The sequence below is a fragment of the Phaethon lepturus genome, unplaced genomic scaffold (genome assembly GCF_000687285.1).
Source record: "Phaethon lepturus isolate BGI_N335 unplaced genomic scaffold, ASM68728v1 scaffold5963, whole genome shotgun sequence".
Taxonomy (NCBI): domain Eukaryota; kingdom Metazoa; phylum Chordata; class Aves; order Phaethontiformes; family Phaethontidae; genus Phaethon; species Phaethon lepturus.
Window position 1 is genome coordinate 1,399 of NW_010528252.1, and position 63,994 is coordinate 65,392.

Consider the following 63,994-nt stretch of genomic DNA (forward strand, 5'->3'; position numbering starts at 1 on the left):
CTCTGGGAGGACAGGACTTTCCCTAGCAGCAGTTTAGGATCTGGGTGTTGTGTTTTTTATTCTAACCCAAGGCAGTCATGCTGAAATCGAGCAGCAGTCAGAGCAACCAGCTGGCTGTAAGAGGCTGTACTTTAAACCCATCGCCACCCGAATCAAACCTCTGACACGACTTCAAAATCTCCAGGTTATCTCAAAGCACCTTCATGAGTGGCACAAAATGCAGCGATACTTCACTTGCTCTTATATAAAGATGCAACGATAGCAAAGACATAACTAACAGTCTTCTCCAATTTCATGGAAAAAAATTTAGCAGCTTCCAGACATGAACGTCTCTAGAGACCATGCTGCAGTGTGTCATTAATTTACTCACTCATGATTGTACTTTGGCTGCAAACACCGGAAGAGTCCCTGAATTCTTAGGTAGTGAAGAAATACTGAAGCCAAACTAGGAGTTTACAGTTGCATCCCAAATGAACTAGGAAAGTTAATTTAAAATATTCACTATTTTGAAGGTGATCCCTGGGGACAAACAGTAGATGAAGCATCAGGTTTCTGTCATTAACAGTCCCTAGCCTAACCCCCGCTTCGACCAGTATGGTTCAGAGATCCAATGGCTACCGAACAATTGGGAGAGACGTTTTTAGTTAAATGGACAGGAGTTAAGCCATAAGAACGGATACCACAGCTGCAGCTGTTGTCTGGCAGTAAGTGAATGGCTATGGGGTTTATTCCATCTGTTTCATAGCGGATCATTCACCCCAAGCAGATTTCTGGGTAATACAGCAGTAACATTTACATTCCTTGTAAGAAAACCCTTCAGATCCTTAAAAACAGTTACTTTAATCCTGCTTCCTGTTGACAAAACTTTCATAAAAGTATCCACATTCTTAAACAGAAGGCCCAATTATACAGCACATGAACATGTAAAAATTATTGCAACATATTTGTGGAAACATTTTTTGTTTCAACAGCAGCTTCAAGGGGAAAAAAAACCCCAAAAAACTACAAACCCCAAATCCCCCAAACTGCTGCATGAACAAGTTTGCCATGGCTGCTGTTCCCACAGAAGCTCAGCCTCTGGAAAGTTGTAGAACCATGTAATAACAGTGGAAACATTTAGCAAAAACTTTAAATCATCTCCCACAATCAAGACAGGGTACAACATGTTCTACCAGGAAACTGGAGAAAGAATTGGGGGATGAAAAGATCCCACACATACTTACTGGGGCCTGGAGACCTCCATCCTCTCGGTCAATGCTGCTTCTAGAGAGCCGCACATCGGGTTTCTAAAACAAAAATTAAAAATTTCATTCTGTACTCTCCTTACCAACTCACGCGACCTAGGCTTAACATCATTTTAAAGACAGGCAAATACTGTTAAAAATTTACACTGACAAATACATATGTCATTTCATTCCAGCCTAGACACTCCCGCTGCTGTGACTACGCGCTTCTGCAACTGCAGCTACTGAAACTCCTGGCAGCCTTCTCGACTGCTTCTCAACCACCCGTTCTCGAGCCCACGTGTAAAAATGCTTGTTATAAATATCGATAGTACCGTTTCCCTAACACAACATTGGAAAACCTGCATTTTAATTTTCTCAAAGGCAGCAAAAGTTGGGTTAAAAAAAAAAAAGAAAAAAAAGAAAAAAAAAAAAGAAAAAAAAAAAGAAAAAAATTCGTTTGCTTCCCAACAGCAAAATTGCAACCACGGGACGAGAGACGCTGCGCATTAATTCCCGCTTCCTGCCTGAAGATGGCTTATATGTACTTGGCTCCCTCTGCGAGCCTGCAAATGGGGCCAATTACTGGAGCTCTTTAAACACTGCATTTGGATACAGAGAGCTAATAAAGACATCCAGATGCACTATTCTCCTGATACAAGCAACAAATGAATTTGTATTTTATATGTTTTAAGCAAGGTATAGGAAGCCAGGGCTCAGTTGTTTAAAAAAGTAAAAATAAGACAACACCAATTTTTTTTTCCCACATTTTTCTCATCTCCCCAGGAAACCTAAGTATGTTATATTCATTCTTCCAGGACAGAATTAATTACATGGAAAGACAAAGGGAGAGTGGATGTGAAACAAAGGTTAACACCGATCTGAAGACACAAGTTCAGCAAAATGGAGTGCTTTTCCAGTGCACTAATTCTGGCACATAAAAAGAAAGAGGATTTATCTGACTCTTCAATTCAGTCTCCTATGAGGCTGGATGAAGAGTTAGTGAAAATGGATAAAATGCATATCTACATCAGTGTAAATACAACTTCCTTCATATGTCTCTATGTATATATACACAAAATGACACACACGGCATGACATTTTTTTTTATTTAGAGAAACGTAGGCTTGTGAATACTGACTGTAACTAAACTGAGCTCATGTTCTTTCAGGGTCAGTGTCAAGGAACAAATACATCCTTTTCTTGTTTAAAGCTACTCCAGATTCCTTTGTTTCTTTCTAAAAGCACTAAAGAATAATTTCAACTCACATATCCTGCTAGATGACCCTAAAGAGCCAGCAGGGCAGACAGAACTTGCAAAGATACGCTAATATTGAACTTTTATCATGAAAAACACTTCAACTGTGCTGGTAGTCTCTCGGAAGGGCTCGTACTTTGGATTTTCATTCAGCCATCCACAGACTGAGTGAGGCACAGCCACAGACAGTCGCTGCCTGAAAGAACTTGCAGACTAAAAATAGACAAATCATACTAGGCAGGGAAATCTTTAACCCCATCTTAAACATGAAGAACTGAAGCAGACACCAGCAAGCAATTTCCCAGTGTTTCTCCAGAAAGGTGTGACAAATTTTATGATGAAACCTACCATTGACGAATCTCCAGTTCATTTCCTTTATTATGACGAATGACTTTTTCTAATTGAAGTTCATTTGATACAGGTATGTTAGATACTTCATTAGATATCTAAAGTCGTTTCTCATATTTTTAAGCTAAAGCAAATAGCTATCCTTGTTTATCTAAGCACACGACTAACTACATTTCTATTACACCAATATTCACAATTTGCCTTCATTTCATGTATGTTTCTAGCCAGGGAAGTGCCCAAAGTTTTTCAAAATAGTCAAAGACTATTTTATCACAGGGGTCTTTAATGCTCTTTGCACTTTTAAGAATTTATTGCTTCAGAAATGCACCCTAAACCACACTCCAAAGATAATGAAATACTGAGCATTTTAGAAGATTCAGCAGCACAAAAATACACACTAGTCCAAATAACAGATTTTTTAATGGTATTATAAGAAAAAAGCTAAATTAACAGACATAATATCCATCTCCTCCCCTCCTTATCTTATAAACAAGGCCCTCCCTTTTACCATCTAAACTCTCTAAATGCCCAATTCTACAACCTCACATCACAGCAACAATTCAAATACCCAAGTCACCACCACGAGCAGCAGAAGTGCAGCGTATGAGCGGACCTCAGGACATCGCGTACATGAACAGTATACAACCACCTAGCTACAATCTAAGAATCGTTTCACAGAAATGTTGTAAATACACATAAAATATTATTAAAATGAGCATTAAGTTGATGAAACACTTGCTTCACAAACTGCCAACAAAAATACTGAGTCCTGCTGACTACCCCCACACAAGCCAACCCATAGAAGGCTGTGGTGTTGCCCAGGCATCTCCAAGAACCTGATCTGGAAACAAAGATGCTAAGTGCCAATGGGTCATGGCAAACCAGAGGGTCCACCACGAGCAGCTTGTACAGCTACATACACAACCCACCTGCTCCTCAGCGATCTGCATTTACGTCTTAGAAATAGGGACTGAAAATCTTCAGTGGTACAGAAACGCAAGCCCTTTCAACTCTTCCAAACATCTTCGTCCTTCTGCCTCATCAAAACTCGGTTAGGAACACAAGGAACAACACCACACTTTTGTGTTCAATGGCTAAGATGAGGTCCCATTATATCTCTAGTGACTTGACTGTGTTCTAATAAATTCTAACAACTCCCATTTTAGTACATGATATTCTGATTTATTCATTTGTGTAGCTGTGGGAATTTCAAGAGACAAACTATTTTATCGTAGAGGTGATATCTAAGATCAAACACTCATTGTATTTTTAAATATTAGCAGCAGCAATTCTTATGCTTCTACAGTGGCAAGACTTTTAATTTTAGCCCCTCATGGTGCATGAGGTAACAATACGTTGCTGAATTTTTAATACTGAGATCCTTCAGATGTATTTAATGCAACATTCTTCGGGTCAAAAAGAAGCCTCACACCAAAATGGACCTGTTCTGTACTTTACACACCATTTTACAGCCCCAAAGCACACCCTACTGTCTTTCCAGTCCCTGCTATGGCCCTGTACCTTCACGGCAGCCCTCCCAAAAACCACAGAGACTCCCCCGAACGGTTCTCCCATCCTGGTACTGGGCATAGCATTAGATATACAGAACTTCTAAGCTGGATGTGAACTGACTCTGAGAAGCAGCTAAAGGGGCTGGAAACGGGTGGTGGGTGCTGAACGTGTGTGTCTTTATAGAGAACATTTCTGGCACTTGTTGGATCGCAACTGTATCGAGGGTGTTATATACATCAGGGAGATGAGCTGGAGGGGGGAAAACCCTCAAGACATCCACTTGGTTGTGAAGCCCCCAGGTTGAACGTAGCTAGTAAAAGCGTGTATCTACAAAGGCCCTGCTTAACACTCTTGTGCAGTGTAAGACTGTTTCAGAAAATGAAGCCTTCGGGAAATCAGAGGTTTAGGATTCCAGCTTTATCTGAAAAAGTTGTCACTGGCGAGTATACTTTTCAAGGCTTGAAGCTAAACAGTGACCAACTCTGATGACAAATCATCTTCAAACGTGTTTCATCCCGTAGTATGGTGGGACTTCCCAAGCACACAAACCGTAGTGCCCTGAGGTTTTTTTTGTGAAAGTGCCAACTGAACTAAACTAAAATGCAAGTTTAATCAAAGTCTTTTCTACTTACTATTATACGGATTACAGATACATATTGAAGGGAGGAACTATATGTTATTAAAATCTTGCATAAAATCAAAATCCTTCAAAAGTAAATGGATTTTTTCCCCATAAATAGTCTACTATCCGAAATCTTTGGAAACATCGAGAAGAGTTTTCAGACAGGATGCGGATCTTGACAAACTGGAACATAATCTACTTTTTTCCCAGCATTTCTGGTCACTCACTAATAAAAGAACATGTAAGTCTTGGCATACTCAGGACATGCCAAATTGTAATGTCTTGGTGGGATTTTCTCAGGCTAAAAATTAAAATCTTATTTTAGCATCAGTTCACATCAATTATATTTCAATTGCAGTTCTCAGTGTCAAAATAGGACAAAACCACAACTATGTGGGAATTTCAGAAAAAAACAAAACCAAACACGATAAGGAAACTATGTGAGTTATTTCTTCTTAACCTGTCACAGGAAAGGGCTATAAATTTCTTAGCACAACATTGCTCTGTCTGCTGGGGAGTTACTAAAAGGCATGCACTTATATATATCTTTATTTTATATTATTAAAAACTATGGCACATAACATCAATACAGCCACAAAGAAAGGCTGAAACTAGAAACTAAATATAAATGAGGAAGCAGGTAATCAAACTGGCTCAAAAGAAGAAAAGCGTTCTGCAAAATGTTCAGAGAGAGATAGTGACGTTGCCCAAAGTTACAGCATAAAAATCACTAACTTCACTACACTTCTGAAATTAAAAGGTCACCTTGAAAAGACACAGAAAGACACAATTTCTTTCCCACAACTTCTGCGAAGCAAACTAACTAGCTAGCAGTCTGTGATTACAGGTGATTCTCCTTTTGGGTCAAACTCCATATCAAAATACACAAGATATAATCACTCCTAGAACCCATTAAAAAAATTAATTATCATAACAGTTTTTGGCAGTTCCAAAATCATGTCAAAATGCACAAATAAAAGCATCCTTGGGGGCTTTAAAAATGATTTTAAAGTAATCAATTAATTGATTTGCTTTTAAGTTAATTCTACACACAGGAAGTCAGGGCTGGAAGATTAACATACACACACTGTGGCCCTAATGGAGTAATTTGATCCTTATGGGCTGATTTTCTGTGTGCACAAATACTGTAAAGGAAAGCCACCATGCTGGACATAAGTGCAAGTATCGCTGCACGCATGCCAGACTGCAGGGCAATGGGCCAAATCTTTCAGTCACAGCGAGCTGCAAGTGCCAGCAGTAGAGAGAGGCCATTCACATGGTGGAGCACTGCTTTTGGGGATGGAGGTGGTTTGTTTAGCTTCTATATGCTAGAAGCTTGCACTATGTGCAAGTAAAATATTGATTAATCTTCGTCAATTTTATTTTTTGGAGTGGAAATACCTGTATGATCAAAAAACAACTCAGGAGAAAGTCCTGAATAAGAACTTTATGCATTTCTTGTGATACTGCCTATGTGACTGAGGTCCAAACTTTACAGGATATAAAGGAGTGAAAACCTCAGACCACAAGACTGCAGCACCTAAAAAATCCCAACAGTAAGGCTCCTTACACAGAAGGCCAGACTTCCACTCGCTTGATGTAATGCGTTTGTACTGCAGCCACCTCACCCTCCACCTGCACATGCCCTGGACACAGATTGTTTTCTATAGTTACCTTTATCACTCTAAGTGCAGTAATGCTTCGTCTTTGCTTCAGCTTCCTCTGAAATAATTCAGGTACTTCTGTTCTCCTTCCTGGTAATGCTGATATCTAAAGCACTTTTATCAAGAGAGCATGAAAGCCCAGAAGTTTAACCAGTGTCCATTAAAGCTACCAGACTAGTGCACAACATCCCCTCTCTATCAGGGGGTGGGAGGGAATGTCAGTTTTGCCAAAACCAAAAAAACCCACAAAAACCAAAACACCTCTCCCCCAAAACAAACCACCCAAAAAACCCAACACCCAAAATCACTGCCCCCCCACCCCCCTTCTCACCTCCCAGTGGATATATTTGGTAAAATTTAAAATTAAACACTTCTTTACTTTCCAGTTTTTACACAACACATTTATTTTCATTCAGGAGCTTGCCATGAAGACAGATCTGCTTGTTTTCTCTTTCTACAGCAGAATTTCAGCATTCTGGATTCTGTTAAAGCTGTAGCTGCAGACAAAATTTCTGTCTTCTTTCAAGTACTGACTAGTCACATGTTCTCAAAGGACCAGTTTCAGGCAAACTGCTCACACAGATAACAACCTCTCTAATGTCTGGCAAATTTCCATTTCAATGCCATTGCAATTTAATTCTTCATCTGGGGTGTCTCTTCTAGCAAACATAGCATCAGTGCTGTTTATACGTGTACTAACATGCTTTGAGTTGTATTTTTTCCCTGTAGAAGCAGCAACAAATTTCAAGTCATGAGCAAGTTGATGTTATTCTGGGGAACCAAAAATTGTACTAATAGAAACCTCACTGAGGATTTTTCTTCTTGTTGCAGTGTCTTACATTGTGATGTGCAGTCGCTCCCCTGCGAATCCAATTCTCAGTAGTACAAGCAAGATATACTGTAGGAGTCTGAAGTCTGCATAAATAGAGATGCTTTTGAAAGTAGCCAGTTTAAACTGAGAACACTATACTGTATGGTTACATAAGGTAAAAATTAAAATCTGGCTCTACTCTCTCTATTGTCTTCTGTGCTCAAAAGGAAGAATATTCTCATGAAACTTGCCTATAGCAGGCAAAGGAGAGCCACACTTCAGCAAAACCATTTTATCAAAATCTAAAGGTTAGTGCAGAAAGGTGTCTCAAAGCAAGTGAGAGACTTGACATCAATTTTGAGAAAATAAGGTGCTTCTCTTCCCTAAATCACCTGGAGTGAAATTAGGGAAGGCCCCTCTCCCAAAAGAAGAAATGTCACTGGTCACTCACTAACGGACATGGGCCAAGAAGGGTGCGTGTAATATAGGCATTATTTCTACACTGGGCCTGTGTTTGGACTCTCACAGATGAATTGTGGACATCCTTCAGGAGATCTGCAAGGCTCCGAGAGTGACTCCCCACAAGGACTTTTCTACCCGCTTCCGTTCTTCAGGACTAAACCTAGAAAACCACATTCCTTTTCCAAGAAACACCCATCTATAAAGATTCCTCTGACATACATCCTGCTGTGGGTTCAAATACACCCTGTGGCTATCATTGGCTTGTTTAGCTTTTGACACAGTGTCTAAAGCTGTAACAGGCATTCAGGTATAAACCCCACAGTCCGTATAGTCAAAATGTTAGTGTGGAAAGAAAAAGAACTTAAGTTTTATGCATTCCAAAAAAAAAGGAAAAAGTGGCCATCTAAGTTCACACTTACTTCCACTCAAACTTTCTCTTTTTTTGCCTTTTTAACCCTCTAAGGGTTTACATAAAACAAATCCAGCTCTGGCAAAGCTGCAGAGCTGTATAGCTGCTCACAAGTTCATCAGTGCTAGTTCTGCTTTGATTAGGGGCTGGCAGTAGAGATGGTGTCTCTTCACAGCAAAGACACATAATGAAAACACAGCAATTTTCTTCCAAGTGTATGATAAGACAGACCAAAAGAAAAATCAACAAGTGTCTCCTCAAAGAGCAATTCTGGGGACAGCAAATAGCCTAATGATCCGGAGGCTGAATCAAAGCAGAGTAACAAGTGCTGCAAATAACTGTCATCTATTCTGCAGAAAAGGTCAGAAAGTTCAGAAAGTTTTCTGCAGAAAGTTCACACACAATCTAGTGCCACCACCTGAAATCAATGCTTTATTCTCAGTAAACACATTAATACCTCAAAAAGTTCTTGACAATCTTGAAGTTTTAACGCACAATAGATCACTTTGACCCCCTGGTCTTGTGAAAGTCATGAGCAACTGGTGCCACTCAAGACTGGAAAAGCTAATGCCTAAATCAGGGAAGAAATTTCCTTTCCCCTCCCTCTCTTCAGCTTATAATAAATTGGACAAAGCAATCTGGGTACAGCGGTTTCTTTACTACCAACCAATGACAAACCGCAAATTCCCAAGTGCACTTACAAGGAAACCAGCCAAAAGCAAACTTTGTCATCCTTTAATCAAACGTAACATCTTAACTGTGGCACAATCTGGATCCTGGACAGAACATATACTGGACACGGGGGCATCTATCAGTAGCTCTTGAGCTAGGAGAGATCTATCCTACCTTGGTTGTCTTCACAGCCATCAGCTGTTCTGAACAGTTCTGAACACCATACATAACTAAACCCCTGAGAGACCAAGACAAATGGCCAGGAATTGGTAACATCATCTACGTACAAGATCTGTTCTCCATTCCTGCCCACTGGCTTCCTGTAGAATAAAGCATAAATTCTTATTTTCAAGGAACTCCATGTCCTGGCTCCAAGATACCTAAAAGACTGTTTCAAGTCCTGTGAAACAATCACGGCCAGAAATTTTGGTGTCTAAAATAATATTTCATCTGTACAACTAAGATTTTCCTGGAGACCAGTTCTAGACAGTGCAAAGAACTCTTACAGAAACCATAGACCATTATCAACATCTGCTTTAAATAGAGAGCATTCAGACTTACCTTCTGCAACAAACCTATGGCACCTGCATTTATACAGGCATGTTTTGTAACTACGTACAACATAAAAGGTTTCCACACAGTAACATTCCTTGACATATGCTTCTTAAGACCAAACTTGCGACTGATGCTTGCCACAACCCATACCACACCACTGTAAATTATCCACCTGCCAAATGAGGCTTACACACCTATAGGTGCCCACAGGCATGAGCCTATACACAGTAATATGCTATTACCATCTTCTGCTGCATCTGCAGCCATCAGTCTCGAGGAGGAGAATTTTAACACAGAACTGAATTTTGACAAATGGAAAGCTAGAATTGAACTAAAAACCATACACCAGCGGCACTGACAACAAGAAAACATGGAACTGCAAAGAAACAAAAAATCCCATCACCAATGCATCTCCCTTCTCCCCCTGGTTTATGGTCAGAGTTTTCTTCCCAGCTCACAGAGCTCTCTCTGAAATTGTTTCCTCCCACTAATGTGTCTCATTATTCCTCCAGTGTAAGACTGCTTACAACTCTTAGTACAGTCAGGGTTGTTAGATGGCTGATGGTTACCCCTTTCTTGGGGTTTGCGCATGCGCAGATCTCCTTAAGAACAAACAGGCAATCTCCAGATTGGCACAGAATTATACCCACAACATCGTACACATAAATACTCAACTGGATAAAGTGAGACTGAGTGAAAAAAACCCAGCTGTTCAAAGTATTTATAATACAGGACTCACTAGCTAATGCTTAATCTAAAACCTGTTTCCAAACCTGTATTTTGGTAGTGACTCTTACGCTCAGTAAATTCTCTCATTTCACAGAAGCGATCAGGTTTTAGCAAGCTGCAATAAAAAAAGGAAAATCAGAATGAATTAAGAAGCACTATGAAACAAAGTATTACCAGGAATCGTTCCTCTTTTTCGAGCCAGCGCTGATCTTCTTCCATCTCTTGTTGTTGTCGTATCAACCTCTCCTCCATGAGATGTGTGGGTAGAACCTGGCCCATTCCTCGTATGTCCAAAGTGCCCGAATCCTACAAAACAGCGTAAGTTTATTCAGTCTCACAACTTAGAACTAGTATAAACAGCTGCAAGAACTTATAGATTATAAAAGAACAGACTTTTAAAAGCCCAGATACACAACAGCAGTCAAGCAGAGTTCCTTCCACTCCTTATAAACTGAAGCAGACCATCAGAAGAAACTCCAACTACAAATATTTCATCTGCCTTGCTCCTAATCACTGGAACCAAAAAGATTCGAAAAATTCTGCTCTGTTTTTCAGTAACATAACTTCAAATATTGCACTTCATTTAAGTTGGACAACAAAACAGATTTATCAATTTCATTTTCTTGGTCTTGAGCAATAATGTAATTATCCAGTTGTTAAAAAGCCGCAAGATACATTTTTTTACCCCAAACAAATATGCTTTTCAGTTTTAGCTGACACTTGCAAAGCATGTCACAAAAACATTTTTACTGATCTTTGAGTAAGCTTTTACGTATGTCTTAAGCTTACAATACTGAATATAACCTATCCCAATGCTGTCTGGAAATCATTAGCAAGTAGTGTATAAATTAGTATCCTTAGAGAAGCCAAGGCGAGTCTGGTAACAAACTTCACTGAGACTGTTTTTAGGTAACCAATTTGCCAAGCTTTTGTGAGAACTTTGGCTGTAAATTATTATAAACACACGCAAAGCATTCATATGATTCCACCAACACTTTATTCAAGCACAACATAGTTAGACTAAGTTGTTTCTACAGCCAATAATCTATGGGGATGTTTAACTACTTGGGACTACAACCCTCAACTACATAGCATGAGCAACAACAGCGCAGCAGCAAGTCATAATGGCAGAATATATGGTCAAATCAACCAAGAGTAAGCAGAGGCAAACTGAAGGCTTGGACACCTATCTGCTTGCCTGTGTTTAACAAGGAAGCCTCAGTTATCACTTAAATGTTTATCAGAGACATGGGGAATAGAGCACTGGTTAGAGAGCAAATGGATTTAAGACAGAAGCTGCACAAAGTGCAACTTTGTGGGAGGATAAAATGGAATGAAGAAAATATAAAATAATGAAGAACAACGAAAAAAAAAAGACAGAATGTTAAAGGGGGAATTAATTTGATGTTCCTTGCAGCAGCTCTGTGCAATCATAACAGGCTGAAAACTACCTAATAGGAATACTACTCAAGAACAGTTTTGCAGACCAGTTAATTTTCTGCTCTGGATAAGTTACAGAGAAGCCTCAGATACTTTAGCTATGCTGGGTATCTCCCACAAGAGGTATTTTAAAACAGCAGCAATATCACATATTTTTACATGGATGCTCCCATCTCTATTAACAGCAGTAATTTTCAGTAAAGCCTTCTTCTAACAAACACAAAATATTTGCTATCACTCAGTTCAGCAAGCATTTGTGTAAAGAGTATCCTTCATGCCCAACCTCACATAGGAGGATTTGTTTCAAAAAGAACAGAACTCAGTCATGACTCCCATCCCACTGCAGTAAGGCAATTAAAAAAAATAACAGAAACAGTTTTCCTACAATAATCTCCAGATGTACTTAAATAATAAAAAAGCGTGTTTACTGTACAGAGCGCAACAACAGATGCGTCAGTTCACAATACCTCCATGTTTGGTTGCCACACTGATATTTCCTGAGGCCGATGGTTCCAGGAATCTGTTTGATCCAAGAGAGAAGCCTGCCCAGGATAAATGCTGCCTGCCATGGCTGGTATCCCATGAGAACCAGGGTAGCCAGACACCTTTAGCAGAAAGGAGGGGGGGGGAGGGTGGGGAGGGGGGGAAGGGGGAGTTGTTATTATTAATAAGACCTATGCTTTCCCATAATTAATAGCTTCCCCCCCCCTCAAGGGAGCACATATGACAGCACAGAAGTTACTCAAAACAAACAGCCACTGAGGAGGAGGAGGAAGAGGGGAAGCCACATCAGAAGAAGGAAGCCAAGCCAAAATGTGACACAAAACCTCTTTAGGCCTTTGAGGATGCCTATCACAACATGTAACAATTACTTGAGGATAACTATAATGATATATAAAAACACAGAAATACAGCTGTAACTTTTGAGGATGCCTATAACTCTTTGAGGATGCTTATCAAAACAGCAGCATTAGAAAGTATGTTTTAACCTCTGCAGCCACGAAGATCAAGTCTTCTGATGAACAAAAATAAACCTATTGATACATTTGTAAGAGCTACACATGCAGAGCTCATGTTCAAGTTAATAAGAGCCTGCACACATCACCCTAGAGAGACATATAAAATGTACCCCCTAGTGTATGTTACAAGCTTAAGTCTTGAGAGACAGCATGTAATTAGTGTGCTTAGCTACATGGCCTGAGAACTTCTCTACAGGAAAATCGAAGCAGTTTTAATGAGTCTGAAGTACTCATTAAAATAATGAAAATCTCCCCCCTTTCCATGGAAAAAAAAATCTTGACTGAGACTGCCGTGTGTGACTGTAGCTTTGAACAAACCCAAGAATGTTTAAAGTACTTTAATGACAAACTTTTCTTTCAAATTTCTTCAGCAGTGTTAGGAAGAAAAGCAAAACCTGCGAGTATATGATGTGGTAGATCTAGAGATGGCTATTAGCCAACAGAAAACAAAAATGTTTCAGAGACTCATCAGGGAGCAGAGTATCAAGGAAAGCCCACCAGTTAATGACATTTTATAAGGCAAGTAATTTTATAGCTTAGCACAAATGTTAACATGAACACCACATTCCTTCAGTAAATATGAAAATGTCTGATGGGTTTCACTGTAGTTTTAGGAATCGGAGCACCATATCAGATATATGAAAATATTTGCCATCTGGAGTAAACCTACCAGGTTCAGCTGGGGGTTTGTTCTGATGTAAAACAAAAACCATTTAACAGAACTGAATGAAAATAAACTGCCTAAGAAGTGAATCAATCCCACCAGCTGCAACTGAGTTATAAACCGAACATTCCTAAAAATACATGCACAGTGTTAAATGTAATACCTGGTAATGATTTGGCTGTACCATATGCTGTGGACTTGGATAAAACCCTTCACTGGATCTCGGACTAGGGTAACCAGGCCTACTGGGCTGTAAATGTAAAGGAATTTTTAGAGTCTTTAGAAACAGAAAACTATAACCAGAAAATTACTGTTGGGTGAGACAAACATTTACAGGTGGTACACCACAAAAGCAAGCTCAATGCACCCCCCTCCCGCTTCTAAAATGACTTACATTTTTTTTAAACAACTAAAATTAAGTTTTCCTCCATTTTTGCTTGGAAATTGAAGCAGCTGAATTGTTTGCTAGGTATGTCAATAAATAATGCTTGTTCTGTGAATTCTTTGAGTATATTTAATTGCTTGCATTAATTGACCTACTCTGTGCTGTTTAAGTCTAGAAAAGACATCAGCTAAGGACATAGTTCTTAAATCAAAGTTTCCAGGTGCAAACATAGCATTGTTTCAAAGTTCACAATCTGCAGTACGTGAAGTTTTGCTATTAATTTCTTGCTTTTGTGACCGTTCCCAAAAGTAAATTCTTTTGCTTCAGTCAGAACACAAATCAAACCGGTTTGTTTAGCATGAATATTTCCATGTGTTACTCTGAGGATTAAAGTTAGTTCTGGTAATTAACTTCTGTGTAACTAATTGCCTCAACATGGAAGGTGCTTTTGATCGTATTCTGAACTCCACAGTCGCTTCATTATCCATGCTTTGTTTTGCAACCCATTCCCAGCCAAGAAAAAACAAGACAGAACCAGCTCCTATCAGAAAGGACAGCTATAGAACAGCTATCGGGTCTTAATCTGACTGTCTTGCTTTACCCCTTCAGGAGAAGGGCAATACTTCACCTGTAAACAAACAAGATGCATAATCACAGGAATACATGAGAAAAGTCGTCAGAAATTCAGACAGCACTATTACAAAAAAAAACCCTGCATGAAAAGGAGCCTGGTTTTCTGCACACATTGAACAGATCAACCTTTTGCCAAAATAGGTATAGAAATTCCACACTAATGAAAGAAGTAATGTTGGAAAACATTGCTCAGAACAACTTACTTTTATCTTCCAAGCAGAAGTGTTCTGTTATTTTGTTTGATATTAACCTCCAAAGGTATATTTGGGTTTGTTTTTTTTAATGAGGAACAGTGCTGCTGGGTGTTTCAGGAGGAGAAAAAAATGAACCAAAGAGGGGAAAAACCCTCCAAACCTCATCATTCTGCAAATGGGCTCCTTCAGTCCTTCTGAAGCTAAAGGCGACCGTCACATTACTTTGAGATTGCAGAATTTTATCATCACTTTCTGAAAAATGTCATTATCATTCTGTACTAGGATATTTTCTGTCTTCAGTTTTTAACAGAAATCACTGTGAGATACAAGTAATTTCATAGTATCAATTGTGATATCCTAGAATTATTTGAGAATGTGTAGGAGTTTAAGACTATAGATAAAATGGAGTTTAAGACCTATAAAGACCTGAAACTTTTATAATGAATTGCTGGAAGAAAAAAATCAGTTGTCACCATTACAAAAATTAGATAGTAACTTAAGAGATACTTAAAATCTCGTATCAACAAAATTCAACTTGTTCAAATGTCATTAGTATGCACTTTTACACAACAATACTGTATAAAAGAACCAACAACTGCATCGCATATACAGTGGGGACATAATGACCCCCTCAAAAATGATATGCAGTAGTACAACTAATTGCAATCTTAGCACATGCTTTGTCAAGTGTTTCAGTTTATACATCACATCCAAAGCTACTCCCAAAGGTGTAGCTCATATGTTACATTAGTGAAAGGTACTTATTCTATTTCAATTAGCCCTAAAGCTTCAAGACTAAACAAATTCCTCAAACAAGGTTGTAATAACTAAGTAGCATATTGTTCCTATATATGTAGGTTATCTGCTTCTGTAACTCAGAACATCATCGGTTTATATATACACCAAATCCTGCTAGTTAATCTCAGATGACTAAACAGGTTGATGGACTGTTTTCTGTTTTTAACTCTGAAATGAAAGCAACAATTCCACTGCTCATATTTCTTGGTTGCCATAAAGCTATCAAAATGCAGAACCAAGCTCGAAAAGCTATCAGGCAACAACCTGGGTATGGGGAAACTAAAAAAAAAAGTTGCCTTCCTGTGATTGTTGGGTTCATCACAAACTGATCAGGATAATATCCCACACTACAGTGGTGAAAGCACTGTATGAAGTTCTTTGACATACAGGCTCCATCCTTCAAAGCGCAAAGTAACTCTGAAGAGAAGCTGACAAGTTAATGAGAGAAGAGAGCTCAGCAACTGGTGAGGTTGGACTGCCACAGCTGCAGAACGCATCAGCGACATCCAAACAGGACAGACATGTAATGAAACAAAATTAAGTGTAAACTAAACCACATAAGGTCCTCGGAAGCAAACCCCTTAATTTTCTGTCCAGAATCAGGAAAATGCAGTTAATTGATTTCTGTCCTCTCACTGATGTTTTACAAATAAACTTCATGGTGGTCTGAGAACTCCCTAGCTAACGTTTCATAGCAGTGCTACAAGAAAGAAGAAAAAACGAAGAGGCCAGGAAACAATTTTGTGGCAACTATGGTAGTCTTTTACAAGTTAAACAACAAGAAACAGAAAATTGTTAGTGTGATATTATAGCATGGATCAGTTCTAATAACAGTTCAAGTAGAGCCAGGTCATTTCAGGCAAGTATTAGCAGATGATGACAAAACTGGCCAGAATGCCGTTGTTTGAACAAACCCGTCAAAGGAGGCTTTGAAGAAATAAATGGAATAAAAAGGTTTTTTGGTTTTTTTTTTTGTTGTTTTGTTTTGTTTTTTTAAACACACATAATTTGCAGTCATAGCTACCTTGGGAGGAGCTTCATCCGATCCTCCTGAGTCCCAGGATACTGTGACTTGTCGCCTGGATTCCATTCTCATTCGTTCTTCTTGCTGCAGCTTCTCTTCCTCCAGTATTGTACTAAGAAAAACATACTATATTTAAGCAAAGCTCCAGTTCAATGTCTAACAAGCCTCTCCCCATACCTCTCACATTTTTCAGACTAATGAATACTATTCGACAAAGTGACTGAGAACCGAAACACAAACTTCTTTTACTTATATTGGTTACGCTTCTGAAAAGCGGTATCGGGAAGAAATAGTTCTGTAGGATTATCAGCGTGCTTTCAGTAACAGAAGCAGCACAGAAGCAAGAGTTTTTAGAAAGGTTGATCTTGTACAAAATTTTTTTTGCGCATTAACAGTCCTTTTGATGTGTAATTACACAGAGAAATCAAAGACAATAAATCGAGCATTTAACGTGCATGAAAACTTATTTTTGTCAAGAATATATTCTACTGAACTGCTGCAAAGGTTCAAAACACACTGAAAATGCTCAAAAGAGCTTCAGATCACTGGGATTATTTTCTTTTTTTTTTCAACAAAGCAGTCAAAAAACGTTTTAAATACAACGTCTTCAGCGCTTATATTTTAGCCTAACCAGGAACACATTCAGCAAACTAATTTAGCAAAACAGAAATATCTGACATTATTCATTCAGCTTCTAAACATTCAGGTCAAAAGGCGACATTTTCAAACAAAGTACAAGACAGTAGTAAAACTAGTTTGCTACTTACCACTGTTCTGACTATTAAAAAGACTGTTTGAAGTTCAGTGTGATACTGCTGCCCCCACTGCTCCTCCCAGTTCTGCTATGTGGATTATTAATGTTGGATATTTGCCATTTGAAAAATACTCAGAATAAAGCTTTGAAATAGGGAGCTGCAAACTCGTTGGAGCTGCACGCTACATGGTTATTCTGGAGATGGGAGTAGGGCAGACTATTTACATATCGCTATCCCCAGTGTAAAGATAATCCTGTAAAGGAGCTATTTCAGCATCTTTATCTCTCAAAAGTTTCCAGAAACAAAGCTTGGTTCTGAGTTTGTAATCTCCTGTTCAGTCTGCTAAATAACCACCCAGAATTACTCATGCAGGGGATGAGATCAACTACAGCAATCTATTCTAATCTTGGAACTTGACTGCTTATTTCAAGAATAAATTCCTGCTTGGTTGGAGACAAGAAATTTGCTTTTCCCTACTCAGCCAGAAAAAATCCTATGCCACTTCTAAAAAGCAGTGAAGTCATCTCGTCTCACTGCAGCTAAAGCAAGTTTGTAAGTATTGCTGCAATTTCAATCCATCATTGCTGAAGTAACACAAGAATGTGGAACAAAAACAAAATCAGACGAGTTCTTTGCAAAAGTCACCCTGATATAACAGCTACAGCCCAACAGAGGGAACTGAAAAGGGAAAATATTTTTATTTCACTTCTCTCTTCCTTCAGAATAAGGAAAATGAAGTATTTCCTACTTGAACCCACAAAGAACTAGCAAAAAACCCACTGCTTTAAAGCTAGGTCACACTTCAAATATTGAGCATGCATTGTTATGTAGCATGAGAAATCAGCCACAATGCATCTATAGCCATGATATATGATCTTCCAAGAAATACTTCAAGATTAAAAAAAAAACCCCACACACCACACAACAAAACAACACAAAAAAATCCACCCAGACATTGCACAAATCAAATATGTATTTTTAACAAAACTTTTGATACAGCAGTTGTTCTAATCTGGGCAAAAGAATGGAACAGGAGTTGGCTAAAAGCAGCTGACTAAATTTAGAGATAGCTTATTGGCAGTTTGGGGCCATGGGTGTAATTTGTCACAGCACACTCCTGTTTTTCCATAAAAAGGAATGAAACACCAATACTTGTCTGCCTTGCTATCAAAGTCATTTTATCTGTGGTGTCACATTATTCAATACAATACCATCAACTTCCATCAGATCACTGGAAGTGACAAATTTCTACTCAAGTAACTTATTTTTCCTAACACAGGCTCCGCTTTTTGCCTTACAACTCCAATTCATCCCACCCTGCTCTTTCGGTGCCTGTATCATCAGCAGGTCCTTTCCCCAGCAACCCAGGAAGTAGCCTGGTCAAAGGCTGATCCGCTGCAGCAGAATTTGTACTTGGATGCCCTTGAGTACTGCTGAGAAGAATATAAAATGGAAATGCCTCAGAGAAGCATTACTCGAAAAAACACAAAGAATATAAATGACTCACAGAAACGTCTTTGTTTTTACAAAGGGAAGACCAATCCATAGACGGAGTAAAAGCATGCCAAGAGATATTTTTGACCTTTTCTCAGTGCAGCTGCTCAAGTACTCTGAACAGTTTATTAGAATTTGCAGAAGGTCAGGAAAGTCAAATCTAGGCATATTTTCCCAAACTGCATATATTTTTAGCAGCAAAGAGGAGCAAGCAGAGAATTATTTCTACTCATATGATTTCCTTAGCAAATCTTGAGGTAGTACAAGAGAAACTTAACTCATCTTCTTGGCTAGGTTAAGTCTGATGAAAAATCTTAGCTATTAGAAGCTTGCATGATTGATAAAGTTATTTAATTTAAAAGGAATCTTTTTAGTGAAATTGGCCTGTGACATTGAAAAGGAAGCATTTACTAGGAGCTTCAGTGTAGGAATATCTGAAATACTAAAATGTATCCTTGCATGTCAAACAGCACAGCAATCCCAGTGTTTGCTGCTATGCTACGGGAACCACCAGTAAGTGCTGACCCTGAGCAAGCAGCTTCTTTTTTCCCCTGTCGTCTCCAGCCATCGGAAATGCAAAGCTGGGTGCAGATGAACATATTTTCGCATACTGTTCTAATTTAAAAGCACTTTCATATGGATTATAGGTTATTCCTAATGGTCATTGTCCAAGAGCAAAAGGCTAATGAAGAATTTGCAACCTCCATCATGTATTTCAATCATGTGTTAAAATATTTGGCAGGATGCCATAACAGGCAAGGACTCAAACTGCCCTCATTCTTACTAGTTTTGCTTCTTTTATTTGTAAGCAACATTTCAGAACCTACATCAAATGCAGTCACAAAAAGGCTCAAGTCCAGTTCTCATCAGCTAATTATCTCACCGTTATCATAAAAAACAGACTTTAAAAGCATGAATCGGTCGTCGTTTTGTTTTGGTTTTTTTCTCATTCTTTTTAGAGCTGTATTTAATGTGACCTGCAGTGCTAGGATGCTGGTGGGGTCATCCACTCTTAAAACCTGTGCTGCTTCCTCAGTGACCAACAGAGGGCCAGAGTGACACTTGTCAATGATACAACTGCTCCTTATTTTGCTATTTTTAGGAGAAAGGGTCAGTGATAGGTACTTAAACAAAATTCATTCAATGACGCAGTGAAAATGTCATGCAATTACATTAATTTGCAAGCTCAAAGTTAAAATTCAACTTAACCTCCAATGCAAAAATACCCGGTTTTAACAGAATTACCCAAGGGACATTCAGGGCACCACAAGTCGCAAGCACAAGCCTGGGAGCTGACTTTGAAGAGTCTGTGAGCATACTGGTGCTACCTTAGCAATACACACTCGCAGCATTGAACACAGCAAAGAATAAATTAAATTTAATAATACGCGCATGTATGAGATAGTGTATGGTTACAGTGAGAGTACGATTATAGTACAGTAAGTATATGGTTACAGTAAGTAGCTAGGAGTCATTCTAACAAGAAATGCTATAAAAATGATATCGCATCGTGTGGCTACATTGAACACTTTGCAAAGGGCCTTTTATATTATTTACCATGTAAATAATCGAAAGATCTCTAAAAAATAATTCTAAAAATCTCTTCTACACAGAATCAGCAAGGCAGCACAGGCTTTCTGATTAAAATACCCCAGATTCTAATTCTGGCCCATCAGTGACAGTGCAGGAGTAGCAGGGTAGCACCTCACTTTCCTGTCTTAATCTCACTTTTACACACCCCAACCCATAACCCCTGCCCAAACTGCAAAAAGGACCTAGGATGCGAGGAGGAATTCAATTTGGAAATCCACAATCCACACATTTGTTTTTGTGTTTGCTGTGAAGACTAACTCACTCCTATCCACTTTGGAAAGATCAAATGCTATGAAGTATCAGGCCTTATTACTACCCTAATAACACTATATAAATTCTACAGAAATCAACATCTTTGCATTGCACAATCAGCTGCAAATAAAGTTTGTGCAAAGCAGATGTTACCATGAAATGGGATAAGCACCAAATAACAAACAAAGAACACATTAAATGCTTATGCTCCCATCAGTGCTATTTCAGATGCAGAAAAGAAGATTTTTCCCAAAGCCATGGGCCTTTTCTCATTAAAACAGAGCGGAACGTTGCGGTGTTGTATCATTGGCCTCAAGCAAATGACTAGTCTGCTCTCAGCTTGAGAAGACAACCCTGGATAGGATCCAGAAGGAGCAGCAGCAACACCACACAGAAAAAGCCACCAGGGAAATGGCTTGTTTTTGCAAGTTCATGGGAATTTGAGTTTTGAAACACAATCTTTCCTAGCTGCCTGAGACTGCCTCATTGTAAGGGAATTGGCAACCTTTCCGACGAGAGGCTGACTCTGTCTGCGAGCCGCGCAAAGAAGCCCTAAGGACGACCATGCTGCCTAACTTCCAGGAGATAAAGGTCACCAGCATGGAGCGGTATAAAACTCTCTGCTTTGGTAAGAAGAGAGTAAAAATTGGATTTTAGGGTTGTTGTGGCCCCAGGAGAGAAGCTGTCCTCTAAACAATGCTTCAGATCTCCTAGCATGCGTAGAGGAGCAAAAACTCCATCCTCCTTGGTGCTTTTTTCATCTAGAATCAGAGAATCGTTCAGGTTGGAAGGGACTCCTGGAGGTCTCGAGTCCAATCTCCTGGTAAAGCTGGGCTCCATGCACAGCAAGGTCTGGCGGCTCAGAACCTTTTCCAGTCAAGGTTTTAAAGCCTCCCCACATGGAAATTCCAGAGTCTTCTGGGTGACCTGTTTCAGAGCTTACCCACACACACACTGGGAAACACTTTGATTTGTAACCAACAAGAAGTTGCTTTGCTGCACGTCATGAGCGTTGGTTTCTCACCATTTGGGGCGAAAAATTTTTTAGGGCTTCATCCTCCTGCATGCCAGCCAGCTTTAAGTTATCAGTACAACCTGACTGCAAACTAAAACAAATCCTGTTCTTCCAGAGCCAAAAAACCCAGAAAATGCAAGTGAATTGCCAATTTCCACCTGTAACTGAATCACACAACTGTGTTGTATCTTTTCCTTGTAATCCCTACCCAGCCCTACCATTCCTTCCTTTGTGGTTAACTCCGCACAATCAATCGGATAAGTTATTTGTAAGAAGGGCTACGACTTCCTCTAGCTATGTAAATTATTAGTCTACACAGGAGCTCACGGAGTAACAGATAGTGGAACCATATGAAATATTAAGAAATAGGAAAAAATTTAAAGGTAGCTAAGTTAACCATAGAGCAACTCTGAAACAGCATCATAATTATATTAAAATTGTCCCTTATTTTAACCACCTATGAATGATCTTGTACCGTGAACATCCAGTGACAGCACAAAATGGTATTATAAAAATAAAACATGCAACAAAGCACAACTTTAAAACAAGACATACAGCTGAAGAATTTGGCAATGAATTACAACAAATCCAAGAGTGTATTTACAGTGTACAATACCCACATATTGTTTGAAGCTTATATTGACTTAAGCAAAATAGATACTGAGAACTCATAAAATCCCAAAGGTAGTCACAAATATCAAATATGTCTGCGCAATGTCTCAGTGACGCTTCAAAGTTTAAATATCACTCCCATTTTGTGGCTGGTGAAATAGAGATATGGACACTGGAATAAATTATTGCACAATAAACTAGGGTGTGAATTTAGACTGGTCTCAAAAGTGTGCGCTCATTTATTCCAAGATAAACATAAGGTAGTCTATATCCTGGTTTACAAAGACCAAAAGAATTCCAAGTTAATGATTCCTAGCCTGCATTTATAGCAGGCTCTGCAACTGCACAGACACAGCTGCCACAGGGTAACTAGTGTCCTATGTATGTTATGAAAATGACTTTCAACAGCACTCACCCGATGGTTCATTTATTTAAGAAAAGATACATTTCTACCCCAAAACTGTCCACTGCATTTTTGACTAGGTAATCACTCTAAATTCTTTCTTACACCCTCCCCACCCCCGCACCAGATTGTAGCACACATAGCTAAAATTATAACCAAATTGCTAGTAAAATCTGGAGGTTTTATTGGGAGAGAAAGAAGGTGATTCATATTTCCAGTTATTTGAATTTATTTCCCAATTTTCTCTAACAGATAAGGTCCAGATTTCCAAAAGAGTACCAACAACCTAGCCTTCTGAAGATAAAACTTAATACGCTATGTCTTGGACTTTCCACAGAAAGAAAATACAGAAGATACAGTGAAAATAAGTATTTCTGAACAAGCAAATGACCTTTCAAAAGTATAACCCTACCTGAGTTGTGCTTTAAGTTCAGTAAACCTGGGTCGTCTACTAGGGTCGTATGCCCAACACTTGGTCATAAGGCTGTAGAGGGTAGGAGGGCAGTTTGGAGGCATTGGGAGCCGCTCACCGTTCTCAATTCGCCCAATCACATCATTGTTCTTCACTCCCTGGAAGGGCTTTACCCCATGCATTAGGATCTCCCACATACAAACACCTGAGAAACACACAAAAAAGTTTTCCCCAGAGTGAGCAAACAATAAAACCTGTTAAAGAAGAAACAAACCCCAATTTTGTACAGCCAAACAATGGAAATTCTTCTGAAATGTATACCTAGGGAATCAGTTTTGACTTACCGGCTGGCAGCAGAGAGGAGTGATGTGCAGTAGGATTATACACGCAGTATCAACCTAAACTATTTATGAGGAAGCATGACCCACTGCTAGCTCATGGCAGCCCGGCTTCACTTTAACTACCTTTTACCTACTGGAAATCAGAATGGTTGCTCATATTCAAATCTACGTTTTTATGAGGAAGAATGAGCTGTGTTTGCTTTTCCCTTTGACTAGTTCCAACTGGCTTGTTTCGACACGTAGAGCGTATTTTCACTTTGAGGGTGTTTTGACACTGGCATTGATCCAAATTTTTTGTGCTGAAACTATGTAATAAAACAGTTTCTGTTGAAACTATGTTAAAAGCACAAAGGGAAAAAAGGTCTCTCAGTTTAGGATCAGGCAGAATGTTCCACAGACTTCACTTTTTTAACTCGGACTGTACTAGAGTTTTCTTCAAACTATTATAAGCCTGCCAAAATTCACATACCCTTTACTTAAAAACATTCAAATTTTATTTTGTAAACAGGGTGAACTCTTACTTGACTGTCCTGCTCTTACTTCAAGTCTTATCATCTTTGTTCCTTTACACAGCCTATTTCTGTTCTGTCTGCCCAGACCAGCAGTCTGGACCAGTTTGAGCACAGGTGATCAGATTAATATAAAAACTTGCATATTTAGGAAAAAAGATCAAGCCTTCTGGATATTCCCATTTACCCTTATTTTTACTCAGCTTCTGGTCATATTTTGAAAGCTAGCAGGATCTATGAAAGACAAATTAAGTGGAAATCTAGCATTAAAGCTTTGGAAACAGGACATCACATAGGCTGATCTATGCATTAAGCAAGGAAGCAGGCATACCACCATAGAAGAAAAAGTGAAAATATAAAACAGAAACCGCAAATATCAATGGTGTAACAAAAAGAAATCAGAGCGAAAAACAACAGTAAAAAAAAAATCTTCATTATGACTATGACCTAATTTCCTTATACCTTAACTTCTGTCAGCTTCTTACTAGAAGCAAAAAGGCACATGCAGCTTATGGCTTACTAAGTAGAAAACAGAAAGAAAAACAGAGAGGTGGAAAATGTGCTGGAAGAAACCGAATTTTCAGAAAGCACAGTAAAAATAGTGCCAAATATCTGGAAATTATTCATTTACAGTAGTTGGCAATGAAGTATCAAACTTTTCCAAGAAGACATTAAAGAACTCCCACCATTTGGTATTCACTTACCAAACATCCACACATCGCTAGCCGAGGTAAACCGTCGGAAGTTGATTGACTCTGGAGCCATCCATTTGATAGGTAATTTTCCTTTGGAAGCTACAGGGGAAGGCAAGACGACAAGGCAGGCTTTTATTCCTACTGAGCTCAAACACAGATTGCGTTCTCAGTGAAATAATTCATAGGGAAAACACATCTCCAGTGAAGCACTTGAACTATCAAATTTTGTACAAGGGATTTCTGCACGGTATGACAAATTCTGCTGGCAGTCCTCTAGAGGGAAGAGCAGCACTTTGCCTAAATATTCTGACTGACTGAGCTCCTTTAAGTGAAGTTAATTCTTATTTCAAGATGCAACTATACTAGTTAAGAAGGTACTGGCAACAAATCTGAAACCATCACAAAATTTCAGCAAGGGAGTAGGTGTTTTTAAATGATTCATTAAAAAAAGGTAGGTTGTTTGACCTTACATAAACCAGAAAAAAGAGTCAACAAAAATCAAAATAATCCTCCAAATCTCCCAATGAAGCCCCCAGCAACAAACCACAAAAGCACAACACGAAATGATCACGTCAAAAGTATTCCCCCTCTCCTCTCAGCAACTGAAACGAATATAAGTAGCTCACAGTGATGAGAGACAAACGAGGAAACATAATGGAGTGTAAGGGGACAGATAAAGGATATTTTAAAAGATATGACTGAAACTACAAATATATTGAAGATTAGATTTTATGACTACATTATTTCATAAAATATACCAGATTTAAATTGCTACTGGTTGATACTCTACATTGCAATCTCTATTGTCCTGCTGTATTTTCCATCTATCAGATACTGCAGGACATCTCACAGCTGCTACAGGCACTGAAGATCAGTATTCCATCCAAAATGGGGGAAAAAGCAGGCTTCAAAGACTTTTTTGTGCTGAATCTCCTAAGTCCCTAAGTGGCATCTGAAGTACACAGCATACAATGACAGCACAAACTCAAAATTTACCTGTAGCTAACCTTGAGCTCATTGTAAGCTACCTGTATTATGCCATGAACATGAATATTTTCTCAAACAGGCCTCAAATGTGGATAATTTTTTAAAAATCATGACGTAAACACTGTAACACTAAAAAGCAGAATTTTACCTACACATGAATTTCCTACTTTTTGCAACTTAAATCAGACCTTGTGATTTTTCTTCTTAAGCATACATGTAGGAATTTAATGCCACCTATTAAATCATTGAATAGTTTGCCTTTTTATGCAAATACAACAGCTAGACCAAGCGCATGTGGTTAATTCCTTCTGACAACAAACTCAGCGTTGTGAGAATCAATTGTGTTCTAACCGGCCTGCAAGCAGGATCCAGTGTCAACTTACCTTTATAGTAAGTACTGTCTTCCATGTATCGGGATAAACCAAAGTCACCTAATTTCACACAATCAGTGGCAGATACCAGGACATTTCTAGCAGCAATATCCCTGCCAAACAGAGGAGACATTATTTCTAGTCGTTAAAAATTATTAAAACCCAGAAGTATCAAATGCCTTTGAGAGGACTGAATTATTTTTCTAATCACAGCTTGGGTGTCCATCCACAGAAGACGACAACTGCATGTTTGTCTTCTGATTCCGAGAACCTTGCAGAAATGCTGCAGTACAATGATCCTATAAGTAGTTAACTGTTGTCCAAAAGTGTAACAGTCAATGTCAACGGCAGAGGAAAAAACTTTTGTCTTCATCTATTTAAATATCACAGGCTAACAATTTTTGGCAATTAGAAGTGACAGAAAGAAGAAAATCTGTCTCCTGACCCTGCAAAGGTAAGGAATTGGTATAAGATCTCAGTTCTGTGAGAGGCTTCCTAGTAAGGACCTCAGTTTTTAGTGATGACACAGGGATTATGAAAAGACTTGGGCATTTTTCTCTTGCGGTTTCCCAGGTGAGGCAACCTGCCTTACATGTCTGTTGATTCTGGATTTCAGCAGGCTTGACTAAGTACTGACAGATTTAGCTTTGAGCAGTGAAGTACGTACAGCAAACTGCATGGTGCTACTTTCTCCCATTTCACTATACTATGAATAAGTTGTATTTTGAAATTTTCTTGCTAGAGTTAAAATAAACAGCTACTTGGCCAAAATTGTAAGGGTCTGTTACTTAAAATGTTTTTATGTACATAGCTATGTGTATATACATGCCTAATACATATGTATGTTTCTATCTACAATATATACAACACAGAATTTCAACATAAGTATTTAAACACAAGTAAAATGCTCGAGTTCAGAATTAAATGGTACATGATAATGGGAGTGCTGTGAACTTTTAATAGCATAGAATCATACAATACTTTGGGTTGGAAGGGACTTTTAAAGGTCACCTAGTCCAGCCACCCTGCAGTGAGCAGGGACATCTTCAACTAGAGCAGGTTGCTCAGAGCCCCGTCCAACCTGACCTGCAATGTCTCCAGGGATGGGGCATCTACCACCTCTCTGGGCAACCTGTGCCAGTGTCTCACTGTGAGGGTAAACTTACTGTTTACCCTCACAGTAAACAACTTCTTCCTAATATCTGATCTAAGTCTACCCTCTTTCAGTTTAAAACCATTACCCCTCATTCCTATCACTATACCCCCTGAAAAGTTCCTCCCCATCTTTCCTGTAGGCCCTTTCTAAATAATGGAAGGCTACTATGATGTCTCCCTGAGCCTTCTCTTCTCCAGGCTGAACAACCCCAACTCTCTCAGCCTGTCCTCCCAGCAGAGCTGTTCCATCATTTCTGTGGCCTCCTCTGGACCTCTCCAGCAGGTCCATGTCTTTCCTGTGCCAAGGGCTCCAGAGCTGGACGCAGCACTGCAGGGGGGTCTCACCAGAGCGGAGCAGAGGGGCAGAACCCCCTCCCTCGCCCTGCTGGCCACGCGGCTTTGGATGCAGCCCAGGACACGGTTGGCCTTCTGGGCTGCGAGCGCACATTGCCGGCTCATGTCCAGCTTTTCACCCATCAGGACCCCCAAGTCCTTCTCGGCAGGGCTGCTCTCCATCCCTTCATCCCCCAGCCTGTACTGATACTCAGGGTTGCCCTGACCCAGGTGCAGGACCCTGCACTTGGCCTTGTTGAACCTGATGAGGTTCACACGGGCCCATTCCTCAAGCTTGTCCAGGTCTCTCTGGATGGCATCCTGTCCCTCAGGCATGTCAGCCACACCACTCAGCTTGGTGTGGTCTGCAAACTTGCTGAGGGTGCACTTGATCCCACTGTCTATGTCATGTAAGCGGCTATGTCAATATGTCAGTAAGCCTCTCTGTAAATAAGAGGCTAAAGCCAGTCTCTTCTCCCTAGAAAGCTCATGTTCAAATTCAAGGGAATAAAATTCAAAACTCACCTAGAAGGAAATTCGAGTTCACTTTCTGGTTAAGCAAGTAGTTGTTTTTATAAATATTTTGTTTTCACTGTTCTTTACTTAAGAAACTGCCTGCCCCTTGTTTTGCTTTTCTCTCTTTGGAAGATTATAGTTGACTTGCAGCTTTAAAGAAAATATTGTAAACTCAAAGCAACAACTCAGCTGAAATCTAGTCTGACTAAAAGCCAGCACCACCTCCGAGTCAGTCTCAGAGTGGGCCAGCAGGTGTCACTCTTGAAAAGGGTGTAATTTTGGTGACAGCACCTGAAAAAAATGACATACTAGTATGGAACCTGACATCAAACCAGGGAAGTGAATTTTACGAATTTTAAAGGATTGCTACTACACCTTCATCGTAAGTCAAGGAAAAGAAACACACAAAGAAAGCTTTAAAGAATCCAACTATGTGTTGTAAGTGTTTGTTTTTACTCGAGCAAGTGTATCTAATAGCCAGAGTACTGCCCGTAAAAAATCTGGGAATCTAGGACACCTTGTATTCCCGAAAATTTCATGTTGTTACCCATAAAAATATACACGTATAAATATATATGTATAAAATCTTACCTATGTACAAATCTTTTGCTCTCTAAGTAGGCAAGTGCTGTGCTAAGCTGGTAAGCATAAAGTATCAGAGAGGCCAGATCCAAGCTGTATTTTCTTACTTGTAAAAATGATCTCAACTTTTTGTGCAAAGAAGGAAAAAAGAAAAGAAGTTAGGACAAAAAAATAACAAATTTGAATGAGGCATATCTCAAACTGTAAAGTTTACATGAGTATCCACGGGTATGCCTTTCCTTAAGACTGGATGAGAATACAAAATCACTTGCCGTGAAGAAATTTGAGACTCTAATTTCAAGCAGTTTTTTGTACCTCAGAACTGTTAGCCAAACAAGAAAAAACAAATTTGTGCATTGCTCTCAAGGCTCCTTTCGAAGACTTACAGCGTATGCCACTGCTGTTCCAGAGAAAAGCACTCCTGGACTTTTTAAGCATTCTTCCTTGGAGACCTGTGCACATTTTTGGCCTAAATAATTTCAGAACAAAACAGTACGTGGCCAATCTGAACAGTGATTAGATCAGTATTGTTTTGGAAGCATTTAATATTAATCTCCATTTGCTAACAACTGTATTTAGCTTATGGTAGCCAGTATCAATGCAGAATTTTTATAAGCTGTATTCCTAGTATAAGGCAGTTAGGACCCAGTGGACGGTGGCACTAGAGTCTCCTTATAAATTAAAACAAGGCTTTGAAAAGTGATTTGGACACAGGAAAAGAAATCTGTAATTTTTTGCCAGAAAGTGACTACTCTACTACAGGTTTTTCTGCCTTTTTTTTTCCCCTTGGACAACGTATTGCAGTTTGATAATTACAATGACTATCTTACAATGCAGTATGAAATATCACTTAACCTCACATTTTCAGAAACAATGCAATTCAAAGAAAAGAAACAGATTATGAAAACATCTCGTTTTGTTTAAACCATTCATCCAAAAGACGTAATAATGAGGAAAGGCACCTTATCTAGGACCTCTGCTGCAGAGACTGTACAGAAAAAAACCCCTCTAAGAAATTCAGAATTTCCAAGGGAAAATGCAGTATTACTCAGGAAAAGATGTACGACATGATTTCACTTCTAGAAGGCATCTCTGCAAATGCTGTTTAAATGATACTGCATTATCATCATCTTGACACAGGTCGTGCTCTCGCTCTGGAACAGCAATTGAAGTTCTCTGAAAACTATGACCACATCACTTCGGTATGAGCTGATGCAGTGGAGGACTGATTTGACTTAGGTCAAATTCTGCCACTACTGTTTCTGAGTCCGTAATTCTACAAACAAGTATGGTAGCACATTTGAGGAGAGTCCCTCTGCGTTAGTACCGAGAAGTAAAGATATCTGTGAGCTAAAAGACAGACCAAAGCTGCGTGAGGATTTTTCATACCTCTCCAAGAGTACAGAGCTCCATGATTATCCAAACTGGGTTTTCTGTAATAACTCCAATGAGCTTCACAATGTGAGGATGATCAAACTGACGCATTGTTACTAAAAGGAAAAGAAACAAGTTGGTGTGTTACATAAAACCTTTTTGTTTTAAATAGAAGTAAAAAATTCGGTTAAGCACTTAGTCTATGAGCAGGAAATACAATCACAATTCTGCAGGACTTAAAACAACTGCTTACAAGCAATAATGTCTGGTCATTTAAGTTTCTGCAGGCAGTATGAAACACTGCTCGCTTTACTAAACTTCTGTAGAAGGTACATATCAAGTCAGGTTCTCTGGCTCTTCTGCCCTGGTTGAGCATAATATAAGTTAATGTAATGACCTATCAATCCAGTGTACGACCAATTAACTTGTACCTCTCTACTGGAGCGGGTGGAAAGAAAAAATAATATGTATAATTCAACGTCTGTAACACGTGTCAGTTTACAACATAGACAAAAATCTCATTTAATGATTACGTTCACAACTCCTCTTTTTTCCATGGACTTAATTAGCTTTTCAGTCTCAGCAGTGCAGTCACAGTATATTTTATGCAATAAGACATACAAATCATAGAATGGTTTGGGTTGGAAAGAACCTTGCAGATCATCTCGTTCAAACCCCCACCCTGCCCCCACCATGGGCAGGAGTACCTTCCACTAGACCAGGTTGCTCAGAGCCCCATCCAGCCTGACCTTGAATGCCTCCAGGGATGGGGCATCTACCACCTCTCTGGGCAACCTGTGCCAGTGTCTCACCACCCTCACAGTAAACAATTTCTTCCTATTGTCTAATCTAAGTGTACTTTCTTTCAGTTTAAAACCATTACCCCTCGTCCTACCACTACACTCCCTGAAAAGAGTCCCTCCCCATCTTTCCTGTAGGCCCCTTTTAAATAATGGAAGGCTACTATAATGTCTCCCCGGAGCCTTCTCTTCTCCGGGCTGCACAACCCCAACTCTCTCAGCCTGTCCTCACAGCAGAGGTGCTCCAGTCCCCTGACCATCTCCATGACCCTCCTCTGGACCCTCTCCAACAGGTCTGTCCTGTGCTGAGGGCTCCAGAGCTGGATGCAGCACTGCAGATAGGCTCTCACCAGAGTGCAGTAGAGGGGCAAAATCACCACCCTCAACCTGCTGGCCACACTGCTTTGGGTGCAGCACAGGATGCAGTTGTCTTTCTGGGCTGCGAGCGCACATTGCTGGCTCACATTCAGTTTTTCACCCATCAAGACCCCCAAGTCCTTCTCAGCAGGGCTGCTCTCAATCCACTGATCACCCAGCTGGCATCCATGTTTGGGATTGCCTCGACATGGGTGCAGGACCTTGCACTTGGCCTTGTTGACCCTCATGGGCCCATTCCTCAAGCTTGTCCAGGCATCCTTCCCTCTAGAGTATCAACCACACCACTCAGCTTGGTGTCATCTGCAAGCTTACTGAGGGTGCACTCAATCCCACTGTCCATGTTCCCAACAAAGACTTTGACTAATACCAGTCTAGAGAACAAATCTTATGAAGAGCACCTGATGGAACTGGGGTTGTTTAGTCTGGAAAATGGCAGGCCTGAGCAGAGACCTTATTGCTCTGTACAACTACCTGAAAGAACGTTGCAGCGAGGTGGGTGTCTGTCCCTTCTCCCAAGTAACACACAATAGGACAAGAGGAAATGGACTCAAGTTGCACCAGGGGAAGTTTAGATTGGATATTGGGAAAAATTTCTTCACTGCAAGGGTTGTCAAGCACTGGAACAGGCTGCTCAGGGAAGTGGCTGAGGTATTTAAAAGACGTGTAGATGTGGTGCTTAGGGACATGGTTTAGTGCTGGACTTGGCAGTGTTAGGTTAATGGTTGGACCTAATGATCTTAAGGGTCTTTTCCAGTCTGAATGATTCTGTGGTCTCAGTACAGACCCGTGAGGGACACCACTTGTCAGTGGTTTCTATTCAGACATTGAGCCACTGACCGCAACTCTTGAGTGTGACCATCCAGCCAATTCCTTATCCAGCGGGTAGTCCATCCATCAAATCCATGTCTCTCCATTTTAGAGAGAATATTGGTTGAGACAGTATCAAATGCTTTGCACAAGTCCAGGTGGAAGTCTTCCCTTATCCGCCAATGCTGTAACCCCATTGTAGAAAACCACCACATCTGTCAGGCACAATTTGCCCTTAGGGAAGCCATGTTGGCTGTCATCAACTGCCTCTCCATTTTCCATGTGCCTTAGCATAGTTTCCAGAGGATCTGTTCTATGACCTGGCCAGGCACAGAGGTGAGACTGACTGGCCTGTAGTTCCATGGGTCTTCCTTTCTTCCCTTTTGAAAAATGGGATTATGCTTCCCCTTTTCCAGTCACTGGGAACTTCACCAGTCTGCCATGACTTTTCAAGTGTGATGGATAGTGGCTTAGCAACTTAATCTGCCAGTTCCCTCAGGACCATCAGATACAGCTCATCAGGTCCCATGCACATTCAGGTTCCTTAAATGGTCTTGAACCTGATGTTCTCCTACAGTGGGCAGTATTTCATTCTCCCTGTTCCTCCTTTTGGATTCTGTGAATTGGGTGGAGTGGCTGAAGCACTTGCCAGTTAAGAGAGAGGCAAAAAGGTTGCTGAGCACCTCAGCCTTCTCCATGTTGGTTGTAGCCACGTCTCCCATTTTGCTCATCATGGGGATACAGCTACTTTCATCTTCCTTTTTTTTGTCCTATGTGCCTGAAGAAACTCCTCCTTCTATTTTTCATGTCCCTAGCCAAGTTCAGCTCCAGCTATGCCTTGGCTTTCCTGATCCTCTCCCTGCACTCTCCGGCCAGGCCACATACCTATAACCTCCCCTAGATGTGTATCCCTGCCTCCATTGCCTATGCATTTTGTTTTTGTGAATTAGTTTGGACAAGAGGTCTTGACCTAGCCAAGCTGGCCTCCTGCCTCCCCTGCCTGACTTTTTGCACATCGGGATTAAGAGCTCTTGCACACTATGGAACATGCCTTGAAGTATCTCCCACTTCATTTGCTCCTTTGCCTCGGAGGGGTTTCCCATGGGATCCCATACACTAGCACCCTAAACAGCCAAAAGTTTGCCCTTTTGAGGTTTAAGGTTTTGACTCCACTTTTTACCCATCCCGCACCCCTCAAGATTGAGAATTCCACCAGGGCATGATTACTGAAGCCCAGGCTACCTCCAATCTTGACCACTCCAGTAAGTTCTTCCATGTTAGTAACAGGTCCAGCAGTGTCTCTACTCTGGCCAGGGTCTCCATCACCTGTACTAGGAAGTTGTCCTCAATGCACTCCAATAGTCTCCTGGACTGCTTGCAGTTCATTGTTCCACTTTTCCAGCAGATGTCTGGGTGGTTGACGTCCCCTATCAGGATCAGGGCCTGCAAGCGTAACGCTTCCTGCAGTTGGAAGAAAGAACTCTTCACCAACCTCCTCTTCTTGATTGGGTGGCCTGCAGTAGACACCAACCACAAAGTTTCCTTTATGGTTTGGTCTCAAATTTTCACCCATAAGCCCCTGACCTGTGCACTGCTGTTCTTCAAAGATAGCTCTGTGCAATGCATTTTTGGCATAGAAGGCAACTCCCCCACCTCTCCTTCCTTGCCTTCTGAGTAGTTTATAACCATCAATCACAGCACTCCCACGGTGTAATTCATCTCACCAAGTTTCTGTGAGAGCAATCAGGTTGTAGTTTTCCATCTGGGCAGTGGCTACTAGCCCCTCCTGTTTGTCTCCCATGTTGTGTCCACTGCTATAGAGGTACTTCAGCTGGGCTATCAGCCACATTCCCTTTTTAGAGGAGCTTGCCCTAATTCCCTTCAGGCAATTCACAGGTGTTTTACCTGTTGCTTCCTAATTCCTCAGCAGCCCCTGGCCCTTGAGTGCTTAGAACTCTACTCCCTTCCCTGCTAATCCAGTTTAAAGCTCTGCTTGTAAATCCAGCCAGCTTATTGCCCAGGACACTCTTGCCCCACTTGGGCAGCTGAGCCCCGTCAGCTGTCAACAGGCCTGGTGTCTTGAAGGTATGCCCAAGATCACAGAAGCAGAGACCTTGAGCATGGCACCAGCTATGCAGCCAGTCATTCACCTGTTCAATTTGTCTCCTTTTGCTCTAACCCCATTTCCCGACTGGGAGCATAGAGAACACCACCACCTGTGCTCCCGATCCCTTTGACATCGTTCTGAGAGACATAAAGTCTCTTTTGATACTTGTGAGTTGCCTTGTTGCAGCACCATTCGACCATGCTTGAAATAGTAGGAGTGGCTGGGAGTCCGCCGGCTTTTACAGGTGCCGCAGCCGGCTTTCCCAGTTTCAGCAGCCTCTCTGTCACACCACGGATGTGAGCTCCAAGCAAGCAGCAAACTTCTCTTGAGACTTTGTCTGGGCAACAAATGGGTGTTTTGGTGCCTCTCAGCAAGGAGTCTCCAGTTATAAATACCCTACATACTTTCCTGGTGGCACCAGTTCTAATGCAGGTGAGCAGCTGGACCAACTTTGCACAGCTGGCCTTTCCTGGGTCTTGCCCGTTACTCTCTCTTCATTCTCCAGCCCCAGGGCATCATACCTGTTACGCAGGGACACTTCAGGTGGAAGGGGAAGATTCCTCCTCCTGCCCCAAGCAGAAACAAAAGTCTAGTCTCCTTTGTCTTGGGAGTTGGTTGAATCTGTCACCGCAGGGTTGGAAACAAGCTTATCTTCCTTTGCAAACTCTGAAGGCAGGGCTGTCACTCAGCTTGTGACAGCACACAATACCATGCATCAATTTCTTGCTCAGACGCTTGGATACCGCACTGCCTGTTAAGTTCCTCTTGTAACATGGCCAATTGCTTGAAGAGTTCCTCCAGCTGGGCATGCTTGCACCCATGACATCCACCCCTGCCTTCGGACCCTAGGAGGACTTCCAGGTTCTGGAGTTCCATGCAACTCTGGTTCTGAGCAGCAATTTCAGTTCTTGGGGGATCAGTCTGGGTATAGGTGTCCACACAGGAGGTTTTATCACTTCCACCTGGGTTTCAGTCACAGCTTTGCAGTTGTGGTGGGCACAAACCATTTTGTTTCAACAGGAGGCCATCTCCATCTGGCTCCCAAAAGAAAATCGCCCATTTTCCAGAGCTCTCCCTCTCTGCGTGCCTTTCTGTGCAAACTGCCACGCTATGCCCTGTTTGCCCGCTCTGGTTGCGAGTGCTCCCCAAGGGCTGCCTTTTACACGGGCGGGGGTTGGCTGAGGTTGCTCCTGGCCCTGCCCAAGCCTCATCAGCCCCTCTTGTGACAGGTGTTGGTTCCCGGTGGCTCTTCCCATGACCCTGGTGTTGCTCCGGTTCAGGAAACTCCCCTGCACACCACTCTGCTGTGGAACGTGTCATTTGTGGAACACCACATTTAAGTGTCCTGACATTGCTCCTGGATCTGCCCAAGCTTCATCAGCCGTACTGGCGATGGCTGCCAGCGCCTGGCACAGCCCTCGTTCAGGAAACCTCCCTGGACACCGCGCTGGAGCGCTCTCCTGCCAACACTGGAGATGCTCACCTTGGCAACTGACTCAACGCTTATCCATGTTTTGGGGAGGTGTATTCAGTAGGTTAAATGAAGCATCAGTCCTCTGGTTAAGTTCTTCTCTTCCAACATACACATGACAAATATCCTTAATTTAATCTTGACAACTATCCTTAATTTAACCTTAAATTAGTATCTCTTGTACATTTACAGGTTGTAGCGTCAACAGAAATACATGGTAATTACGGAACTGGAAAATCTGCTTCAGTTCACCTAAAATTAGGCAAGAATTGAAAACACTTGTTTTTTGGATTTAATTAATCACAAGCTAAAACCAGCAGGTGGTTTTGGATTCCTATTCTGATCGGCTCTGAATTCTACTTCTGTACACTGATACATAGCAGCTGTGTAACCAATGTATCGTGCAACAACACAAACCCCAAGAAAAATCCTTGGACAATACTGCCCATAAAACCTATTGTTTAATAGTTCACTAACATATTTTGCTGTAAAGAAGCCTATATGGGCAAACTTAAGATAACATATTCTTTAAAATATTAATGTGTTATGAATAATACAGAAGAAGTCAGTAAAAACAAACATCCCCATCAATGACATAGCTTAATGTATTAATAAAAAGGAATAAAAAATGTGGTGAAATGTCGAATGGGCAATAACAACTGCTAAAATACTCCATGGATTTGAAGCTAGATTGCTAAGTCACTCAAATCCTCTCTTCCCTTTTGAAGTAAACGGAGTTTCGGAGAGGGAAGCTATTTCTGACACCTCAAAAAAGTAAGCATTGCTAAACTAGTACATCTGAACCCAATGTTAGTATTAAAATCCTGGCAAATAAAGTGTACACTCCAAACAAACCCCAATTATTTAACTTGTGCTAATCTCTTGTGCTAACCTAACTCAATGCATATACAGATTTTAGCATATACAGATGCATTAATACTAATACAGCGCTACACAAAAGCGGACAGGAATGCAGAGACAGGTGCTGCTCGTAAAAACATATTCTTTGATCTACTTTTTATTCTGTGGTGTTCCTTCTTTCAAGAATTAATACTAAATCTTTTCAGCATTGAAAACACCACAAGCTAACAACTAAAACTCCAAAATAATTGAATATCCCTAATAATAAATTAACATAATAGGAAAAAAAATTCTTAATTCAGTGAAATAATCGACCCCGCCTCCCCAGATGTTGGATTTGGGTCTTTTGAAGAGTGCTCTTAAAAACTAGGAGGCAGCATCTGCTGAGAGTTTGCAGTCTGAACACAAACAAGAGAAAGGTAACAGATGGGAATTAGAATTTAAAAAAAAAGAAAGAAGACACGGCAAAACTATTAAATCAAAACTGAAAAGCACTATTTATCTGTCTACTAGGTTGGCATTTCCTAATCTGTCAAGCTCAAAGCATAATAACGACCATTCAATGAGCAATTATTTTCTACATTGTCAAAAGACAGCAGCCTACCTTTGATTGGTAAGTTATTACTATAAGCAATGGCATTTACTTTTCCAACAGCTAGAAATGTAATGGAAAAAATTATAGCAATTTAAGAAAAATCTGACAACCAAAAATAAGAAGCTATTAGCTACAAACACAGATTTTCTGAACAATGAGAAAAAAATCCTTGAACAAAGGAATAGTGAATAAAAGCATACTGTAACATCTGGCCATAACCAAATAATTTATTGATATAATACAACACCTTTACGAGATTTATAGATACACAATAGCAGAAAATAAGAGGTCAAAATTAAGGCCTAAACCTTGTATCTTAATTTGCTTACAAAACCAAAGCAGTAACTACAATAATCTTCAGAAATTTTCTGTTAGTAGTCATCTCAACAAAAAACCTTCCTCCATCTATCAAATGTTCTGTTTGGGGAGTGCAATATTTGCGGGCCATCAATTGGAAAATCGGTTTATCCCATCAAAATTTTTAATTCCGATTTTTCAAAACAGATCTCTCTTAGACATAACATTTTTAGCAACTTTGTTAACAAAGACAGCCCACCTGAGTGTCTAAAGTAATACACTGAAACAAGTGCTACTTTTTTTTAAATTCATTAAGAAGGAAATAGAGGATCAGATCTCTAATATTCCAAAACCAGCTGTGAAGCCTTACAGGAGTCAGACATTACTGTTCAACTTGGAAAAATCAAAGAACCCACCTTTAATCATATACATGGGCAATGCAAGGATGTAAAGCAAGTCTTTCTGGCACATATTGCAGGAGAAGAAAAGGTCATGCGAGATATTAATAAAAGATTTACATTAGCATCAAAAAGTTTCTGGCACAGATGGCTGCAGTCTTTGCAAGGACCAGTTACAGAAGCTACCCCAAAATAACTATTTTAATACTCACAGGCTTCTTGTAAGAATTTTTCTCTAACGCTGTCTGAGGTGCAGTTTTTACATGTTTTGATTGCAACAGCCATAGCTGGATTTTCCTGAAAGACATGATTGAGAAATAACGGAAATACAGCCCACAAAAAGCTAAGTCCTTTAAAATTCTAGCAAAACTGCTTTAGAGAAAAATACTATGAACTAAAATGTCTTTAGTTAAGAAATTACATTTTGATAGCTTCAATGGTTAAAATACTATTATAATCAAGACACATATTATAATCAAGTACAACAGTCACATCTAAAGCACCCACGAAATATTTAATCTGTTTTAAACTATGCTAAATCGTACAAAAACTCTGACAAAGATAGTAAGTTCAACTGAATAGTGCTGTGAACTTTTTGCATTATTGAGGATGGTAAACTCTTGACAATATTTAGCAAAAGCAGAGGAAACAAGTAGGTAGATGCCTAAAACCCACATTTGGCTTATGCGAGCAAGCAACCTGGAAAGTCAAATAAAGGACTTTTTGTGGCTCTTGTAGAGCAAAGATTGGCCGTAATTTTGTACTAAAATTACAATGGAAATTAAACCAAAGATTTTACATATGAGCTTCACAATCAGTTGTAGCAAGGGCTTAAAACAGAGTTAAACAGAACACATGTATTGAAAATCAGAAACAGATTTTACCATCTGATTTTTTATCCATTGAATACTGAAAAATGAGAAGCAATGAGCCAGCCCAAAGGAGGCCTCTTGGCTCAGGCAGCATCCTTCATCTTCTCCTGCTTTGGTGTGTTTTACAAATACCATTTCCATAAGTTACAGACAGCACAGAGAATCTGCAAACGTTTTTCTCCTGAAAAGAAGCTTTAGGTGTTCAAGCTTCACTAGTATTCAAAATGCCACGACTTACTTCAAAAATGGTATTTTTACAACATAGTGTATCCCCACAGCAACATGCAGTGCTCAGATGATGTCACTCCTACAAGTTCTTAATGGGTTGAAAGCCACTGAAATGGTACTAAAATTAAGCTTCTAATCAGGTATAGGCCTGCTCAAGGACTAGTATGCCTTCCTTCCAGCTGGGAAATTGGGAATTATGCATTGGTTAATAGGAAGATTACAAATGAATCTTTCCCCAAAAGGGTTGATGTATGCCCTCACCTAGTTTTTAAGGTCAGCGAGAGCTGAAGATTCACAGAGTTATGTTCTATGTCTGCTCATGCTTGCTCTATATTAAATCTATTTGTACAGACAAATTATCAGAATTAGAATAGTATTTACATTTTGTAGGTTTTAAAGAAAGGTCTATTTTCTAAGTTACAACATAGCTCTTCAAGTTAACTTTGCAGGAAAATATTGATTAAAACCTTCTCTCATACATAAACATGCCTATAAACTGTCTAAAAAACTGGTGGTAAATTAAGATTATTTTATTCCCTTCTGAAATCAGGATTCAGCAATTAGCATGGGATGAGCCCTCCGGAGGCCAGCCAGACCAAGTGTAACCGGTTGTTACAGATAAGAGTTTTGAAACATCTCATAACCATAATATTAGCATCAAAAGAAAATTTCAGTGTCTGCAACCGGCGAAGACTTCAGACATTTTGCAAAATGAATACAGGAAAAGGCCCGATACCAGGCTTTAGCTAATGTTTTGTTTTTGGATAAGGAAATAAAACAGTAAGGATGTATCAGACTGGCAACAGTTTGTGTACTGAGCAGCAAATGCTGTTTTAAATCACACTTTTGGATTAATCTCACAGTAAATCAGCCTTTAAAGACAGTCTTATTTGAATTGCATACATCTAAGCAATAGCATCCTGTATGTATACATGTATTTTCAATTCAGTACCCTATACAGGCTGGTTGTGGTATAGCAGGAACACCTAGTAGTAAGCAGCATTTGAGAAAAGGTGGATGCTGCACAGTCACTAGAACAAGAACTTTACAAGTGCAGCAAACAGGGATAAATGAGATTTTTCAGATTCAAATTTGAGCTAGCAGAACACTAAGCTAGAAATCTCTCCTATGTTTTTGCATGCAAGCTGCATATACACAAGGATGGAAACACTATCACATTATTGTAACTAATCTTTAACTATTGTAGGATTTCTTCCAGAAGTTTAAGTTACACTCTGTGACTAGTACATTAAAATTTAATGATAATACCTTTCTGTTTTCCCTTCACATATTCAAGTGTCTTAAAGGTAGCATAAAATTTTATTAATAAAAGTAATCATCAGGTTTTAAAATTCATTTTAAAAAGTCATACTAGACACAGGATGACTGGACAAAAGCTGTTTTCCAATTCAAGAAAAAGAACAGAGAGAGACAGCGTTTCAAAACAATAGTCCCTAAGAAAATGGGTCTTTAAATTGGTTTTACAGAGCACTAGATTTATCCACTGTGCCCCAAGTTCAGTGAAACATTACTCCTGTTAACTTGGACAGGATTAAATGAAAAATAAGGACCTCCCTTAATGCAAAGTATATCAGAACTGCTTTTCTAATTGAAGATACCAGAACAGGCTTCAAACCTCTCTGAAATATATAATGTTCATCCTTATTTATTTACTTAAATATTGCATTAAAGATTTATTTATTTAACCCACTGAGCCCAGGACGCTACCTAGATGTTTCTGGGAAATGGTGTTTCTGAAGTTAGAACTAGATTGTTGTCCACATGAAATATTACTTCATCTATCGAAAATTCAGACACTTAATTTCTTCAAATGAGAAACAAATCTTCATTGTACACTTCCAGAATTAGTTTATTACAAGCTTGAAATTGGTTGACATTAAATAATTTCCCAGCTTTCTCTTGCCTTTTTTTCCACAAACTGAATTTTTCATCCATTTAAATTGCCATCTTAATCTTTGTGGCTGCAGTTTAGAAAAACACATAAACACCAGTCTAAATTACACAAGTCCTGCCAAGCTCATTGGTTTCACTGAGGTGACTCTTGTACATTGGGGTTTTGCTGGATCAGGGCCCAAGTATTTTGTAACTTTCCTTTCAGGAAAAAGTAGTAACTTTATTAACATGCAAGCTTCTTTGCGAGAGATATAGCGAGATGCTCACAGGAGCAACACAGTTATGTAACATTACTGTTGCTCTGCTGTAGGCTACTGCCCTTCCAGCATAACAGACTAAGATTCCTTCTCTGTATTTCAGCACTTAGTTGAAACATGAGAAATACTCTCTACATGCTGATTATTCTGCAAAATATATCACAAAGTCAATTTTTATTTGTTCTGGAAGAATCAGACCAAGGCATCTAAGGAATAAATTTATTTTTTATTTTGTTTTTCAAGTAGAAAGGTTTTATTGTTTGTTTGTTTTTATTTCAGAAGTGAGGCTTACCGGACTCATGTAAACTCCTTGGTGTACATCTCCGAACTGTCCTTCACCAATGCAGCGCCCCAGTTCAATTCTCTCCCTTTGAATTTCATAATCTCTGGCTATAAGAATATAATGCACTTAAAATATCAAATTGCTGAAGAAGGGCAAAGAAATAATCCACAAGATACGAAACCCAAAGTAAGTTATTCAAATGTCTCAGGTATGAATAGGCAGGATTAACATTTGCTGCACACCAACCTATACAAATGCTGTATACACACAGTGGAAACCTCTTAAACAAACGTTTGATTCAAAGCAATGAAAAAGGAATTGTGAAATCTAATTTGCTGAATTAACTACTATGCATTATTTATTTCAATGCAGACGTAATTGAATATTTTCAATAGACGTAATTGAATCCTTCTTAATAATACCTAGTAAAAGACAAAGAACACAAATAGCCTAGGGCAATACCACAGAATATCGGAATCATTAAGGTTGGAAAAGACCTTTAAGATCATCAAGTCCAACCATCAACCCAACACCACCATGCCCACTAAACCGTGTCCTGAAGCACCACATCCACGCGTTTTTTGAACACTTCCAGTGATGGTGACTCCACCACCTCCCTGGGCAGCCTGTTCCAATGCCTGACCACTCTCTCTGTAAAGAAATTCTTCCTAGTATCTAGTCTAATATCCAGTCTACCAATGGTATTAAAAACATCCTTAGCACACGTCCGTTTTTTAAGAGAATTCCACTATGTGGTATTTAAGATTTCAAAACCATCAAATGAGCCCGGAGAATTTTTAAAGAGGTAACTGCAAGAAAAAGAATACAGAAACAAGAGCAGAGCAAATACAGATAAAATGAAAGAGCAAAATTTTGAGTGCACTAGACCTCTATCAGTGTGTAATTGAAGTAAAATTGCTATGTTTTGTGGACTTATGCAATTTTGTTAAGTTGGCTGTTTAACAGACTGAGAATATTACTGATAAAAATGGCTCAGTACTTCAGCAAAGCATGTAATCAATTGCAATTGAATTACTTCATTTGCAATTTAATTTCTAGCAAACATGGAAAAATATTTCAGGAATAGTAGAAAAGCATGTACAGTATATGTTTTCACCTCTACTTGTATTATTCAGCAGAAAAAAAAAAATCAACCAGCTTAGGACTTCATGACTGATGATTTTGTTAGCACTACAGAAATAATGTCATCTAGAGCTGGAGAACAGTGTGATAAATGTCTTTTTCATCTCTTTTTTTTAAGTGCTGCATTTTCCTCTTTAAAATCCCAAAGCTAACTGGTTTAACTACAAATAAATAATGTTTATTAATGAAAGTGAATAGTAAACTTAAAAATTCCACATCATTCCAAATTGCAAGCATACAGGGATGGGTAAAGGGTCTCCTGTTACCTTCATCTATTCCATAGCTTTCTGCAGTGCAATTAAGAGAAAAATCAAATGCTTACTTAGATATAGCTTCTTAAAATCAAGACAAGGACAAACATTTTTTAACATTGTTTTAAAAAATGAAGAAATATACTGATGTAATTTTAAGTTTACATTAGCAGAAGTCACAGGTCTGTTCTTGTGATCTTTACTGACTCAGTCCTGAGAGAGCTGAACACTTGAGTCCACTTCAATACAGCAAAGTACTTAATGAATTTCACTTCAACAGCCCATCTCACGGGCTTTGAATCGAAGGCATACTTAAGCATTCAGCATCATCCAGGGCTGGGCACACAAGTAATTACTTCAATGAGAATTTAAATGAAAAGATGGGGGGGAGGAAATCACACAAAGTTAATATATTAACAAAAATAAAGGATATAATTTATCACAGTACTTTTTTGATTCTGCAATTATTTTAGTGGAATCATGTAGTGACTTACTGCAAGACATTCAAAACACATTGTTTATTTCTGGAAAACATATATTCTCGCTTTTCAAGTATTTATGTTCAAATATATGTGTTGTTCAAAACATATATTCTTGCTTTTCAAATATTTTCCACAGTAGCGGAAACTACGTTGTAAACACTGAAATGATAACGAAACAATCCTGCCACATGGTGAACTCTAGAAATCCTTACATACATTCATGGTTCTTCAGCAGAACAAGGCATCAGTTTAGCACCAGTCTCCCCCCATTCTTACACTAACCAAACCCGACATTTTTGCACGTCTGCATATCAACTGTTTGTCTACTTCTAGAGAAATCCTTGGTTGCCAAAACGCAACTATAATTTTGCAGACACAACTTTTAAAATCAGAATACTAGACTTTCAAGTTAAATTATTTAGCCATGACACTTTAAAATTATATTATAATTCAAATGTGCCATAAGACAAAATCCTTGTGGTGGCTAATACATAATTTTTTTTCACTTCAAAGATGAAGACTCACAAGAACTTTGAACTTTTAATTTTGTTCCTGAAGTCTTTCATCTTTTAACAAAATTGCATGTGGTACAGATGACTTTCCTCTATCAAGGAATTCAAGAGCAGCAAGTCTGTCATAGAGCAAGGGTTAGAGACAGTTAAGATAGCTATATGCAGAAGCTTTCCAAAATCTTTGCTCTTATCACAGAAATTTTATCCATTCTGTCTTTAAGCATTGTGTTCAGCATCACAATCAAAAATTCTACAGTTTGGGACATAAAAGGAATTTCTCTGTGAAGTCACTCATGGCAGCAAAACAAAATCCGGTTTTATGTGCTTCAAAACCTGAACTTGAAAAACATCACAAAGAGTATTTTCTTGCCACACATGTTACTTAAGGCTGCAATACAACATTCAGTCCCTGCTAAACCAAAGAAGCTTTTGGACAGAAAAGTTCCCAAGTTAAATACCATACTTACTTGATGGCATTGTGTAAGTGTCTTCTTCATCTATAATCTCTGCATAGTCATCTGTCTCTGTAACGGGAGGAATTGAAGAGTTTCGGGGAAAAGCAGATGAAAACAATTGTCCAGAACAGTATCTCCAATTTATCAGGGCTGGTATGTCACAACCCCTGACTTCAACATTGTTGGGATGAATTTACAATAGCATGAATAAAACTTGCTCGTGCATAATTGATGGTATGATAATGACCTCAGTCCCCATTATAATACGTCACACAGATGCATTCAACAAGGAATAAAAGGAAGATTCATTTGTATTCCAAGAAGTCCAAGTTCTGTAACTGAAACTCATCTAAACTGTTGCCTTAAAAAGAAAATCTTTTTAACAGCAAATTCCACTGCACTAAGGAGAAAACATTATTAATGGATTAAATTGCTTTACCTTCAATAAAGCGTGAATAATAGTTTGCTAGTTTATGTCAAACAGGCAGAACAGACAGCAAAGATGTTCCAGGGCAGCATCTACCTACTGTCAGTAGGGCAAGGTCAGTTATTTTCCATAGACCATAAAGATCTTTTAAGTCACACCCTTGCCTTACACCCATTTTTCTTGCACTGGTCTCAGTTCTCCTTGTTTAGTGGAAATTCACCACCAGTTTTGCTATCAAGATCAACATCTCATGGACAGTGTTTGAAAACAAGTGCTCAAAATTTTCAGAAAAATGACAGTGTATTTCTTCCTCTGTTTAGAACTTACATCTTTCACAACATCTGTTCTCAAAAGGGTTTAAATGGTGTGAAGTCATATCAGAAGGTCCTTCTGTTGTTCTAAAGAACTTCCAGTGTGTGTAGGTCATTTCCTAAATGTCAGATAAATTCCTCCAAGGGTTACAAACCCAATCCACAACAGTGAGATAAATATTCATTGCAAGACTGTTAAATTCTGCTCATCAACTTTAAATGCACAGAGATGGTCTCAAAATTGAGTAATTTCAAATCCAGCATGCGGTTTTCATGGTTGGTTTCAGGTGATCACATACTGGGCCACCTCTGAAAGGCATGATTTACTCCCACTTTTTCCCCATCTGCCCTGGAGCATATGTATATCCCTACAACTCCCTGGCATCATCTCCAGAGGTATGGTTTCTCAGTGCTGAATGGGACAAAGCCACAATGGGAACGGAAAGGATGGGATGATTCCTTTTGGCAGCAGCTCTCAGTTCAACTAACTAAGACCAACTCTGAAACCAGAGCAAGTCTCATAAATATTACACATGTACATAAACAAGAGGCTTAATTTTCATAAAAAAAGAATATTCAACAATTAGGAAACTACAGGTTGCCTACAACCTTTGCAGTTCAACACACGTCAGTGAGTAAATGTAGTTTTATGATCTTAACTTCGTGCTACTTAAGTAAAATTAAAGCTATTTTTCTTTCCAACTCCTGTAGGAATATACTGTGTCTTGTAAAAACAGTATCAGGACATTCTATGCCATTTAAATTTTTGCTAGGCAATTTCTATTTAGGACACAGCAACACAGAGTCACATAATGAAAATTCAATTAATTATACAGACAGTGCACAATTCTAAACAGGCAGCATACTCCAGAGGCACTAATCTCTTTCTTGGTATCTTTTTTCCTCCCTACATTACCAACTAATGTTTTTGCAGAAAATAAACCCATTTGATCTAAAAAATAAGCATCCGTTTGAAAGAAATCATTAGTGTGACACCCATGTGATGGGGATAAATCACTGCTTCCTTGTAATGTGGTAAGAGGTTTTTAGTTTTCATTAAGTGTGGTATGTATTGACTACTGTTACAAGCTAACATTTGAGGATACCAGAAAGTTCTTCATCTATGTACAAAAACGGACTGAATGAAAGGTATTATAAACATCTTTAAGAAGAACTTAAAAAGTCTGAAAACTAGAACTGGTGCCACAGTGGTTTTTAAAAGAACAAAACATGTCACACTACATTATGGAACAGTGCTTATAAAATGTGCTAAATGGTTTGGCCTGTTCATCTCTGTATTCTAAATTAATGAAGTTAATTCATAATAAAAGCATTATCAGAACACCACAAAGCACTTTACATGGTTTTGATACATTGCCCAAAACTGTCCTGAAACTAGAATGGTCTTCAGTAGCCAAGCCAAATTAATTAAATATATGCAATTAACTAAACAAATATTTCATGTTACACATTTAACATTCTGGAGAGGAATATGTAATAAGAATTCAGAAAATAGTTCCTATACATGTCTGGCATTGTTTCTGGGAATTAGAGGAAAATTCAATCATGGCATTAACAGTGATGTGCTCAAAGTGTTCTGCAGCACAGGTAACCGGCCTCCCTCACGTGCAGTCTTTACTCCACGATTAGAGTCATATAGCATGAGACTACTATGAAGTTCGCCAAGACTGTGACTATGTCTGCTAAGAGATACTCCAGAACACGGGATCTAAAGCATGGAGTCTAAAGCAAAACTCAGCTGGGCGAGGCTCTCCAGGCTGCTTTATGAAGAAGGATGTGCTATAGCAGTCTCAGGAGCTAAAAACTCACAACCAAGCAGCACTCAAGGAGATGTTCTGCCTTTGCGGCCCTTTTAAAGTCTAGAAAAACTAAGAGTTAAAAATAGGGCTCATTACTGCTGCGCTCTCACACATTTTAAAACCAACACTGAACCTTTTCATCTGTTGGCCAACCCCAGATTGCTCTAGATGGAAAAATGAATAGGTCTCTTCTGGACAAAGATACACTGTTGGTGGTATAGGTGAATGAGCCAATTTGCACTTTACTACATCTGAATGCATTTATTAAACAGTAGAGAAAAAACATCCTAGGATATTAAATCTGTAATATCTAATTCATGATCTTAACCACCTGTTTGAAATTTCCCTTTTTATGATCTTGTCCCATTTATCAGAACCTGTAATTTATGAAAGAAGATAAGCACCAATAAATAGCTATATAGGGTTAGTATCTGAAAAACAATTTCTGAATTTAAGACAGAAAAAACATCCTTTCAGTTTTTAACGTTTAAGAAAAGAAAGAAAACTGGGGTAATGTTATCTTCGATTTATATCTGAAGGAGAGAAAGGAAATGAAGTTATACACCCCCTTTACATTTTACTGAGAGGAAGACCACAAGATGTTATCTCTATTTCTTCTTATCGCCTTCCTTTGCATACTGCTTTTTATGCCCTCTTAGTATCTCCTACTTATAAGAATAAAGATACATACACTATCAGTAGTAGCAGTTTGATTTTTCCCAACATCAGATGGAATCCTTTAGAAAAATAGCTGAAAATCTCTTTTAAAAAAATAAAAACAAACCCCAATTTATTTTCGAAGGACAGCAAGTCAATATTTTCTAGAAAAAAAGACTTATAAAGTCTGGAGAAGTTAAATATTTTGTAGTATGTTTCAAAATGTTGAAGAAAAACATTAAAATCTGTCTTTAAAATTAGCAGTTTGAGTGGCTGAAACCTCATTAATATTCAATGTATTCAATTGACATTAATCTATCTTGTACAGCTTCTTTTTATGCAAGGAGCAGTAGTGGACTACACAGCACTTTGATGCTGCCATGCCTTTAAAGCCTCGCTTAGTAGCCTCATTTCTCATGCGTTACATCCATTGATCTCACTCACTGACCAAAAAAATTCTGACACAACCATTTCAATCAGACTGAATGGACCCTCTTGCAAACCTATAAACCTTCTTTGTATCATGCCAGAACTCTCATTGCAAACGCATGCAATACCACATCCCTGCGTGTTTGAAATAGTTTTTCTTTTTTCAATTCCAGTTTAGCAGAAAGTGTTAGTAGCACAGCCTGTAAAGCACAATATTTATTGGCTAGTGTCCAAAGCAGACTGCTTTTTAATACTAAAATCCGTATAAACTTTATTACTGAAATGGGCATTAAGTGATATATATATATATATATGGATATAAGAGTTGCATATTGCACGTTAGTAACACACAGACTAGAAAACATATTACCGTCCCCACTAATTTCATCTGCAGATCCAGGTGGCATGCAAGGAGAGAGAAAAAGAGGGGGAGAGAGAAGGGACAGAGAAGGGGGAGGGGAAAATAGACTATTAAATTCATGAGTAATCCAAAGTATTCAGACTGTAGTTATCTTATATACCTGACTCAAGAGAAATCAGAAAAGTAGCAGAATTTAAGACTTCTCACCTAAAACCCAAGGAACAAAGATAGGTTCTAAGAAGCTTGTATGATGAAACAGAGTTAATGACTTTCAAACACAAATTTACACAAAAATTAAATTTGGGAGTAGAACTAGTTATTTTAAAGCATTGTTAAGAAATGTCAATTCCTGGTTTTATTCAATACTTCACTACAAAATAGATCTATAGTCAGATGAGTCAGTTCAATTTGACTTTGCACACACACTTATGACTTTGGAAAAGAGGAGTTGGTGTTGACCCTTTCAAAGGAAATGCACTCCTGTGCTATCATGAAGACACACGTAAGAAATGGAGCCATCTAAGTACTAATTACACACAAGCATATTGCAATTATACAAAGCTGATATTTAAACGAGTGGCAAACAAAGCAACTCTACGGGGAAGATGTTCAAACGAGCATCATACTCCACATGTACTGTAGAGGCCCTATTGCACACCAATACCCACAGCACAAGCTGATGCACTTTATTTATAAATAAAAGGAATATGCACATTAATGTTGTAAAAGTAACACACTTATTACTGCAATTCTTCTTACCCCTAACAAAGCCAAACTGGTCCAGACCAAGTGCTGAACCAGTACGCACCCAAAAGCATCGCTGTAATCAGTATTTCATTAGAAGTGATCTTAGCTGATGCTTGTTGTTGCTATTCTATTTCATCCATAAGCATGCTGTATCAGGGGTCCAAGAATGAAGCAAAAATATATTAACCAAAAACCCCATGGGTATATAGGGGCTGCATAGCTATACAAATGAAATTAGTGATAGATTTGTCATTGTAACATATGATGCTTAAAAACCAGTCCCCCATAAAAATGGGGACCAGCAAGCTTGTGACACTGCATGAAAATCCAATTCAATAGGAGGAAAGAGGTTGCAGAAATTTAATGAAATGATTCTTGGAACTCTGTTTACCTAAGGCTAAAGTAGTTTAACAACAGTAAACGAGTTAGTATATTCAGCTTTTGGGTTAATAAGGCAGCCTATACAAAGAGCAGTGCAGTACCCTTAGGTGGCGGCTCATGGGAACAGAAGACGAAAGGGAGAAAGCGTCTAGCTTTCTTTACTTTATGCTGACAGTGATTGACTCCTTTACAAAGAGGCAAGAAAAGGAAAGAGAAAAACAGAAACAAATTATTCGGAAATAAAAGAAAAGAGACTGGAGAAAACATCTACAATGAACGAACATAAAAGTAAAGGTTTACATTACAGTCCCGTATACGCAAATGGTTATACGAATGTTGTTGAAGCTCTAAAGAATATTTGGTACTTCCCTTCAAATTCCTTTCTATGGCAAAGTTATTCTTATTTCAAGTCTTAAAAGTGAAACTAGAATCTATTAAAAAGTCAGCTTTTGCCAACTACATATGCCATCCATTGCCAACGCAAAGAACATTGTCTATCCCAGAAGTGTAACCCACTTTTGCAAACTCCCCATCTAAGTTCTACTAGACTGTGCTATAGCTAAATTCCGATTCAGCTGGCAGTCACCAAACTTAAACATAGACGTATCAACTTTCTGGACCCTTAAAAAGAACTTAACACAAAACAAGTATTCCACATAACAGGGTTACCTAGAACAAGGGAAAACACAGTTTCTCTGTCCCACTGAAATACAACACTGACATATTTTATGACCTGAAATCTGCCACTGGAGTTTTATCCCCAGTGCAGATCTGTCTTGCCAATTGATATTCTAGCTCTCCAGTGATGTCTGGGCAAACACCCCATGGTACTGTCCTCACTGTCCCCTTTCCTAGTCACTCTACTGCATTTAATTGGCAAAACGCTTCTTAGGAGGAGAGATTTTTGAGGAGAAAATACAAAGAAGCCACAACTGATTTCACAAAATGAGAAGGAAGGACACAAGACAACACTAAGAACCTGAGGATAGCTGCTCCTTTTATTTCTCCTGTGATCTGTTCGCTCCTCTCTGCTTTCCTCTTTTCCCTCTCTCCTTTACCTCAGGAAATGTGAGAGGTGGTTTAAAAAGCCAAGCAACTAAAAGACCTGCATCCTGCTGCTGGCAGTCCTTCACAGTCAAAACTCAAGAGTGAGGTCCAGCCACCTTGAATTATACAGGCTGGAGGTACAGGTGTTGAAAGAGAACCCCAAGTAGTGCAGAGGCAGCATACCAGTACAGCATACCAGTGAGTGGTGGGAGGAGTGGAGGAAGGGTGGAGAAGAAGGATTACCTTTTAATAAAAATAACTTCACACTTTATTCATAGATTCTGGAAACCTATGGACGACCAAAACAGCTATATTTACACAAAAGCACCATGTTATATGCAGCTGTGCAATTTTTAGTGGCCAGATTTTGAAGGACAATGTGCAGAATTTTTTTAAAGGTTTATCAAGTGTGTTCAATCACTGTCCAAGCTGAAGGCTGCATATTGAATTTCACGTATGCAAATCTAATGGGTAACGCACTACTATGTACAACCCATGCTTTGCTAAGATGGCAATTTTAATCCAAAGTAAAATCAAGTGGGTGAGATTTATCATCGTATCCTAAACAACAAAAAAGCACCATTATAAAAACTGCCGGGGTGATTAAACAAACAGAAATCATTCATCAATTGTGAAAATGTACATGTCATTGAAAATGACAGAACATTCATCAGATTCAATGCGAAATATTAAAAGAGGTGCAAGAGAGGGCAAAATTGTGGAATAAATTAGTGTATCAGCATTTCCATGCATATCACATCACTGCAATCCTAGGGACTTATCTTCCTGACATAGCATCAGAGAATGGTTTGGGTTGGAAGGGATTGTACAGATACCTAGTTCCAACCTCCCTGCCATGGGCAAGGACACCTTCCACCTGACCAGGTTGCTCAAACATCTCATCGTACAATTTTCAGCACCATCGTTCTAACACAGACCTGAAGTAACATTCATAAAAAGCTTTAGATATAGTATGAAAGAAAAGAAAAAAATGCTACAGCTATTTTAAGAGGCTAACGAAAAGGTATTGAAATGAGAATAAGGGAATCCAATACTCTGTACTGAAACAGAAAAACAGGTTTAAGAGCCACTGGAAGCAATGCAGAAAAGGGAAGAGATGTTTCAACTCTTGACCTGTCTGCTCAGGCTACAAAGCTAATTTAAGGTTGAAATGCTGAAATGCTGTTCACTCTTACACTGATACATGGGTAGGCTGACTGGAATCTGGATAACTTATTTCATATGAAGGCCACATTGGAACGACAATGGTGTTTTAAATTCATCATGTACGGGTCCTGATGCCCTTTGACACTCGGTCCAACTCGCCTTCTGCATTTCAAACTTTGCCTTTATGATTTATTGTCTAAAATTTATTCAACTATTCTGCCAGAATAAACGGAAGACTGCTTTGTCTTAAACTTACCACACCTTCAAGTCCAGCTACAGAAGAAAGTTTATTTAGGTAGAGAGTTGATTCTAAGTTTAAAAAAAAAAAAAAAGTTCCAATACCTTTTCAGGAGCTTAGCTGTCACCAAGTATGGCTATACATAAACACATAAACAACAAACCCCCAAACCTAGTACTGCATGCAACACTCCTTTAGTCATACTACAGTGTTACTACTAGCAAAGCAAAAGTATCTGCTCAAATCAGATGAATAGATCACAAAGGAGGAGCGTAGGAGAGTTAAGAACTCTTTAACCAACAACACAGGCTGATGAAATCAATGCAGTAACTTCCTAGGCACTGATACAGAGGAAATCTGTTTAGATCATCACCAGAGTTCATTCTGGTCTTCTTATGCATGAAAATAATCATTTTTGTCAGTCTAAAACACAAAAAGATAACACCAACAGTCTATTCAACTCTGATGGGAATCTGAAATACTGTAATTTATTAGCATTAAGAGAATTTTTAACTGTATTATCTTATTAATCAGCGGAACAGCTGGCTGAGTTAAGAAGCAAGTAACTCCCTTCATGAAGTTGGAGACGAATGACTTGCTCAAGGTTTGTAAAATTCATCTGCAGCAAACCTTTAGGTTTGAATGTCTCCCAGTCCTGTGACCATATGGCAAAGCTATAGCTGTACAAAGCCCTTATATTCCTCTAATTACTTAATAATTTGAATGTATAACTATGTAATTTATGCTAAGACTGCTAGTCTTTCTTTTCAGAAGTGAGCTGTAGAGTACGACATAACCAAGCTAGCAGACAGTCATAAGCACTCAAAATACAATTTTTCATATTAAAAATTTACTTACACTTTTTAGCATTGTCTTTTTGAAGTGACTTGATAAAATGAACATAAACACCCTCCAACTCTCAAGCAAAGAACACCTTTTTTTCCCTTCCAACTAATTCAAATGGAACTAGGAAATACAAGTCCTACACAAGAAACTCTTTCAGAGTTGAGCACAGGGCAGACCTTCATTTTGAGCACAGGAATCACAAAACAGAGCATGCACTGTGCTTTGCCAGCACAAGTGATTCAATAAAAATCGTACTTGTCTCTCCATCCCTGCTCACAGCTTTGCTTATGATTAGCACACACCGTTCACCCGTACATTCAAGTCCTTTCATATGCTGACATCTCCTTCACTAAGAACATTTTAAAGTGTTGTAATACTGAAATCAGGTGGATATTATTTATTGTTTTTTCCTCTACTGTTTTGTTGTGTTTTGACATTTAGATCCTGCTGTATTTCAGTTTGTTGTAGGTAACCTACTGGAAGTCTCTCTCACAGATGAACTATACCACGTAATTTTTTTTTCTGCATGCTAAAATCTCACTTAAATCACACCTATCTCATTCAAAAGATATTTTTTTTTTCGTTCTAATTTAAATTTCAGCTAAATGGTATGACTAAATGGGCAACTACTTCAAGCAGGATCTGCTCGTAAGTAGCACCTCAGAGAACTCTCATGCCAGTTCACTGCCATGATCAGGAGTTAACCACAGTATGTGATTAAGTGCAATGATATTATACTGTAAATCTAAGGCAGAACCTGGAAACTTGCTGAGAAGCCCCTCTCTCAGGATGCTAAAATCCTTCCGTTCCTATAGGGAAGCTCTCTCAAGAGATCCAATCTGTCCTTCGCAGGGCGTGTTATGGATATATCTAAACCATGGGATGCAGTTATAATTTCTTACAGAGTTACCATGAGCAAACAAATTTTCTTTTTTTCTCTCTATAGAGAGGCAATGGCACATTGGCATTATTAGAAACTTATGCCATCATATTATCATGCACTTACACCCCTTAAATGCTACTTGTGTTAGTAACAACAGCTGCGCCAGCTAGGGAACAAGATGACAAAGAAATTTCTCTTTAGAGATACCGATTTCCCCATTAAAGGCATGTGTCCTGGGGTCTGTTCCTTCGACGGCTTGAACAGTCTGCCTTAGCATCTGAAACAGCGATAATATTTTTAAACACCTTTCAATTTCCTTCACTAGATAAGGACGTATTAAAGCTGCAAAACCAGCAGCCGCTTTGAACCAAGACCAACCCTGTGGCCAGTCCCTAAAAGCCCCCTTCAGGCACATGCCTTGTGCTGGCTCTTGCAGAACAACTCATCCTCTTGCTTACTGTCATCTTTCCAGTCACAGCTCCCTCCCGACAAACACGTTATTTTATTCAGCAGTACCTGAATATCCAAATGCCAAGAGCGACTGCTTGGAATCATACAATCATTTACGTTGGCAAAGATCCTTACGACCGAGTCCAGCCGTAAATCTAACACTGCCAAGACTTCTTCAATATTCTGCTTGTTCAATACTCGCTGAAACAAGCGGGCCTGAAATGTCATATTCTGTACTACTGCATATAAAGTAACGTTTGAGCTATGATTAAAAAAATTTCTCTAGTGCAAAGGAGGCACAGCAATTAGCCAAGGGAAGCAAAAGCTTATTTATTCTTCCTAGTCGTATTTATATAGGTGAGGATCAGGCAGGAGAAACCAAAGAACTCTGTGTCAGATTTTATGTAAAAAAGAAGCCAGAAAACTAAGGCTTTATTGATTTCATTTTATGAAGAACTTTTTAGAATATAAAATTGACTAGGTAAATTATTATTTTTGGAAATATGTGTATCAGGAAATACGTGCATCACCTTACTAAGGCTAATGTTTGCTATTTCAAACAAACTGCTGGCCAAAACAAGTTCCTGTAGACTAGAGAATTTTAATAAGGCGACTCCAAGCAAAACAGCAGGAAATCCAGTCAATAAAATTATGGTAAAGTGGTATGCTGCTTCTTACAAATGTGATACACTATTTGCACAGAGCAAATAGTTTAGCCTTACTGTTTCCTGAGTGTACACTCTTGGCTAAGTACAAAGAATTATTTTTTAATGTAAAGACAGAAGTGAAGGGAGAAGGAGATAAAAGTCAGAAGTATCTACCTATTAGCTAAAACACTCATTGTTTCTGGTGAGTCACAGTAACTTAAACCAAAATATCAGATGTATACCAAAAAAATCTGAAATACAACTAACTTAATTTGGCTTCTTAGTTATATTTATCTATAATCCTACACACACGCACACTTAAAATTTGAGGATAAAATTGTTACTATGCTTTAAAAAATGGGCTACATCTGGCAGGCATCTTACTTGCACACAGTGAAAGACAGTGCCCACTCCAAGGAACATATAATTTGAAGAAATAAGGCAGACAAATAATACCATAAGAAACAGAAGCATGCAGTAAGAGGTGTGTGGTGAAACCTGGTTCAGTGACACACAGCCGTAAGAGAACACTTCTTGGCTCCCAGGTCCAGCAATCTGCTGCTCTGGATTCCTGAAACCAACTTCACCCTTCACTAGTTTGAAAAGGCCTTTATTTAGAGCAAAAAAACAAACAAACAAACAAACAAAATTTTAAAACTTTCTATCTTTGTATGCTTCGGAATATTGAAACACGTGGAAAGAACAAGTTCTCATTTCACTAGACCAGAAGTATTTCAAGGTATATTAATAAATATTTCAAAAAGAAAGACAAGGTGTCTTTCATTAATAGGCTCATTTTTAAAACTATAAAACTTCAGACAAGTACCTGAACTTTTAGACAATCTAATCATGTTCCACACTGGTTTCCCCAAATTGTAGTGGGGAACTCACTGTGAAACCTTCCGTTAGAACTACGGGTGTTAGTACTACAAGTATGTCTGATTCCTTAATTTTCCTGCCAAATGTCTGTCTCAGATTTTTGCTGTTTAGCTTTAGCATCGGGAGAGGTCTAAACAAAGGGGAGCAACTCACTGAAAATAAACAGCAGAGTTAATTTATGATTTGAACTACCAAAGGCATGAAGGATGTTACAGCTGTCAGTAAGTTATAAAAGCTTGTCTTATTTGAAGCCCACAGCTCCAAGTCATTTAAATGTCACCAGAGAAAAGCTCTTATTCTGCAAACCAAGACAGCATCACCCACAGCTGGCTTTGCATTGGATGCTGTCAGCTGTCAGACTCTGCTAACCTGTAACTCTCAGATTAACTAAACATTAAATACATCTGTTGCCTCCGCTGTTCCATACTGATGGATCAGTTTCGTGTGACAACAGGAACGACACTTTTTCACATGTACATGAAGTATTACTTCATTTATAACAAGTTGATTCCTTTGGGGACTCAGAGATTCTTACAGAAGGCGCCTCCCGAGGAAAAAGCCGTATCATGTAACTTCACCTCAACAATCTGTCTGTGGTTTAAATTTAATATACTGACATCATGCCACACTCAATGCATTTGAAATAATTTTGGGGCAAAAAACCTCAACAATAACAAAAAAGTATGTCTGTCTTCTACATACCCTTATTATATTAAAAGAAGAACAAGCCCTTGAGACGGAATAATAAATGCAATGGCTTGAATCACTCCAGTATTATGTCAGTGTTTCCGGTGGTTTCTAACATGGTATAAAAAACAAGCATCAAGCACAACAATTTCAGTGTGGAAAGATATAAAACCTTACTACCAATATAAGAAAAATACCTAACTGGTTTTGATTTTGGTACTGGAAAGAAAGAGAAGGACATTTTCTGGTTTAATTTTGTTGTTTTGCTTGTGGCATCAGGAGCCAGCTTTGCGCCTTATAGCTTCCTTGACGTTCATTTGGCACAACCAGCGCATCTCCAGCACTGCTCCTTCTGTTTCTTCTGTGGTGCTACAGCAAGGCTCTCATTTGCTCATCATTCACCTTTACGTGATGCCCTAAACACCACTTATGTGGCATTACAACTAACTTCCCTACATTAATATCAAAACACTAATTCAGTAGAGTAGAGAAGAAGCGAGTTTGTGCTCTGAGACGCAAGAGTACTTCATCACATATAATGCACCAAGCAAAAGATACCTAAATTTGCAAAGTCAAAGCGACAGCAATAAAGGATCATGAGGTAAGCATTTATGACTGCTTTCAATAGTAAAAGTATATCAGTGTTCTTAGAAGAACTGAAAGGGTGAAAATTTGAGGTGGCAGGGGCGTATGACTTTTTTGTCATGAAGATAAGCTTTTCTGCATGAGTGGAGTGAGTAAAAAGCACAGCACTAATCACTTAAGAAATTTCAACTTTTTCTAACAGCTAAAATGAGCCACAAAGGTTAAGTATCAAGAGAGAACATGCTGACCATGCTTCATGCTTATCTGCCTTCTCTACCATGCTTGTTTGATAGGTACTGAAGGAAGAAGAGCTGCTATTTGACTCCGAGAGGTAACAGTAGCTGATGAAGCTCTATTACATCTCCGCAGCTTGACATACATTTTAATTTCAGATCCTCTCATCTAATTTCTTGCACAAGGTCTGTTTACCTGGGCTTCCTATGCCAAGGGGTGAATCTCAAACATCTTTAAAAAAGGGCTAAGGGCAAGGAAAGGAGTCTGAGAAGTAGGAAATTAATCAAACATTCACGTATCTTTCCTTCTTCTTTTGTATGAAATGTGTCGTTTTTTTGAGCATGTGCTACTAAGCGCTCACATAAATGTTAAAGTGGGGCTGTAGCCTCCCTATGAATCGGGGGTGGGCACTCCACTGGGCCACTGTATTGGCTCCTGAGTTCATGGCCACATACTAGAAATCTATAGGAGCATATCATAACATTAGTACACTTTTGCATTGAAAAATCTCCTTAATAAATATTACCTATAAGGATTTAGAAATGTATTTTCTACTAAGACAGTGAATCAATCCCTCAAAAGGATTTCTTTTGAGATTCTGCAAAAGAAAAATGTTCTCTCTCAAGTATAAAAACTTTAAAAAACCCACAGTAACTAACAGAAGCCTCAGAAGCTTATAAGCTATAGAAACAACAAACATTACCTCACATGCTTCATCCTTCAATTAACTTGTGATTATCAATAGCAAAAATTAAGTCCTTTGATCTAAACAGCAGCTACAGAAAAACAGCTATTAAGTTTCTTCTTTCCAAAAAGCAATGATTAATAATTAATTGCCTATTTTCACTTTTCAAACCTGCTCCTTCATAATTAACACATACTCAGGTAGTTTAAGTTCTAGCCCACGACATTCTACTTCATTACAAAGCTTAGTGAAATATTGACAAGGAGCTTTGCTTTTGAAGTGTTCTGGCCCTGCGTTACTGCACGGATACGGGTGTTCTCGCAAGCGACGCTACGTAGGATAGCTGCAAAAAGTTTCTCTTTGGAAACCGCGTTACAAAGGCAGCACAGCTACAGGCTTGGGAAAGTCAACAGCCATGTAGCAAGAAGCGAGCTAACTGCGAGTGAACAACCTGCCTAAACATCTGCTAGCTTTATAAATAAACTTGCCTTTGTAAATGAGCCTTACCTGACACAGAGACTGTGTGTGACCTTACTCCTTGCTTCTCATTGTTGGCCAGCCTGTAAAACAGAGGTTGGAATCGCTGAATGCTGTACATCCTTCGGGGTCACATACACTGGGAGTTCGCCCTAACAGGGCACCCACTGTAATCAGCAGGGCCAGCCCATTCCCCACAGTGACAGATTTTGAGGGGGAGGAAAGTCAGAAAGGAATCTACCATTTCAAACCCATCCGGGGGGAGTAAGAGCAGAGAGAATGCGTTATCGTTTTAATTGGCATACTGATTCACGACAGAGCAAATTTAAAGGAAAGAAACAAACCCTACGTTTTACAAACTTTTAAGATCAATCTGTGCATGTCTAAACTTTGTTAATGTATGTAATTTTAAGGTGTTTCTATTTTCTATATTATTTACTGGAAATAAAGTATGAATTGAGTTTTTGTCTGTAAGACAACTTACCATGTGCAACAATTTTAAATTGCTTTACAAGTCAAGTAAATCAAGAAAACCAATTAAATTTAAATGTAGTTAGCTATAAATGTTCATTAGTAACAGGAACTCCAATAAATTCTTCTAAATTTTTTTCCATGTACATACAGAAACACAATTTTAATGGTAAGACAGAAAGAATACTGCACTTCACGCTTTCAGAAATCTGGAATTTCATCTGGCAAAAGCAAATACTTCTAGATGCAAGATGGTGTTGGCTAGTAGTTTTATATATTTGACAAACGTCCATTCCTCTGCCGCCAGCCTAAGAGCACATGTGGTGCCCTCATTTAAACAGACACATGCGTACAAATTCAGTTTTGGTAAACTGTCCCAAAAATGGGAAAAAGTTTCCCTTCAAACCTTATTTTATCCAAGAAATCCCTAACAAATAAAAAAAGGGTAAAATTAATGTCATTAGAACGTTATTTTGTGTTTTTCACTTGCTATCTATTTAAGTAAAAACAAATTTTCCTCCTCCATGTGAGTGTACACTAAGTTTACCAATTTTACTGCTTCCAGCCTTGATTTTTCCCTTCCTTTTTATCCCAGCATTTTAACTCTTCTCATTCTGTACCATGAGAAAGCTACCTGGCTAGCGAGGACTGCAGCAGGACCTGTGAAGGAACAGCAACCACTAGTAGCTAAGTGGCTGCTTTCTTCCACATTCAGGAACAAATTGTGTTCCATACACCACCCAATAGTTAATAAAGTAGTAATAGTAATTCTGGACTCCTTCCAGGAATTAAGGAAGAAATAGAATGAGGTGGTTGGGTCAAAGTAGGCACGGTCCCTCTGTCCCAAAGGAAAAAAAGAAGAGATAAAGCACTATTAAACTGCTAAATTTCATTTGGTCTTTCAACAGTTATACTGCCTGATAAGGTTCAAGGAGAACATGCTGATGATATGTGACTTCAAACAAGGCTGAATGTGGCTATTAAGAAAGCAGTCAAATCACAAACAAGCAAGCAAAAAAAAAAAGTGGCTTGGTTAAAGGACTGAAGTTTAGGAGGCCACAATAAGAAACTGCACGTGGAAAGGGGAGACAAACAGCACAACTTGCCAGGTAGGATGGAGACCTAGCCACTGACACCAGGAGCGTAGAGAATCATCAGGAATTAACAGGCTTGTCTACCGCTGCGTTATGGACTACTAACTCCAGCAACACAAGCTATTTTTAGTTCAAACAGATTTCATTAGAAATCTTTTCCTATTTACCATAAAGCTCGGGAAGGAGAAAAATGCAGAGAGATTAGCAGAGATTCTTAGCATACTTTATGTAAGAATTATTAGATGATTAGATGAAGATAGCGTATCTCAGCATACCTTAGATACAGTATCACCATAAAACTAGCCAGAGGAAAAAGCGCAACTCTATTTGCCTGACATAGATTAGCATTTCCTATAAATCCACAATTACTATTGGAGAATATTTTTTCTACATTATTATATTCAATAAAATAGATTTAAAAGTATTTTACAATGTAAATGTTAGTCTTTATTACATTGAATCTAGAGATCCCAACTCAGGCTAGCCCCATTACAGAAATTTTATTAACAAAAGGTGATATAACAGATTTATGACAGAAGAAAAAAAAAAAAATCTGTATTTCACATAAGCAGAAAAGGGGACAAACAGGAAAAAATAGAGCATAGGCTGACTCACAGATCAAAACCACAATTCAAAAACTGTTTAGCATCACCCCTATTATAAAATTTACTCATGGACTCAAAATGAACAGTCTGAATCCCACTCAAGTTTTTTCCAAAACATCCTCCTTTTGTTATTGTCAAATACGATCTATGCATTATGCACTGTTTTCCTGAGATTTTATTTGTTATCTTTATAGTTTAATTCTGCTGTCAGTCATTTATGCCCCGTGGTCCCAAATGACCACCTGCTATTTGTGCTAGGATCCAAAAGCCACAATAAAAATTAAGCATATATAAACAGTCCTAAAGCATCACTTAAGCAAAACTATTTTTCAAAATATTTTTTTTAATATATAAGAAAGCATATAACTTACTTTGGTATTGATGGTAAAGCTCTTTCACCTTCTGTGTAAACAAGAAGAAAACGGGATTAGAATTTTACTCAAGTTTCCAAATAACATATCTCAATGTGCAATATATACATGGTTGAAACAATAATGATTATCATCTCACACAGAAACTATGTGGATTCAAAAGACTGTTCTATACATATATTTAGAGCAGCATATCAACACAACTCCTTCTAACTCCTTCAACATAGACCTTTCAGGCAAACTCTTATCCGAGAGAACAACATATACAGAATATCCAAATTTTTTTATTCTTAACAAGTGCGATAAATCACCTGCAGAAGGTATGACAGTATTTGATCTCTCTAGTAAGAAATGCTTTTCTTTTATCTCCAAGATGTGCTAAGTGCTAATATATAAACAACTGAAGCCAACTTGAACTCCCAAGCAAGACAACTGAAATAAATCATTAAAGCATGTAAGATATCGTATTGATTTCACACTTGGTTGATATTATACAATAGTAATGCTTTGTAGCCAGAGATGAAGTTAGCTTTTTGTAAACTATTTTCAAATCCTTTCTCTGATAATGGTACTGCATAATAAAAACTTGGCTGTACATAATCAAGTTTTTTGCCTATTGGATTTGATGAGACACTTGGTATCCATGTGGGAAGGATGGGGAAGTTACTAAACCTTTAGTAAAACACCAATGATTTATACTAGATTAAAGTGTGAAGGGAAGGAGAGAAAGTGGGCAATTGAAATGGGTATCACTGTAGTACTGATAAAGTGACCTGAGAGAAAATGGAAAAGCCACACTTTCAGAAAACCGTAATACAGATTGATTACACAAAAATCATGTAAATTCTGGTTTGCTCTTATCCTGTGTTAAAATTCCTGAATTTTACAGACCTTATAAAAGAAAACTAGTCTTGTCTCTGTGTATTATGGAACTGAGTAAAGAAATGCTCAATACCTACACACCATGCTCAACATGGCAAACTACAATATTTTGTTACAATTTTTTTTTTCTATGTAAAGATAGAACAACATAGTTTGGCTCACCAACCTAGGCCTGTTTTTAAGTTTATCTGAAACAATGTTTAAATCATAAATGATGCTAACAGCATGGCCTGTTAAGTTCACAGGGATCCATTTTCCATTTCCTGCAACATTCCTGTACTTTCACCAACGGAAGCAATGGTCTATTGCTTCCATGCTAAATTTCTGCCACAGGCTAGCTGGATTTTAGGGGACTAACCTTTTAATGCTAAGGATTAAATATTTTAACATTAGGGATCACATATTTTAATGTTAAGAAAACCAAAAGAAACCGTTGGAAATCACCCAGGCCTCTACAGTTTCAAGCAGGGATGCACCATAATTTGCTATGAGATGGTGGTGTATCAGGATATTTCCTTTCACCATCTCAACGTAAGTCTGCTTAATTTTAGTCAAGCTATCAGTTTTTTGAGGGAAAAGAACAAACACTGCAGCGCAGGCATGCTCAGCAGAGCTCTTCCACAGCCCAAAGCTAAATTCCTCCTCAGCGAGGAGACTCCAGCACTGGACTTGGGCTGCACACGCTCCAAATCAAGCCCAGGGCTACAAAGTCCGATCTTTCCCAGTGGGTTTGGACACAGGAATAAAAAGAGACAGGCTCAATTGTGCTTAAAGGTACTGAAGAGCAAGCAGGTCCACGTAAGTGCAGAAAGGGTGAGCGCTGCACGTTAAGGTCTGATGGTGGCTGTTGAAAAGGAAGATGCAAGATAGAAGGGAAACAAGGAGCTGTGATTTGGAAGATGACCTAGAGCAGCTTGGCAAAGTGACTAGAGCAAGCACCTGAAACTGGAGGGTGGAGGAAGGACAGCAAGATTGTACAAGAAACATGAGGTGGGAGATAAAGGTATAGTGATTTTAGGGTAAATGATACCTTTTGGGAAAGGAAATGAAAGGCAAAGATCCTGAAAGGTAGTGTGAAGTGGCAAGTATGAGATCAGATGCTTGAAGATGACAGCCTGGCAATAAAAAGACCGGGGCAGGGGGGAGGCACCTGAGAAAGGGGCTGGCATGGGCACTAGAGCATTCACACTGGATGGATGGAACTGGGCAAAAGCCATCAAGCTTGGAGAAACAGGCAGAAGAGTCCTGCCCGCTACTGTGCAGGCCTCCCCAGGGTTCTGAAGAAGACTCAAGAACCTTAAATTCCACCTAGTATCTACACGATCTGTCATCATTAGCTGTGAAAGCACCTAATGTTCTAGTTTACATCAAGTTATGCTGCTACTGTTAGTTATTCCGACATCACTCCTACATTTGGCAATGTATTTAATGGCTGAGATGTTGCTGATGAATCATGTGTGCTAAAACATAGTATATTAAACACTAAACTTTGGAAATGATACAAATGCACAAACCTCTGTATTAAAAGAGCTTTATTACATTTCAAAGTTAATTTCATAATTTGGTATTTTTAAATTGAGATAACCGGTGCAAGATTAATGAGCAGCTACTTAAACATAATTTCTCCTGCTGTTTAATATGTAGCTCCATCGCATTTAACTGCACACTATTCAAACTGTACTCTAAATACAGAACTTTTAATTTCCTCTAAGTTTTTTTTTTTGTGTGGAGCACATCAGTATCATATTTGGGGACTTCAGAAACATCAGTGCCTGATTTCACAACACCTGCACGGCCACAATGCTTCAGATTTTCAAAGTACTGACCTCAGCTGCAGATCGGATTGTTTCTCCGTCCTGCAAATGTAGACCCCATCCTCTTAAAGAAACTGAGAAATACCACAGGTGGCAACTGCTACTGTATGCTGAAGTCAACTCTTATCAAAAAGGATGTAGGAGATAAAGATAGAATCTAATTTTCCAGTGCAGTATTAAATTTCCTTAACAATGAGAATCGTGTTCTGTTCCTGCAAGTCTTCACTTACTCAAAAGCTTCCTATCAGTGCAAAATATAAAGCACGGATCATAATGAAATATGTCTTTCACAATAAAATCCTGATTCCATCTTCAGAGTAAACCCATTCCAAACATTTTGTGAGATAAGGAAAAAGTTAACAGAAAGTGGTATTATGTAGTTAGTTGAGGAATAGTAGTATGTAGTTAGTGAGTAAAGTGTGACAAAAGTGAAAGGAATTACAGATGTCTGGGAAGTTGTGAGAGAAACACATATGGACACAGGAAACTGGAAAAGTAACCTTATGTTAAAAAAAAGGCAACCAGAAATAAAACCCCACTATTAAGTAGTATTAGAGACACCTGCCCTTTCACTGGACAAAATTCAAGAAAAATCCATCCGCATGGAACTACTGTTGAAATAGCATATCAAAGCTGATCTTATAGACGCCTCTGGATACAAACTGCTCACTTCAGGCACTGTTTCCCAAGTTGGTGATCATCCATTTACAGCTTATATCCCAAATAAAATACAAAACATTCATTAGTACCCTTGAAGGTCTGAAGTCAAAATTCATTACTAACAGCATCACAGTAAAACCATATGTTGTTTTTCACAAGTTGGAACCCACAACATTTTGTCCAATTCTATATTCAGTTAAAAAAAAA

The 63,994-nt window shown here is 38.9% G+C and overlaps 1 protein-coding gene across 1 annotated transcript; it reads right to left on the reverse strand.

Moving 5' to 3' along the window:
- Positions 1 to 1,223: 1,223 nt before the first annotated feature.
- On the reverse strand, positions 1,224 to 60,462 carry PTK2 (protein tyrosine kinase 2; the record flags this gene model as incomplete). Its single annotated transcript, XM_010283611.1, has 18 exons — positions 1,224 to 1,286; positions 9,269 to 9,301; positions 10,440 to 10,571; positions 12,173 to 12,310; positions 13,552 to 13,638; positions 16,423 to 16,534; positions 22,959 to 23,163; positions 24,513 to 24,602; positions 25,874 to 25,974; positions 28,457 to 28,572; positions 29,837 to 29,937; positions 37,748 to 37,832; positions 41,099 to 41,196; positions 43,945 to 44,001; positions 47,947 to 47,964; positions 49,167 to 49,250; positions 57,921 to 57,973; positions 60,432 to 60,462. Coding segments are annotated over 18 exons (1,604 nt in total), but the record flags the coding sequence as incomplete, so codon positions are not given.
- Positions 60,463 to 63,994: the final 3,532 nt, after the last annotated feature.